Source organism: Centroberyx affinis, unplaced genomic scaffold (genome assembly GCF_046629955.1).
Source record: "Centroberyx affinis isolate AG114_WGS23_722 - 3 ecotype Tasmania unplaced genomic scaffold, CSIRO-AGI_Caff_v1 ptg004325l_1, whole genome shotgun sequence".
Classification (NCBI taxonomy): Eukaryota; Metazoa; Chordata; class Actinopteri; order Beryciformes; family Berycidae; genus Centroberyx; species Centroberyx affinis.
In genome coordinates, this window is record NW_027282032.1 from 308,312 (window position 1) to 377,711 (window position 69,400).

General features: G+C 43.0%; 5 protein-coding genes across 13 annotated transcripts in view; 3 read left to right on the plus strand and 2 right to left on the minus strand.

Moving 5' to 3' along the window:
• The first annotated feature begins 7,521 nt into the window (after positions 1-7,521).
• On the plus strand, positions 7,522-13,095 carry pcbp2 (poly(rC) binding protein 2). 2 transcript variants are annotated; one of them, XM_071543483.1, is made up of 13 exons: positions 7,522-7,662; positions 8,586-8,719; positions 8,925-8,948; positions 9,038-9,070; positions 9,311-9,427; positions 9,539-9,670; positions 9,757-9,885; positions 10,049-10,123; positions 10,423-10,482; positions 10,848-10,920; positions 11,017-11,072; positions 11,271-11,440; positions 11,875-13,095. In XM_071543483.1, exons 2-13 carry the CDS (start codon positions 8,651-8,653, stop codon positions 11,909-11,911), a joined length of 975 nt encoding a protein of 324 aa, XP_071399584.1. In that variant the 5' UTR covers positions 7,522-7,662; positions 8,586-8,650; the 3' UTR covers positions 11,912-13,095. The 2 variants fall into 2 exon arrangements, with proteins under 2 accessions (XP_071399584.1, XP_071399585.1); XM_071543484.1 differs by having other exon boundaries at positions 10,423-10,464.
• A 1,714-nt stretch (positions 13,096-14,809) lies between these two features.
• On the minus strand, positions 14,810-20,592 carry map3k12 (mitogen-activated protein kinase kinase kinase 12). Its single transcript, XM_071543515.1, has 13 exons — positions 20,130-20,592; positions 18,936-19,119; positions 18,610-18,801; positions 18,338-18,496; positions 17,969-18,127; positions 17,596-17,704; positions 17,328-17,437; positions 16,975-17,091; positions 16,628-16,762; positions 15,774-16,494; positions 15,614-15,681; positions 15,134-15,431; positions 14,810-14,971 (listed from the first exon to the last, which is right to left on the minus strand). Exons 1-13 carry the CDS (start codon positions 20,590-20,592, stop codon positions 14,810-14,812), a joined length of 2,877 nt encoding a protein of 958 aa, XP_071399616.1.
• A 2,279-nt stretch (positions 20,593-22,871) lies between these two features.
• On the plus strand, positions 22,872-28,208 carry aaas (achalasia, adrenocortical insufficiency, alacrimia). 2 transcript variants are annotated; one of them, XM_071543513.1, is made up of 17 exons: positions 22,872-22,986; positions 23,278-23,420; positions 23,813-23,940; positions 24,029-24,084; positions 24,196-24,287; positions 24,392-24,438; positions 24,767-24,865; positions 25,412-25,555; positions 25,678-25,798; positions 25,928-26,052; positions 26,433-26,493; positions 26,609-26,699; positions 27,072-27,165; positions 27,308-27,375; positions 27,525-27,606; positions 27,702-27,786; positions 27,983-28,208. In XM_071543513.1, exons 2-17 carry the CDS (start codon positions 23,310-23,312, stop codon positions 28,136-28,138), a joined length of 1,560 nt encoding a protein of 519 aa, XP_071399614.1. In that variant the 5' UTR covers positions 22,872-22,986; positions 23,278-23,309; the 3' UTR covers positions 28,139-28,208. The 2 variants fall into 2 exon arrangements, with proteins under 2 accessions (XP_071399614.1, XP_071399615.1); XM_071543514.1 differs by lacking the exon at positions 22,872-22,986 and having other exon boundaries at positions 23,402-23,422.
• A 931-nt stretch (positions 28,209-29,139) lies between these two features.
• On the minus strand, positions 29,140-54,584 carry col2a1a (collagen, type II, alpha 1a). Of its 7 annotated transcripts, none has more exons than XM_071543507.1 (54): positions 54,335-54,584; positions 51,818-52,012; positions 50,362-50,378; positions 50,149-50,181; positions 49,334-49,366; positions 49,061-49,114; positions 48,179-48,280; positions 47,289-47,366; positions 46,835-46,879; positions 46,590-46,643; positions 46,061-46,114; positions 45,408-45,461; positions 45,225-45,278; positions 45,067-45,120; positions 44,791-44,835; positions 44,615-44,668; positions 44,404-44,448; positions 43,761-43,814; positions 42,844-42,942; positions 42,659-42,703; positions 42,444-42,542; positions 42,237-42,290; positions 41,993-42,100; positions 41,855-41,908; positions 41,592-41,690; positions 41,305-41,358; positions 40,699-40,797; positions 40,397-40,450; positions 40,235-40,288; positions 39,985-40,038; positions 39,517-39,570; positions 38,644-38,688; positions 38,314-38,412; positions 37,901-38,008; positions 37,668-37,721; positions 37,465-37,518; positions 37,229-37,282; positions 36,400-36,453; positions 36,185-36,292; positions 35,960-36,013; positions 35,483-35,536; positions 35,208-35,369; positions 34,795-34,902; positions 34,066-34,173; positions 33,683-33,736; positions 33,380-33,487; positions 33,203-33,256; positions 32,951-33,058; positions 32,792-32,845; positions 32,022-32,129; positions 31,583-31,871; positions 31,203-31,390; positions 30,778-31,020; positions 29,140-30,629 (listed from the first exon to the last, which is right to left on the minus strand). In XM_071543507.1, the coding sequence occupies exons 1-54, from the start codon at positions 54,426-54,428 to the stop codon at positions 30,483-30,485; spliced, it is 4,461 nt and encodes a 1,486-aa protein (XP_071399608.1). In that variant the 5' UTR covers positions 54,429-54,584; the 3' UTR covers positions 29,140-30,482. The 7 variants fall into 7 exon arrangements, with proteins under 7 accessions (XP_071399608.1, XP_071399607.1, XP_071399606.1 ...); XM_071543506.1 differs by having other exon boundaries at positions 51,806-52,012; XM_071543505.1 differs by lacking the exon at positions 50,362-50,378 and having other exon boundaries at positions 51,786-52,012.
• A 7,472-nt stretch (positions 54,585-62,056) lies between these two features.
• Positions 62,057-69,400, plus strand: part of LOC139664596 (glutaminase kidney isoform, mitochondrial-like) — an 11,511-nt gene continuing 4,167 nt past the window's right edge. The window contains exons 1-7 of the mRNA XM_071543485.1: positions 62,057-62,268; positions 63,096-63,183; positions 65,288-65,409; positions 67,089-67,218; positions 67,332-67,411; positions 67,525-67,688; positions 68,271-68,329. Coding sequence (XP_071399586.1) covers positions 62,057-62,268; positions 63,096-63,183; positions 65,288-65,409; positions 67,089-67,218; positions 67,332-67,411; positions 67,525-67,688; positions 68,271-68,329 — 855 coding nt within the window. The remainder of the gene's footprint in view (positions 62,269-63,095; positions 63,184-65,287; positions 65,410-67,088; positions 67,219-67,331; positions 67,412-67,524; positions 67,689-68,270; positions 68,330-69,400) is intronic.

The following is a 69,400-nucleotide window of genomic DNA, read 5'->3' on the forward strand; positions in this document are numbered from 1 at the left end:
TGTCTCCCAACAAGACAGTCAATTAGTTCAGCTTCCCAGAACAGCTACTTGCACTGTGGGTCATGGTGAAGGGGTGAAGCCGCACCTGCATGATGAGATTTCACTTGTCTGGCTGGCTGTTACATTATCTGCCTTTGGGGTCCAGATGATTAAGATGTTAGTAGAGGACGTTCATTTTGTCTTTCAAAGAACTGCCAATGCTGCCAGGATGGGGGACAGTGAAACGTACGCTGCCAGGCTCAGGGAGAAGCCCTTCAAATAGCCAGCGGATCAGTGGGGCTGCGTGTCTGTGATTGTGTGTCAGACAATGAATGACCTTGTCCGGATGGGGATGTAGAAGATACAAGATAGGACACAAGAGTCCACCGAGCCTCTCTTTACCAAGTTTGAGAGTGATTCATCAATGATGTGGCAGTGGTGAAGTGAGAGGTGTCCTTCGCATACATGATGACTTGAGCTAAGAAATGTTGTTTTATACACAGACACCATTGAGTATCCATAGGGAAATAAAGATTTTTGATCAAGGGTGTGTGCTGTTTATTTGGTCATGGCCAGTAAACTTTTTTTGCAGAATTGACTTATTGTAGAACAACCTTAAAAGGTTCCAAACATGCATATACTGCCAGATAATTGTCATTATATTGGGAAATGGTAATGAAGACCCAGAGTTGCTTCACTGCGTTCGAAAATGCTGTAAGAGCAACAGAGTTAAACAGTATTTAACAGCTTTAATATAGTGTGTTATTTATTATTTTCTTCTTCAATAAAGCTTTCCCTGAAATGCCTATGAGATAAGCAGACCATGTCTAATTGCACCAGCAGCCTGTATAAGTCAGGATGGATCCAGGACTCAGCAGCTTCAGGTAAATGCAAAGTAAACCAATTACTGTGATTTTTTCCGGTCTGTCTCATCGATACAACATTTTGCTTAAATTATCAAGATAAAACTATTATGCCATGGGTTTGGGGACAGGGATAAGGAGCTATTGCCATAAAATGTATTTTTTCCTTTTTTTGTATTGTAAATTCCCAGTAGAGACAACTTTTAATTGCTCTCACAATTTATCTCTCATTGTTTGCATATTTTATCACACTTATTATAGCCTATAGTCCATTTAGTACACAAGCAGTAATCTCAAGTGAAAGCAAAGTGCGATTTTATTGTTGGCCTATTAGATTACATGTGCAATAAAAGAGAGTTTGTAACCGATCCTGTTCAGAGTTGTATCCCATGCAAGGTTGTGACTCGTTGTTGGCAGACAGAGGGCAAACAGAGGGTTCGTCTCTGCTTTCTCCTCGTCATCCCAATGTGTGCTTCATCCAATGAGTGTCACATGGTATGGTGAGTGTTTTTGGGTGTCGGGAGAAAGCTGTTCCACCATTAACTGCCAGACCCTGATGTGTGCTATAGATGAAATTAGTCCTTTCTGTCATTGACAATCTGTTTTATGTAACAACTCCCATATTCAGAGCCCATTCCAGGCCTAATAAGCTGTCTGTCACATTACTCCCAAAGTATTCCTTGCAGATGTATGCATGTGTGTGTGTGTGAGTGAGTGTTTGTGTGTGTTGCTTTCCCTCTCCATATTTTTGATGCTTACAACTGCTTAAGCTAGCCATAATTTTTTTTAGATCCTCTTTTAGATTATGTATTTTTTGGTATATTAGGTAACACAGAAGGAGTGTAATTGGGAGGACAGAGGATATGACATGTAACAAATACTGCGATGTGGATATGAACCAATGTCGTCCCAAGTATCTGAACATTAGCCTTCTGAGCCACCATGGGTCCCCTTTTAACTGGTAATCAATCAAATTAATTGCATGTTCTGTAAACAAAAATAAACAATGAGGAACTGAACAGACGGAAAAGAAAGAACCAAAATACAATTCAACCAACTGACCCATCTGCAATGGCTCAGTTGTCACATACTTGCCACATATTATGTAAAACCAGTACAGCAAATCCCCCATCTTTAAAGCAGCACCACAAATATTCCATTTCAAAATAATTAAGATTTGCCATAATCTGCCTTCAGAATTAGTATTAGTATATTCCACATGTGAAATGTCATTGCACCCCATGCCCTTTAAGCTCTGTTCTGAGGGATGAGTTTCCTTAAACACACAGAGTCCAGAGAACGTGCCCGCTGGCTTGCATAACTGGGTTCTTCCTGTGGAGGGTTGGCATTAAAATGCAGACTGCTCCTCATGCTTTTGCCCCCAAGATGTCACGCCAATTATTTGTCTCTGTGGGAGCAACCTATTTGTGGAAGATCTTCTTAAAATAAGAGTAGGGAGTCACTGCCGCTCTACATCCTATCTGGTTCCTGAGTGGACAGTTTACGCGGGCACGTGTCACCTCTCGCTGTGACCCTGCGGGGCCAACTAACTACGGCCGTGGAAAGGTAGTGACGTTGCAGTCACCGTACAGCCGCAGTCTCTTCGCTCTGTTCTCACCCCTGCAGAGTGAATTCAGTCCCACTCTGTGCATCTCTGCATCTCCATTTTGGTCAGTTAAACAGATTTTTACAACTTGCCTAAGGCTCTGTCAAACATTAATTCCAACCTTTCCTCTGCCACTGTTATCACACAAACACACACATGCACACGTGCATAAATGTGCACGCACACATATTCATCTTCTGTTTCAGATGTTGCCCATCATAAATGGGAAGACAATTGTCCTCAAAGTGTGCATCAATCTAATCATGGTATGAAACCTAAATACACTATGGGAGATACATGTTGCAGGTTTGTCCTCAGCGCCTGTTTTGCTCCCTCCATTTTCAAGACCTTTTATGTTTAACACAAAGGTCACTCGCTAATTAGCTGACTAAGTGGATACCTCTCTTTCTGGCTTTGAGTATGTCATCGGGTTTCACACAGTAATCCAGATAATTTACTTTAATATGCACAGCTAAGCAAAGCAAGCAAACAGAATAAATTGGATTTAGTCTGCCTTTTTTTATGATTATAAACAATAGTGCTTTCCACCACATGAAAATGCAATGGCATCACATGTGGAGCAAAGATGTACTATTACTGTAGTTAAACTTGGCAAGGCTCACCACCATTATTCTCCACGTTCGGCCACAACTGAAAAGCAATTCCAGATGTAAATCCGGACCGGATCACAGCAAGATAATATAACATTCTGAACATTAAACAGGTTAGCAAAGACACTTTGCAATGGATAGAGGCAGTGGGACGCCAGGGGCAGCTGACAAGAGGATGTTAGGTGGGCGAGTGGCATTTCATCATACAATCCATGTACAGTAATCAATGACCACTCACTGGTGGAGGAAAGAGGGACAAGAGAGCGAGTGAGAGTGCCAGTGGGCATGTCAGATAAAAGCACTGAAGGAGAAAAATGGGGACTGGGGGGGGGGGGGGGGGGGGGGGTGCATTGGAGGGGGTATGACAGAGGAGAGGGGGGGACACGTAAAAAAGAGCGAGAACTGTGGTGAGAAAGGCCTAGAGATTAAAGTAAGCAGATGATTATGTAAGCACTTGGTTGACAGGAGGAGACATGCATAAAAGAAAAGGGAGACCATAGCGTTTGGAGAAGCTGAGGAGCCTGCACCGCTCTCTCCTGTATAATCTGGCTTTCAGTGACTGCACTCTGGATCAAAGAGACAGGCATTTTTTAACCTAATTAAGCATCTTTTGTTATGACAAAAAACTGTTATTCTCATTCTTTCACGAGTTTTATTTTTAATTTATTTCCACCTACAGTGTTCTTTCAGTGAGAACTAATAAACTGTGCTGTTCCTGCTGTTCTCAGCTTTGCATGCAGGGGATGTACAGTATGTGTGTGTGTGGACGCTTTACAATACGTGTCGTACCTGAACCTAGAGCCTCCTGTCTCTGGTTGGGTCAAATCTGGTCAGCTATGGTTCTATTTTAAAAACAGCACCAGTCTTGTAATCCTGGCAGCGTTCAGGCAGCACCGCAGATGGCTTTGTGAAGCTAGCTCCAACATCTACCGCCTGAATTCATGTTTGGAAAAACAGGAAGCGCTGGGACGAAATGCTTTCAGAATAACAGAGCTCGATCTCTCCCGGTGTGGAGGCAATTCGAAAGCAGAGTGATTTTGAATACATTAAATTGAGCCAGAGAAGGATTCACAAGTCCTGCATGTAAACAGCAGTGTGTAAACCACGCAGTATACATCAACAGTTCTGCTGCTTACATCGGATTGATAAAAGATTAACTTAAACCTCAGGTCAGGGGAATCAAAGATGTGTTGCAGACAATAGACGGCTATTCTGGCCATTGACTAATTGTATTGTGGGTGCTCTGATGTGCACCAGATTAATGAACATGTGCTGAGTGAGGTCAGGCAGAGTACTCTCTCAACCAGACCATGAACACATGGTTATAGGGCTATACTGCTCCATTTTATCCATCTCTCCTTTGTACAGAACTCCACTATCATAACATCATCGCTATATGATTCTGGGAAGGCTTTCACTGTACAATCCAGTTCTTTGATTATATCCCTCTCATTCAAAATAAACAGTTGTAGACAATTAAGATCCTCAATTATCCCATCAATCATGTGACAAAACGACAAAACAACAACCTCACGAAAAATGAAGCAATCCATCATGAGAGGGAAAGTCATCAATCATTCACTGAATGAGCAACCCAAATAATAAAGCTGAAGTTAGTTATTTTCAGGTCAAGAGGTGAATTACTGAACTTTTCCTTTTAGCCAGCTTGACACTATAGGCTAGTTGTATCAGCAATTCCACTTTTAAATGATTGCACCTTTTACAGGAATATGAAATGGAAATGTCTTCAGAACATGTTTTCAAATGTCACGATTTGGAGCCTGGAGGTAGGCTACAGCATGTCAGACTGAAATTGATTGATATTTAGAATACTTCAATTGATATACCACCAGGCTATTATATCATGCATTAAAGACGTTAGCAAGATCAGCTGAACAATTGCAGCCTTTGAGGCTTTTTGTCGCCCTGGTGAGCGGCTCTGATCTCTTGCTGCTCTCTGTGGTCCGACACCGACTGTCTCCCCCCCCCCCCCCCCCGCCCCCCTGTGTTTTCATCATCAGAAAATTCACAGGAACACAGAAACTTGCGGAGCACAGAGGTCTCAGCGGCCCGAGTTGGACTCTTCACCAATTGTTTTGTGTTAGGTGCCTCTGGAGCTTAACATAATTTGATTCTATGCAGCTACTTCTGTCTGAAGGGAGAAGAAGGCAGTAGACAATGGCTGGGAAAATGAGTTTAATGGTGTCCATTTCAGACAAGGCCACTCGACAGAGAAGCTCATTATTTACTTGCATCATGCGGGCTGGAACTGTTTTTGTTCCAGCCATTATAGTATCAGTTTAAGGATGCAACGGGACGATAATTTGTTTGTGTGTGTGTGTGTGTGTGTGTGTTCATTTTTATAGTGTTCTCATCTGTCTCTTTCCAGCTAAATTACCTTCATTGGCCAGTAATCAAGTGCTATTTCAGCCCCTGTATGAATTCATGCTTAAAACATCTGGAATTAGTTGCCACATTTATGATTCTCAATACATCTGCTCACAGGACAAGCCTCCATGCCCTTTACTAGCAGCTTAAACCCAACACACAAAGTTGCCAGCTGCTCTTTGAAATTGGCGTGTGATAAGAGTGATGATTCATACACCAGCATATTCCTGAGAGTGAGGACTTATCACTCTCACTGTGTATTTTGTTTTATATCTGTAACTAGGTGAAATGCTGTTTTTATATTCAGACCCCACCTGTCAGTATCTAATTACTACTATTGTGTCTACTGTGCAGTTAATCTATGAGGCACAGCACTATTTAGAAATGTATGTGTCATCGATGCTCAATACATTCAGTTTTTTGGTTCAGCTCGAAGGCGAGGTCAGGAGACGGCAGCACATCCAACTATGACTGATTTGTTTTTGAACGCCACTAGAAATGATGTAGGGTTTAAAAAAACACTGCAGCCGGCCCAACTTCACAACACACACCACTCACAAGCTTCTTGTGCCATCTGTTGGATTTACATTTAACTGCAGCAGTGTGTGATCAGGGATGGAGCTTCACTGTCTGACAAGACCTCTATACCTTCTCCATTTGCCCCCATGCAAAATTTAGCAAGTAAGAATAATTTTGCACTGGCCCAGTGTGACAAACATTTGCCACAAGCTAATGAGCCACTAAAATGTCTATTGTTGCTAATAACAATATCATTATTAAAAAGTACAAGAATTTGTTTATAATGTTTTATGTTTTCTCAAAGCACCATTGCAGTGTTAAAATTGCATATTTAAGATTATTAGGCTTATTCCCCCCCTCCTCAGAAACTTTTAACATCAAAGCACAGAGAATAATGAGCTTCTTTCATTCTTTGTCATAGCTCTTTGATAAGCTACTCTTTGAATTATGTTTTTTGATGTTGTTTTTGTTCTACAATTCATCCAGTCCCCAAACTTGCTGTCTAATGTTCAAAATGTAATTTGGAAACTTTTAACATTTTCATATTGAAAATATTAAGTTATAGACATTTCAGACTATATCATGCTTGTTACTTCTGTAATCATGGAAAACCACAACACAGAACTGTTCAGCTTGAGTAAAAGATTCAAAATCACATTGGAAGAGACTGCTGTTTAAATTCGGTTTAACCATTTAACCTTTCAAATCAGGTTAAACATGGACATTTTGTTCATACCATATTTCCTGTCTGTATTATTATAATTGCTCTTACTGTGTAATTCACAAATATTTGGGCAGCCAAACACATAGGGCTAATGAATCACTTCAGCAGCTGATTCTTGGATTTCTTGATGGTGATTTTTCTGAGTGCGCTGTAGTCTTCACTTCGAGGTTATTATATGTTAAAACTACATGTTGAAATGTAATACTTTATTAAATTATAGTTCTATCTGTCCAAATGTTTTTCCAGCCTATAAAAAAAGATGGAAGAGCTCATAACATATAGTCAACTCATCTAACCATTCTCTAAAGAATGAACACATAATATTGGATTTATTTTGTGACTGACTCTCAAATCAGGCTATATGCCTACTATAGCCTAATATTCAAATCAGGCTACACAAGATATTCCTTTAATTATCCTATAGGTACTTAAATGTCTATGGTTGCCCTATTTAATAGTGGTTTGGCTATACTGATCTATTTTCCTAATGGGTTTTATCAGTTCATCATCATTTCACTAAAACTATAGTATAGGCCTATCTCCCCCCTGGCAGTAGCCTCATATTTCATGTTCTCAGATTAACATTCATTGTTATAATTAAGCTCTATTGCGAATATAACGATAAATAAAGTTAATAGGCACAGGAGCAGGAGCCATCTACTGTCACCGTCTCTGGACCATTGAAGTATTAGGATATTATCTCTATAATATTATATTAGCTCTGGATCCACTGGAACACTAATGAACCCACAGTAGGCTGAGTGGGCGGGGCTGACCCGGAGGGGCGGGGCGGTTGAAAGGTCAAAGTTGAATGAATTTTGTCTTTTGTGCTAAGCAGAAGAGTGGAGTCCGACCGAACAGCCGTGTCTCTTCCCTCTTCCCCGAATCCTTTTAAAACTCCCTCCCGAACCTCTCCCCTTCTACCCTTGCCACCCTACCCTCCCCCTGAACACACTTCAAGGGACGGTTCGGGTAAGACTGCCCGAAACGGGGCTTTTTTTCTTCTAGAGTGAAGGACAGGGCTAACTGTGCGCCTCACTGAGCTCCCTAGGCCGCGGTTCTCCAAGGATCCGGCTATTTCCTGGAGCGGATGATGCTAACGTTAGCGAGCTGTTTATGGAAAATTAGCTCACTGTTATGTCCGATCACGTGTTAGGTAGCCAGCACTGCTCAAGTGCATTTTGCAAAGGAGATAGTTAAATGGAATATCCATACTTACATGGCTAGATTAGTACGAATTTCAGAAATTAGACATGTAACTTAGCTAGTAAACCGAGCTAGCGTTAACTGGCTATGATGCTCCCTAGCTGGTAGCGTTAGCCTTTATTTAGCCAACGCTCTCAGAAATGGGATTTGCGACGTTATCCCAGGAGCTTGCTCCTGCTAGCGATGGTAATTGAATCAAATGTCCTATATAACCTATGTATTGGTAGTTACGTTATCTTATGTCGAGGCTCTGATAATAATGCGACGAGGTTTGTTTCCACAGCTGTTCAATACCAGAACATACACTTGGTCTCGGTGAGACAGTGGGTCATTGTGCTAACGTGAATCAGTGGTTATTCGACTTGGGCTAGCCTAACGTGAATTATAGGCATGAAACGTCTCATTCTTTCAAAATGGCCAATGTTATGAAAGCACAGTGGTCATTCTACTAGCTGCAACACGCGAAATAACTTCTAGTTGGCACACAGGACATCTAGGCTAATCTATTACAAGATGGTGACTGACTGGATAGCTATTTCTCATGCCGTTAGCCATCATGTCATTTATCTGCACTGTTGTCACTTTTGCAGTAAGCAAGTATTTGTTTTCTGTTTTGTTGAGCTAGCCTCACAATTCCCTGTAAGCACATGTGCCTCTGATACTTTTCCCATATACAAACTCTCTTGCAGACGTTACTTCTGTGACCAAAGATTCTACTTCTTGGCCAGTTTAGTGTCTGGATTCTGCCGCAGCTATGGACTCTGGTGTGGTTGAAGGAGGACTTAATGTCACCTTAACCATTAGGCTACTCATGCATGGGAAGGTGAGTGTGCGTGCATGAGATGTTTGATAACTGTTGTGGGCATAATACCAGAGGCCCCGCTCTAATGTCCCATTCACTGCTAAATGTGGTCTGGGTAATGTGCTCTGTAATCAGTGTAAATTAAAACACTTCAGGCTTATTCAGCTTGTCTCAATTAAGGGTGCGAATGTTGCTTCATCACACATTTTTGTTCTCTTATTTGTAGGAGGTTGGAAGCATCATTGGCAAGGTAAGCTTTTATTTCTTTGAGAATGATCATGATCTTACAACTTTTCTCGGTTTGTTTTGTAAATATTGCTGTCTGTGCTGTCTCCACAGAAAGGAGAGTCGGTTAAGAAGATGAGAGAGGAGGTAAGATTTGTTATGGCTGTAGTTGCAGAAGAGTGCTATGCAGCTGTGGTCAAAGAAGTAATGTGAATAGATTCCCACATTAGAAAAACCGTACACACTTCAATAACTTTGTTCCCTATCTAATTATGTAGGCCAGTGTTGTTTCTGTGACATTGACTCATGCATCATAAGATAATGATGGGATTGACCGAATACTTCCTGCTGTCTGACAAGTGTGTCTTCTTCCTCTTGTCCGTGCAGAGTGGTGCCCGAATTAACATCTCAGAGGGGAACTGTCCTGAGAGGATCATAACCCTTGCGGGACCCACCACCGCCATCTTTAAAGCTTTCTCCATGATCATCGAGAAACTGGAGGAGGTTGGAGCTGCTCACTACACTTTAAATGAGAGACTTTATTGTAATAGAATGACCAGCTTTACATTTTCTTAACATTTTCTAATTCTTCTTGTCCCTTCTCCTCCTCTCCAGGACATCAGCAGCTCAATGACTAACAGTACGGCCACCAGCAAACCACCAGTCACCCTGCGCATCGTTGTGCCTGCTAGCCAGTGCGGCTCACTCATCGGCAAGGGTGGCTGCAAGATCAAGGAAATCAGAGAGGTTTGCTGCTACATTCAATTTTTCTGAAATCTTTGAACCAGTGTCATAATCCTGCTGTGTCCTAACTTGTGTATCTGTCTCCTCAGTCGACAGGAGCTCAGGTACAGGTAGCAGGGGACATGCTGCCCAACTCAACAGAGCGTGCCATCACCATTGCAGGGACCCCACAGTCCATCATTGAGTGTGTCAAGCAGATCTGCGTTGTCATGCTCGAGGTAGAGACTCTATTCAGTCTACTGCTGCTATGACTGCTTTTCAATATTGACTGTTTTGGAAATTTGATGCGACAGTTGTTGGGATTCTTGATGTATTTTTTTTCCCTGTGAATTACTTGAGTGATTTTTCTGTAGCCAATGGTGGATATTTCTCTTTTCTCAGTCCCCACCAAAGGGAGTGACCATCCCTTACAGACCCAAACCCTCAGGCTCTCCTGTCATCTTTGCAGGTGGTCAGGTAAGCAACCAATGAGTTCCTTTGCTTGTTTTTTTTTTGTGTGTGTGTTTCTAGAGGTGGACACTGTTACTACATGGCCCCAAGAGTCTTGTGTTTTTAGAGAGAGAAATTCCCACCGTGTTATGGAAGCAGTTATGGTAAAAGGCATTTGTCAATCATACATAATTGCTTGTGTGCTGTCTGTAGCATGTCTGGGCTTTGTTCTTGTATCAGATCAAGGACAGAGGTCTGATGGATACTGGCGTGCACTGCGTGTGACTCTTTATCACACCCTCCTAAGTGCTGTTCTCTCCTTGCAGGCATACGCTGTCCAAGGGCAGCACGCCATTCCACAGCCTGATGTAAGTGAAGGTCCCTCTGTAAGTGATCCCATATATTTGCAAGTTCGGTCCTGGGTAGCCATGACACCTTCTCACTTCCATCCCTGTGACTCCTATTTTTCCAACCACCGCCTCACATTGACATCCATTTAATAGTCTCAAAGATTACTTGTTTAAAATGCTAACATGGATTTTTTTTTTTACCTTTTTAGGCTAATGCACGGGTCCCATCTTTCATTTCATATTTTCCTCTCATTATCACTAAAACTCCTTTATAAAAGGGGAATATGACTAAATTTAAGTTTTAAAATGTCTCTGTTGTAGCATTTTCCCCATTCATGATTTCCTCTGTGCTTGTGGTTTTTCTTTTGCCTTCTGTATCCCTTCCTCCGTTGTTTAAACAGCTTACCAAACTTCACCAGCTGGCCATGCAGCAGAGCCCCTTCCCCATTGCACCTAGTAACCAGGGCTTCCAGGGTAGGTGGACAGACTGAAAGCAGGAATTTGATTGCGGTAGATTTGTATTGGTCCACTCAGACAGCACACTCATGGGGTTTCTCTGTATTTCTGCAGCTGGGATGGATGCCTCTGCACAAACTGGCTCCCATGAGCTGACCATTCCAAACGATGTAAGTCCCATCAATTTCCTTTTGCTGATTAACTTTTTTTTGCCACTATTCACCAGCTGCTTATTGTTGGCTTAGCAGAGAACCATGCTGCCTGCTTTCAGGTGTATTTTTGTCATGTACTTTTCTTGCTGCCTACACCGTTTCTCTGGAGGGAATGATTATGCTGTTGTGTTCTCACATGTTTTCTCCTCCCCTCAGCTTATTGGCTGCATCATTGGCCGTCAGGGCGCTAAGATCAATGAGATCCGTCAGATGTCAGGGGCTCAGATCAAGATTGCCAACCCTGTGGAGGGCTCCACTGACAGACAGGTCACCATTACTGGCTCCCCCGCCAGTATCAGCCTGGCTGAGTACCTGATCAATGCCCGGTAAGAGACTGTATGCTAGCACAACACAGACATCGCTGCTCAGTAAGGTGATAGAAACTTACAGTGAGCGCCATAAGCTTTTAGACACAGATTTCTGATGTTTTAGGTCTGGCTTTATTTACTGTGGATCTGAAATGACTAAATTTGGTGATTAAAGTGCAGGTTGTCGGCTTTAATTTGACGATATAAAGACTTAAAACAAGTGTTTTTCTTACAGCATCCACTTGTTTCAGCATTTTACACATTACGATTTTATCCAGTAGTCAAATCAAACCAAACACTTTACCCTCAAAGTCACTGTGTCACTTCAAATCCAAAATAAAACACCAAGCAGTGTATCGCTGTCCAAATATTTAAGGAGCTCACTGTATGATCACAAGTATTTTGAGTAAATGTTTTTGAGGTTTAAGTTGTTTTTTCTTTTTTCTTTTTAGGCTCTCCTCTGAAGCTACTGGATTGGCAGCCAACTGACAAGGAGGATCTTCATCAGCACCTAACGTAACCCCTCCCCCTACTTTTTACCAAGAGGTCCCTTACTGAATTTAATGCAAAAACCAAGTACTCTGAACTCACCGTTTTCCGCTCTCCTTTGGTTAGACACCTACTCAGCTGTAATTACATCATCAGTATATTGGTATTTTATTTATTTATTATGTTTTTAAATTCCCTTTGCATATAGTTTTTAAAGATATTTTCTTCTGTTGTATTTTTTTCTTCTTATTTTGCTGTATATCCGTATGACCTTATTGATATAGCTGAAACGTTTTGGAAAAATCTGAAAAGGCATAAATAGTGTTTTTTATGTCAGATTTTTCTTAGAAAATGTAAAAATGAAGAAAAAAAGACCCAATAACATTATAGATGGACTGTTCTTTCTCTTCCTTTTTAAGTATCTATTTATTTTTATTTAATACACCACTCCTTGTGGTAGAATTCATTGATATTTGCCATCCTCTACCTAAAGCTGTACTTCCTGAATGAGGCATTGTGGGTAGAGGGTTTACGTGGGTGTAAATGATCTACACTTGAAGATGTGTGCGGGAAAATGGTTTTAGTCAGAAGGCAATTTCTCCCTTTTTTTAAAGTGGGAGTCTAAAGGAGTATTTTAAGCTGCATTATGTCTCACCTCTAATTTGCTGTATAATTCTTTTGTGTCATTCCTGTGTTTCCATCCATTTTATTTCTCAATCAGGACTTTTGAGCATTGTTGTGTATTGGATTCTGATAGGGTGGGTGGGCCTTGGTCACCTGGAGCGGGCCTGACTGAGGGGAAAAATATTTTCTTTTCTCTGAAATTACTAAGATGATAGTAATGATGATGATGATAATAACATTGAAATGTTTGTTTTAAATAGAGAAAATATTTTTTTTAACTGCAGGGCTGGGGGATGCTGCAAGGGGCAAAACTAAAAGACATATTGGTCTTTATAAGTATATTATGCTGAGGTATTAAATTAAGATTAACTAGAAGGAGAATTATAGAATTAACACTAGTTTCCTGCTATCCTTTTTGCCTGGGTCAGATTTTATTTTTTATTATTCTTTGCAGGATGAAGAAACTCACGTTTTTTGTGCACGTTTTCAAACTATTGTAGATCTGGGTGCAATTGAATTGTTGAAGAAATTAAAATACAGAAATAAAAAAGATGTGAAATGCTGAAACTATCTCTGGTCATCCATATGTCGTAATTTTTACTTTTTCATAAAGGCAGCCGACAAGACACATTTGTTTGCCCGTTATCCAGCTCAGATTTATAAATTATCCGAAAAACAAGGTCCTGTCTTGTGGGTGGTAATTCCTTTATGGCATGCAAGTATGAAAGGGCAAAGTGTTTAAGCTATGAAATGTTTTGGACATGCTGAAAATCATTGAATTATTCATGTATTTCTGGTCCAGCTGTCCTATACTCCAGTGGGAAATAGCTACATCACACACTGTAGCTACGTTACATTTCCTTGCTTTTCAAACAAACATCACACACAGATTTTACCAATACATTATTTATTGTTGCTCATAATATTTTGATTTTGATATAATTCCTATGTTACAGGTACAATGTGCAATGCTGTATAAAAACAAAACCTCTATTCAAATCCAAAGGATACTTACTGTTCTACTAGTACCACCATAGAGAAGTGCTCTATTCTTGATCTGGCTACTTCCGCTGTAATCGTAAAGGGATAGTTCAGGTTTTTAAGAAGTCTTCCAGCATCATGAACCAGGAGTCCTTTCAGTCCGTCACAGAAGCACCTGCCCCAGTGTTTGCCTTGTTGAGATAGTTGAAGCAGAAGTCATTACTTTGGTTAGCAATGCTAGTGCAAGTCAGAGGAGCTAGAACTCATTTCTCTGAGCAAACACATGCAGCACCTTTAAAATTCTTACCCTTGCATTACTAATAAATTATAAACAAAAAGCTAATAACTCCTGCTACAAAAGAAAGGTAGAGCAAACAACACCGGTAGAAGTGCTTTTTGGATAAACTGAAAAGACTCCCAGTCCAGGACAAAATCTGACAAGATTCATAAAAACCTGAAGCGTGTCTTATAAGCAATGTGTATTCGAAACTCAGTGGTAGGAGGATTAAAAAAAAGAATAACATAAATTTCACCTACTGAGAACCCTAATTAAGCCTCATGATTGATGTTTTAGTGAGATTTTCATTCCTTTTTGACATCATTCTTTTTTTTTTTTGAGTGCCAACAACATTTATTAACAAAAAAACAAAAAACTGAAGTAATACTTTCAGGATTAAAAAAGTGTAAACTTTCTCACAAAATATAAAACGGACACATCCAAACCATAAATTATAAGCATGTGTAGTCATGCATTTGTTCATAGGGCTGCATACCGTTTAGTCTTACATTTTTTATCTTACACATAAAATAAATTTAGATATTTCTCATGTGGTATGTAATGGATATTTACATTATTATTCATTAGTATTTGATGCATTAGTGTATGGAATATCAGGATTCTCCCAGAGTGAGGGTTAGGGTGTTTAAAGGACAAAGAGTGTTATCTTGTGCGTGCGTGTGCGTCCGTGGGAGGGTTTTTGCTGAACTGGAGCAGTGGCTAAAGGTACCTGGGTAACTATTCGCCTAAACTCTCTATCGAAAAAACCCTACTGAACTTAAATGACATTTATCTGATGTCACAAGCTGCCAAAATAGATCTGATGCCAGGTTATGACAAATGTCCTATGTCATCTCGTCATCCGACCAACTTAAGAGACACCATAAGTCAACTTGTCATAGTCTGAGTAGTGTGGTAGGTGTGACTCCTTATGACAACAGTAATGTACTGCACTGACAGATTGGTGTACGCTCGTGATGGACGATAGCTGTAGGTCTTGGCTAGTGTCCGGTGATCTATGGAGGGCCTGTGTGGGGCGCCTGTGGGGACCCCTGCTGGGGTGCAGGCTGAGACAGCGGCACCCAGGCTCCAGCGCTGGGGGGGCGACTGGGCTCTCCGCTACCTGACTGATCCAGCTCAGCGCTGTCGCAGTCAGAATCGTCACACAGGGCCCGACTCTGAGGGGCGGAGAGAGGGAAAACATGTCATACCTGACCTGCAGCAGACATAAAGCGTTTTGGGAGAAAGTGGTTTTCGCTATAAATCAGGGGAATGCATTCAGTTCAATCTAAGATGATGACGCAACCTGACAGAGCGGTGCCAGAGCGAAGCGGCTTTACCTCATTAGGATTCTGCCCGGCGTCCAGCTGAGCTTTGGCCTGGCCCAGCACTCCGTCTCTCTCCGACAGGCCGTCGGAAGCCTGCGCCGGGTCAGTGTTGTCCGCCGGGATCTCCGACCCCTGAGACAGGAGGTCGTCGCTGCGGTCGTCCAGCCTGTCGTCCGTGTTGGTGCTGACCACGTCAGGCGTGCCGCTGTGAGAGTGGTCAGTGGTGTGGCCCTCCTCGCCGTCCGATACTGACAGGTTCTCTGAGCTGAAGGTAGACACCGACTGACACTTCGTGATGCTGGTCGGACGTCTAGAAAGATCGGATAGAATAAAAAAAACACCAAACAAAACCACCTTTTACAATCACCGAAATGAGAATGTGAATGAATCACGCAAATCAGTAACTATTATAGCTATTATTTCAACAAGGACACACAGGAAAGATGGCATGAGGGAATGTATTCCAATGCTGAAGGACAGCAACTTACTCACCGTCTCCGTGGCAACTCAACCTCACTGTCAACTTCACCCTCCTCCTCCTCTGATGACACTCCACGCCTCTGTAGTCAGAGACAGGAAAAATGCTCAAGTGAAAATTGTCCAAGTGTTTAGAGGAGAATACTGTGGAATATGAAGTTATTCGGCACTGTACCTGTTTGCGTGTAATAGCTGCCCTATACAGAATGGCTGAGGGTGTGAGGTGCTGACTCCCAATGCCCCCTGACGCCCCCCGAGGCAACCTCACAGCACCAGCTCCCTCTTCCTTGTCGTCCCCATCGTGGGGCAGGCGTGGAGAACCCAGGGACCCCCTGCCCGCTGCTGCCCCCCTCCCACATGGTGAGTCTGGGCTGCTGGAGAACGGGAACGATGCGGCGTCCTCGCTGGGAGTGTCACTGCGCGGAGGGGTTTCTGTGAGGTCGTCCAGACCGGCCGCTCCCGCCTCTGATCCCCCTAAGCCAGCAGAGGCACTGAGGCTTCCCCCTCTCTCCAGCCCGCCCGAGGGCTCCCCTTTCCCCTGGCCCTCGGCCTCCAGCGTGGTGCAGATGAGGTCGGGGCTGGAGGAGGAAAGCTGCCTCTGCTGCTGCTCGTGGCTCAGGCCCCGCAGCGCTGCGCTGGGCTCCAGGAGCTGCTTGGAGGGGTTGGTGGTGGAGCCGTTCGCCTGGACAGAGGCGTCCCTGTTGGGGGAGGACTGAGTTGCCTTTAGTCCAGCCAGGTCCCCGCTGCTGCCTTTGCCAGGCTTGCGATGGCGGGTCTTTACCCTCCGAGACCGGCTGGGAGAAGTGGAGCTTCTGTTGGGGCAGGCTGGGATAGTGACCTGCATCACAGAGGAATCCATTTTGGGAATGATGACCTCAGACTTGAGGATGTCTGGCCTGAAAGAGTGGGAGGGAGTGGTCAAAAACTATAATCTACAAAATTAATGAAGATAAGATATTTATCCCTAATTGTTACAATCCGAAGAGTATCAAACTTTTATTAAATGACCCTTGAGTTAAGCTCTCACACCTCTTTCCTGAGGGCAGCTTCTGTGGGACATTTCTCTTCTTGATGAGTTTGTCCATGGAGTTGGAGGAGCTGCTCTGTCTGGAGCTATGGTGCTTGAACAGACCTGGATACTTCTTATCCAAAGACTGCTCTCTCCTGGAGAATGATACCAAATTACACCAAAATGTAATTGCATTGTAGGTGGCATTATTTGGACCACTTTGCAAAGAACATTGGCACGACTTAATGTATGTCAACAAGTAATTAGAATATCTCCAATAACTATAAGTATTTTATGCTAAAGATCCTTCATGTCTGCTATGTGCAGATGAGCAGAGGCCTAACTGTGTGGATGGACCTATCCATACCTCTGCAACTCTTTCTCTTTGAGCTCCAGCTGCAGCATGACAGCGTTGAGCTCCATGTAAAGGTTGTTCGCCCTCTCCAGCTTCCTCTCATAGTGCTCACGGATGTCCAGAGCATGCCTGAGAAGAAAAAAGGCTGCTGATGACATTGTGCATACGCATGAGGGAATCCAAATCCTCTACAATAGAAATGCACTCTAGGCACTTATTTCATCCACAAGGGTGGACAAAGGAGGGACATTGAGGAAATGGGACTGAGTGAAAGTGGCCTTAAAAACTAACCTGGTAACAGTAGCAGTATGTACTGGATGTTACTAACTAACTGCTCTAGTGAGAGCTCCTGGGGAAATACAGACCTGAGCTCCTCTCTGCGCCGGTTGATCAGCTCCTCATCCAGTCGGTGGATGCAGGTTCCCTCAGATTTAATCTTCTCAAAGTGCTGTTTCACCTCTTCCCGCCATTCAGCCTGTTGAGTACACATTCGTTGACTAACTCTGTCTAACCAGAGTTGAATTTAGAACTAATTCTCTTTCTCTGTCCTATTACAGTGCATGCATAATTATATGATACAGGTATTCCTCTACCATGTGTGAATCAGATGGTGAATCACAGCAGCAACTGTACCTGAGACTTGAAGTATGTCTCTTGTGGGGTGGAGAGTACATCAGCTGATGCTATATCCAGATGAAGGAGGATCTGACGGAAAGAGGGCCTATTCCTGGGCTTACAGTTCCTGCAAATCCAAGAATGCATTTTCAGAGGGATAACAGCATACATTTACGGTGCGCTATAAAATCAATAAAGGTCTTAATGGGACAATTTTACTTGTTGAACGTTTAACAGGAGACAAATGCCTCCCCATGCAACCATTCTCAATCCTCGCTTCTACTAATCGTCATCTGCTCATTTTCTGCCTCTCTTGTCTCTCTCCCCTTGCCTTGCTCACTCTTTTTTGTTCCTTCTTCTTCCATCTGTCCCTTTGTGGGGCATCACTCACCAGCACTGTCTGAGGAGGATCTTGAAGCCGTCGGGGCAGCTCTCAGGAATGGGCAGCTGAAGGCTGTTGTTTCCCACGCCCCAGATGATGGCAGATGAGTCCACGTCCTTATAAGGGATCTCTCCAGTTAGCATCTCCCACAACACCACTCCAAAGGACCTTTGAAATCACAAACTATTAACTTACAATACTGATATCTTATCTGCATGTCTACTGTAGTGCAATGCAATTAAGATAACTGTTCAGTCAAACAAAATCATACTCTAATGCATCTATCAAAGTGATATATTTTCATCTCTTTATCCCCTTCCTTCTTTATCCCCTTCTTTTTTATTAGAGTAATTTTAATTGAATTTTTATTTGACTTACCAGATGTCCACCTTTTCTGACACTGGCTCATTGCGAATGACTTCAGGAGCCATCCAAGCTACGGTGCCAGCAAACGACATCTTGGTGCTCTTATCACTGAGCTCCTTGGAGGTGCCGAAGTCAGAGATCTTCACCAGGTCATCGTGTGTGATTAGCATGCTGCAAGAGTGACATTATCACGCTAGGTTCTTGGGCCAAACAAAAGTCCATTTTACATGGAAATAATAGGGATTTACTTTCTGGTCTTGTGGTCCCTTGAGCTCATTACTTACTTGGGGGACTTGAGGTCTCTGTGGATGATTTTGTGGAGGTGTAGGTAGTTCATGCCACCAGCAATGCCCATGGACCAGTCAACCAGGAGGGAGGGGGTGATCTTTCGGCCGGCCCTCAGCACCTCATACAGCTGGCCTTGGGCACAGTACTCCATCAAGATACAGTAACAAGGAGCCTGGGTGCACACGCCCCTGGGAGGGAAAGCAAGCCAGTCAGATTAAGTGGCATGGGTGACCAGACATAGAAAGCGGTATATCATTTTCATTGCATTTTCATGATCGGCATATTGATACACGACTCTGGAGATTAGTATGGGTTTCCTCACTTGAAAGTGATGATGTTGGGGTGCTTGAGTTTGCGAAGGTGTTTGATCTCAGTCTCTTTGATGTCCCGCACTTTCTTCACGGCCACGTCTTCTCCGTGGAACTTTCCGAGGAAGACGGCGCCCTGCGCCCCGCTGCCCACCCACTGCAGGTCTGAGATTTCCTCAAAGGGAACCTCCCAGGACTCTAAATAGAGACCAGCAAGTCGACAAACAGACAGACAAACACTATATAGCAGAATTGTTCCATCTACAGTTTTTGTGCCTACTAATTGTGGTATAAACAGGTGAAAGGATTAGGAAATGGACCAAGTGTATGAAAGTGTCCCCCTGGTTTGGAGTCATTACTTTATTTATGCTCATCCCACAGTGCAAAGCATCCAAATGTCAATATGCATTCTTGCCAGTTTACACAGAGAGGAGGGGGCGGAGCAAATCACACTGTGGAATGGGCTGCGAGGGCAGAATTACATTTATTATACAAAGCTGCTGCCATCTTTAAGCACCTGGTCTATTGACAAGCTATTCAAATAGACAAAAACATCACTATCCACCTGTACAAGGATAAGTGAGCAATAGAGAAGAGCAACACCCCACTTCTCACAGTCTAATCTGTCCATCATCCGTCATAACGACACTACATTAATGACTGAGAGCGTGGGACTAAAGAGAGATGAGCTGGGTAGAATAAAAATTGACAAGCGGATCAATTCTTCATGAGGTCCAGTGAGCTGTTGAGATCTCCAGAGAGCTGGTGCTGTGTCTGATGCACATGACGCCCCGCTACCCAGCTGTGAATTTTCACTGGGGGTTGAACACCCCCAGTGAAATGAACATGTGAATGAACAATGTGAATGAACAGGGCTGATGAACTGGTAAGCGGTGTCACACCGTGTTGCCAGTGGAACCCGGCGGCAGTCAGAGAGCAATGAAAATAACGGAGAGCGAGCCTCATCCATGGGCTCAGCTATTCATCAGCTATGATACATTTCCATGGTAACGAAGGCAATGCAACAACTTGATATATTGAATGACTGACATGTTAAAGTCACCAACTGTTTTGACTCATACATCAGAAAATAGCTTCTCATTGGCATTTAGATACACTGTTCTACTTAGAGCTACCTGAATCACTATCCAAAACACAGCAGAGAGTCAGATATTGAGATGGAATGCTTTCATACTGGCTTCACCTACCTTCTTGGCTGTGTTTGTGTTCAGTGGAGTAGGCCTTTCCAATCATGGTCCAGACTGGCTTCAGGCAGCCAAACAGTCCCTCCAAAAAACCTCCACTTCCTGATTGTAGCCGGATGTTTTCCGACTGGCTGCGGACGGCGCCGGCCTCCGAGCTAAGCCCCGCCTCGGCCCCGCCGCCGCACTGGCAGGCCTCATGTTCATGCAGTTTTAGCACACTGTTGTCAAAGTGGGCTGGGGGTCCATCACTGGGGGTGGGGCTACTGCCGCCCGGCCCCCCCTGTCCACCGGTGTCGATGGACAGCACGTTGCGCAGGACACACTGTGTGGGGGTCAGGTCAGTTTCGGGGGTGCAGGCGGGGGTGTCTCCATCGAGCCGTCGATAGGGGGGTTCTGAGATGGGGGTGCTGAAGCCTGAGAGGGAGGGGGAAGGGGCGCGGGGCTCATGGATACAGGTCCCACTCATCAGGGGGTTCCCCAACACCGCAGGTTAGGGTGGATGGAAGATGAAACGATGAGAAGGAAGCCTTAAGGGGGAGATTTAGGAGGAAAAATGCATTAGAATATATAGTCAGTAATATAGAGCTATTTCATCACTCACAGTATGTAGTAGTAGTAGTATTTATTCTATTCATCTTAAAAACAAGTCTACTGTTCTAGATGAAGGACAGTCTATTGGTTGGAGCTGTCCAGTGCTGAAAACGACAGCTGTCTGAGGTTGTTGCATCTCATTTGACCTTGTCAGTTCAACTTTTCTTTCATTCAGCAAAGAAAAAAAACGCCAAAAAAGCAGCCAATCAGTGTGCCCAATCCTCCAGTTTCCCACTCAGTCTCCACAACCAAATTCAGTCTGAATCATTCCAGTGTCTATGAATGGGACGACCAGCCGGCCCAGTGGAGCCATCATCACCTAGAGTGGAGATGGGCTTTATGAATGAATCGACCAAAGCAGCAACGTTGTACCGTCCACAACCCTGTCACCTATCCTCTACCCGTCCCTCTGAGGAATATCACTGCTCCTCTGCCTAACAGCATCAGATTAGGCCAGTCGACAGTGACCATATGTCGTCCGTCATTCAGCGAGTGAAGAGCATTGTGTGCATCTGAAGAATATGACGAATTGCATAACCACCCGAATGCGAGCATGAGTGTGTGCGTGCGCGTGTGTGTGTGTATGAGAGAGAGAGAGAGGGAGAGAGAGAGGGAGAGAGAGAGAGAGAGAGCGCACATGTACCCAATTCACATATAGCCCACATCAGCTCCATATCTCGTACTGCACCACTGCATGAGAAGAACCGCGACGGCTGAGCAAATTGAAAGCGTGAAAAGAGGGGGGTGAGGGGGGGGGGGGGGGGGGGGGGGGGGACACAACACCGGGCCTGTGGGAAGGAGCAGTGCACACAAACGCAGGAAGATCAATCTTTAAATAACCAAGGATGTGATGATGACACTCAGTAGCATCATAGCCGACGTGCATGAATTGAAGCCCGAACCCTACTATGCTCCATGCCAAGTAAAACTGCCGCAGCGTCTGTAGATTTTACTGAATGTTGGCATCAACACAAATATTTCGTAATGTGGGCTATCTCAATGCACAAATATGATTTCCTTGCATTCATCGACGGTGATTCGTTTTTGGCAAAAAATAATGCATTGGTGCAGTGTGAGCAGCGTGTACCGCACCAAGCGAAGGCATCATACCTGAACGTCCTGTAATACCTGATTTCTTATTTAATCAGCATTAATTGGATAGCATGACATTCCCATACCTTTCTGCCTGGTTGATGTCGCGTTGTCAAGTGAGGGGTGGGCTCGGCTTGCTATACTTGCGGTGATAATGAACAGATCGTTGTTTGTCTTGTCCGGGCTGCCTCTTGTATTTTGAGTCCCCCTACCCACGAGTTCACGTTATCAGGATGAATCCCAGCGGGCAAATTGTGTTATCAATAACCGGGGACCCATGCAACGTGAGACGCGCTGGGTTTGGGGGAGGGAGCTGTCTCCTTCCCAGTGCTGAATTGACGTCACGGAAATGCAAGATGCCCCGCGAGGGGGCGCTGCTACCGTCCTCTGCAAAAACAAGAATGTAGGCTACCAGTTTCCATCATTACAGCATCCTTCCAGCTTCCTAAATGTGTCGTGATGTTATGGGCGCGCTTCATTCACTGATTCTGTATTTAGAGCCGTCCTTCGGCCAGAAGGACTGGGTTCAAGCCCCGTGTCGGCGAACACCCGCCCTGCTGAAGTGTCCTTGAGCAAGACACTGAACCCCCTCCAGCTCCAGGATGCTGTCCTGCAGCTGACCATGCGCTCTGAGTCTGACCTCCCTGCTGAGGGAGAGAGGAAAGTGAAGGCTCCCTGTGGGGATCAATAAAATATCATCACCATCCTCACCATCACCATCACGATCATGACTCATTCCCAACTGTGTGTTTAGGTTTATCACATGTCCATCAACATGACGAATGAAGATCATTTAAAGAAGGAAGTATTCAATACAAAGGAAATGCAGTGTGGAACAATATGATGAAACGTAATGAAATAAACCAAAATAAAATAATTACTTGTTTTCTGACATCAAAACTCCACCAACGGCTGCTGGTTTGCTGTTTGGTTCAGTGTGGATGTAATGTCGCTCTCCGTCCTGAGGAGGGCAGCATATCAACCTCTGCTCTGTGGATGTGCGCGTTGTGAAAACACTCCGTACTGTTTGTCCCTCATTGCCTCCAATCCTACCGTGTACGGCGGGAGTCGAGCTGACATTAGGCAACCAACAGTAACACAGCGCATCACTAGTAGCTTACTTCTAGTTTGGACAACAGCTAACAGCTGATTGACCGTACTACACAGAATAGCACAGGTAATTTCCAATACTAGTCCGACGAACGCCAGTGTAGACTTACTGCCGAAGCCAAATTAATATCAATGGGAACTGATAGTCCCAGTTAGCAAACTAGGTTAGCTAACCAGCTACTCTACTGACATGATTGAATTGTACCTTCAGCGTTGGCAGCTCTTGAGCTAGTAGCACGTTAGTCGCACCTCAGTGGCTACTGACTTAGCTGTAGCTACAATCAGCTGTTGAGGTATAGTAATGATGGCTTCCACTATAATTTCAGCCGAGTAACCTGTGTGTTAACGTGTTTTCTAGGTGGCGGTGCCAGGGGTCTCGCTGTGTGAAAGATGTGTTCACTGTCTCTGTTCCCCCCTCCGCTGCCCTCTGGACAGACCACACTGTGCGAGTCCAACAACGAGCTGCTGTCAGGAACCGCTATTAACGACTCTCTGAAACAGGTGTGAGAGAAATCAACTTTTTAAAAATATACTCAAATTAAGTTTATTTATATAGCCCTTCATCACAAAGCATGTGTCAAAGGATTTTAGAGAGCGAGCCTACCCAGATTTAACAAATCAACAATCAATCACAAAACAAGATGGAATGAAAACATTTTCAGTGACTTCAGAAACAAATGCTGTGGATCAAAAGTAAGTGTGGCAAGGGACCTACAAGGTTCCTGTGGGTGTGGCAAGGGTTCAAATGTATTTATTTTACTCCCTTCATCCAGAGAGTAGTTAACTGTAGTGTAGGTACATCTATCTGCTAATGTGTGTATTTTGTACCTTGGAAAGGTGTTGTGTGGCTGTAATTTAAAGGTACATTCTGTGGTTGTGTGTTTATTCTGTAGGAGTCCAGTCCTCTAAGTCTACACTTCCCTCGGGAGTCGCTGAAGCCCCACAGTCGAACAGAGAGCAGCAGTAAGGCAGCCTTTCTGGACCACAGTGAAACACTGTGGATGAGAAGTGCAGCAGCATGGTATGTAACACACACACACACACACACACACACACACACAGTCACACACACACAGATCATTTTCACAACTCATCTCTCTGTGTTCCAGGCGGGACACCGGCCTCAATGGGCTACTGGATGAAATTGCCAGCTCAAGTGCAGAGGGTAAGTGAGGCTCCAACATCTGCTGTTGTACTTGAAAACATAACCTCTCACATTATGCCTGATCCTTAATATGCCTTATGACATATAACATTTGTGCTTGTGTGTTCCCAGTGCCCAAATGGCTTTCAATGAGTTCTGGCTGTGTGTTGGCGCTGCTACGATGGGTCTCTTCTTTCCACGGCTCCCTGTTTCCCCACCTCACTGTAAGTTGTGCCCATCAGTCTCAATATGCTTGATTATAGAGGAGTTTGTGTCGGGACATTAAAATTTTTATTCATTGCAGCTGTTCATCTCATTCATTCTTTAGTTGAGTAGTGAGGACATGATTGCCGAGTTTTCCCAAGTGCTGAACTGGTAAGTGCTGACCTTTTTGATAATCTGTAATTTATTTTTCCTCTCAAAGGGCCAGTCTCTAGGGTGGGACTGCCACAGAAATGAAAGTATGGGATTGAAGACGTATATTTATTATTGTGTAGAAACTGATAAGTGGAGCTCTTGATGAAGGGGCTGACAATATTTTGTGTTTAAATGTAAGTTTTAAAATGGATTTCTTTAAGAATAGATTGTATGTAAACTCATTATTGGTATTATGTTCCTAAAATCTCATATTGTGGTTATAAAATTGTTCAGCCAAATGCCAATAAATGACCTTTTTCTACTATCTTCCCTTCTGCTTAACCAGGCCGGACTGTGCGGTGCGAGCCTTTGCCTGGCATCCTCATACAGACAAATTTGCTGTTGCCCTATTAGACGACTCCATTAAGATCTACAACCCTAAGAGGTACCATAAAAGCTTACAGGGTGTTGGTCTTTGAAGTGCATTCTACAGAAGATCACAAATCCCCTTCCATAAAAACAAGATAACGTGGCAGATTGTCTGCCAAAGCTTAACAGTGTAAGATGACAATAGTTAGATGGAAAGATGGAAAAGAGACACATTTTAAGTCTACATTTTAGAAATAAGTGCTCTGGTGTGTCGCTATTGCAGCCAGATAGTGGAGTTATATGCAATGGTTTGCCAGCTGTAGTGATTTTAGAGATTGTTGGTTAAAAAGAGGAGACCAGCCTTGGGAGAGGGTGTCAGCAGGTACATGACAACAGAGGAAGTCAGCAGTATGGTTTAGTGCTAGTCTGTAGAAGTATATTGATGCCAGGTTGAACCTCTGATCCTGATCACAACAAAGCTGTATGTCTCCATGACTGACTGCAAACAAATCCTATTATATTTCACAGCAATGTTGTTCTATGTCATTCTCTGACTGCATTGTCACTGCTGAGTCTCCCTCTGTATCATGAGCTCTACAAAGGTGTACTCTCTGTCTCTCAGTGCCACAGCGCCTACGCTGAAGCACCGTCTACAGAGGAGTGTTGCTGCAGTGCAGTGGAAGCCGCTGTGTGCTTCTGCCCTGGCTGTCGCTTGTCAGAACTGTTTGCTGGTCTGGCATGTGGACCCGTGCTCACTGTCGACCAGGTAGGTGCATTCACATGTGCACATAGGCAAGCATGCACGCTACTGCATTACACTGTTTTCTCTTGTTTTGTGTTGGATTTTTTTTCTTCATTGTACACGTTTCTCCTGCTCCACCCATGCAGGCCCTCGTCTGGTTGTGCTCAAGTCTTGTCCCATCCTGGCCACTCTCCAGTCACGTCCATCGCCTGGGCTCCAAGTGGGTCTCACCTGGTGTCAGCCTCGCCCATGGACACCGCCATGATGGTATGAACCAGCAGCCTCAATCTCTAAAGTTAACTTCACCATGCAAAAACTGATTCGCACAATGTTTTAATGAATCCATTATTGAGTTTCTGTGGTCTGTCCTCTCTTTTGCGTCAATTTCTTCGTCAGATATGGGACGTAGCGGCAGAGAGCTGTGTGCCTCTTCATCGTGTGGGGGGAGGTGGGGTCACCTTCCTGTCCTGGTCCCCTGATGGCAGCCATGTGCTGGCCTCAACACCCTCTGCCCTGTTCAGGTGAGAGACGACACTTCATAGGTATAGTCAGAGATTGGTGGTTTCTCAAAGAGGCTTGAGAGCCATTATAAGAGTTTATAATCTTTGTAATCAAGTGTGTAGTGCTGGAATAGCGCATTTCGAGTTAAATCTATGTAAAGGCACCACTGAATATTTATGAATTTTCCTCATTTTTGATTAGTGTTCATGATGTCTGGCCTGAGTCATTTGCTACATTATAATTGAGGTCCACTCACCTGTCATGAATATTTATGAACATGTAAGAGATTAGTGGCTTAGCCTGGAGTCTAGCAGGCATTATAAGATAAGTACACACAAAGAGAAGTTTTAAACTGTGTGTGTTGCACAGAAAGGTAACTAGTTTCTGCCTGTTTCTTCAGGGTCTGGGAGACCAGGATGTGGACTTGTGAGCGTTGGCCATGTTTGAAAGGGCGCTGTCAGGTGATACTGTGCACCACTTTTCACATTCGTTGTTCAATTAGGTAACAACACAGTTTTGATTGGCCTGGACATGGATTAATTCATGAATTATGGGTCTGATCTTTTTGGTGATTAGTCTGGTTGTTGGAGTCCAGATGGGAGCCGACTTCTCTTCGCTGTACAGGGAGAGACTGTCATCTACGCCCTGACCTTCACTGACACACCAGGTTAGAAGTCACACTCTGCATACAATGCCAAACATATAAGTTATATTTTAGAACACAGTTTTTTGTGACAGTTGATTTGATCCATGAATAGTTCTGTTCTAAAATGAGATATCAACCATTTGAGAAAAGTGATACCTATCCTCAAATGATGGTTCTTAAAGGATATTGAGTAAAGGATATGAGGTAACTGTCTTTGGTTGACAAAAAAGTTTTTGTTCTGTTTTGTTTTTTTGTTTTTTTACTTCATCATCAACCCCCTCTCCCACATGTGAAGAAACAAAAGCTTACAAAAATCAATAAATAAAAAATAAACCCAAACAATAGCATTTTGTAATAGAAGTCTCCATGTATTTTTTTTCTGTTTTTCTCCAGGAGTACCTTCAAGCACATCAAAAGGACCAAAGGCGGCAGCAGTGGTGGCTGACCTATCGGAGACAACCTTTACCACGCCAGATGGAGACCTCATGTAAGAGGGGCTCAAGTAGAGTCTAGGTTAGCCGGTGCTCTGGCTAATTGGCCATCCTTTAGCCTCAAATGTCAAACACACTCCGAAGTGACCCTAAGTTTCAGCTGCACTCATCTCTCTGTTTTTTTTACGTGTCTGCCAGTGTCGGTGGAGAGATCCAGTCTTTAGCCTGGGACCCAAGAGGAGAGAGGCTTGCCGTGCTTGTCAAAGGTCAGGCACATTTCTCTTTGTTGTCATTTCTTCACCCTGCTATCCCCTATTTGTGTCCAGTATTTCAATGGTCTTATGTTTTAGTACATTTTCTGTAACTCCCATATTTTGACATTGTGGCTCAGTCTCCGTCTTACCTGTTCATTCAGGTGATCCACAAGCTGCAGATCGTCCAGCTATGATTGCTGTATTCAAGACAAGAACCAGCCCCATTTTTGAGCTCTTGCCATGGTATGTTTTTTTGTGTATGGCTGCATTTAAAAATGTTGTGCTTTAGTAGTACTATATTCCATACTGATGTATATATCTCCTGTGTTTCCCCCTAGTGGTTTTGTTCAGGGGGAGCCTGGCACAGAGCCAAGACTGATGCAGTTCCACCCAAATTTCCATCATGGAGCCCTGCTCACTGTGGTCAGTTTCTCCCTAGAAAGATCCTGTTGCTCCTTTCATGTTACAGTCATTTGTTCAAGTAAATGATGTGGTGATTTCAGCTGTAAATTATGTTGACAGAGAAGATTTATGACTGGTGAATATTGACTATTCACTTTCACTCTCTACTCTTCCACCTCCCAAGTGACTAAAGTGATGTTTCTCTCTCCGTTCCCAGTGTTGGTCCAGTGGAAGAATTACCCATGTGCCTTTCTACTTCCTGAGTGCTGGAGTCCCCCATCTTGGCCTCAGTGGCAGCCCATCACTGCCACACCTCCAGGAAAGGCCTGCTGACTATGCCAATCAGACCCTCTACACAGAGCTTGTCTCTTGACCAGCTCCACCCCCCCATCACACACACTCACTCATCATTTTTTGTGATTACTGATTGTCAATAAATTTGTAGAGAGTTCTTGCTAAACTAAGACTTGCTGCGTCTTTCATGATTTGTCAAGCAGTTGTACCTGATAGACATGATTGTGGAGTTATGAGCAGGATCATCTCCAGAGCATATACATTTACCCTTGAAGGTAAATGTGCTCTAATTATGTTTTTTTTTCTGGTCTCTAATGATAATTGCCACTGATCGATTGATTTTTATCTTTACAAGCTGGATTATTTTAACGGGATCATATTTTTCTCTGTGATATTTTTATTTGCATCTCTGTTATATAAAGCACACTATTTTCCAATTAAATGGTCAGGATATTTTGAATCACTAATGGGACGGCATTTGCCTGGGTCCAGACCTTTGAATCCGCCCACTCCACCGAGTTGACAATTCTGTCTGATATCAGGCAAGGACGGCATCCTTTTGAATAAGAATATGTTACTGTGGAAGCTTGAGTCTAACTTTTATTTAGAGGACAGACTGAGAGAACGGAGAGAAAGCTGGCGATAGTACAGACAAGTAGTGATGCGACTGTTTTGATGCAACTTTGACACATTACTCTACAAAATACTTAATTCCAGTCAACATAATTTTCTTTCCTTTATTTATGCCTATTAGATCAAACAAACAGGAGCCAACCATGCCCAACCCCACCCTGAAGCCAGAGAGTGATACAGTACTTTTGTTCCTTTTGTTATGAGATTCTCTCATATTAAAATACACACTTGCATCACAGTCTCAAACATGCGCACACACACACACACACGCACACACACAGACTATGCACTCACATTCAAGAGTAACTGACCTCTCAAGAAATACAACTATGGCAAAAAAAAGACATTAAAGTACACATGAAAGGTTCTGTAGAATGAAGAGAATACATCCCCACGCCATTTCTGTTTTTATTCAAAAGCTCAATTAAAAATCAACTTCATTGTTAATTCGTTTTTCCTTTTATTTCCAATTTACATCAATTAAAAGTGTAACAAAATAAACAAAACAAAAATGATCATAATAAAATTAATAATAAAAAAAAAAATATACACACCCTCACACACACAGAGACAACCCACCCTGGTTGTTTTGAGCGGCTTTCCTCGGAGCCAAGCGGTTCACCTTTGGGGTCTGGACTCCAGAGGAGGCCTCCCAGTAGCCCCTATCTCCCCTGTCTTACCCTACTGCACCTGTCCTCCAGGGTGGAGTGTGTGTGTGGTGTGAGGCTAGTGGGAATTGGGGGCGTTTGGGGAACAATGGCGAAGACTGAATTACAGAACTCATAGCACCTTCTGAAGAGAGAGCAACCCAAAGCAAAGATGGCCGTTCAGCCCCAGATCCACCTGAAAGCTAATTTTTGGTCAGCTCAGATTTAAGGTCAACATTTTCACTTTGTTTTTCAGCGTGAGGTAGCTTTAAACAATCAGGATGGCTACAATAAAAGCAAAACAAATTTCCCTCAAATTTGTCACAATTTTGGATGATAACTGGGTAAAAACGCCTTCTTCTGATGGGCAGTCAAGGGGTACAGGACAATGAAACATACATCCCAAATGAAACCTCACTTTCCAAAAAGTGTTGGTGTGCATATAGACACATGTACACACATAATGTGGAAATATATATAAAACCATCTGGTTGTTTATAAACACAGACTTTTACAACAATAGAACCAAGGATTTATAATACACAGTAAAAGTTTTGCTCCTGCTCACGATGGACAAGTCTGGAGCACCTGGATTTGATTTTACTAACTGAGAATATTCTTTTGGTCTACATTGATTCAAAATGCCGTATTTGTGGGTCAGGAGGGAAACAGGGAGGGAGGTGGAGTAGGACTGGGGCAGAGGCTTGTGTTGCTGTTCTGTAGTGGAAGGGGCTTGTCTTACTTGCATAGTAAACCCGCCCAGTCCTACCTCAACTGCCCATTTAGGTTAGAAAATAAATAAGTGACATCGAGTCATGTTTCTGTTCTCCATCACTTGTTCGCTTGGTCCCTCTTCCTCCTGGCTCTGACTCATTCCCGTCAACAGTGGGCCATGGGAAACATGACTGGATCTCAGGAAGCGGGTTGACAGGGAATGCTGGTGTGATGTACAGATATTGCCGGTGCCCTTCAGTGCTAACATCCAGGGAGTACAACTTGGAGAGCACTTCTTTGTGAGAGAAAAAGTATCAATTTTCTTTTATAATTTCCTGTCTTCTTTATTGTGGAAGTGTGTGTAATGTTTCATGGTTGAGTTATTTTATTTCATGTTTTTTTTTTTTCGGGCCGTTGTGATATTCCACTTTACAAGAAGCAGACTGCGCCTACGTCCACTCCAAACTCCTGATCCGCTCCTCCGATGTCCATGGGAGCAATGTCCACGATGGGCAGACGGGAGGTCTTCTGTGTTTTGTACTCAAAGACGGTCTTGCCCCACTGGCCTGTATGTTTCTGTTGGTTGAGAGAGTAGAGAAATGTGTTAACCAACAGTCTTATCAACAGTCACATATAAGGCTAAAGAGACAGTTTGCACTCTACATTTGTTCAATATTCCCTAGCTGAACACATCATGCTCCATCTTGCAGCCATTAGTCCTCACCTTGCAGCCATCCTCCAACACGCCATATGTGAAGCGGCTGTTGCCCTCTGCGCGGATCTCCACATCGTTGGAGCCCTGCAGCAGCAGAGCCTTCTTCAGGTTGCCTGTGGCCTGGTCCATGTAGGCAACGCTGTTCTTGCAGTGGTAAGTGATGTTCTGAGACGCTTCCGTGGACAGGAGCCTCAAGAAGGTCAGCTGGACACTGGCAGCGTTGGCGGCAGGGCCGTCCTGAGCGTAGCTGAACTGTAGGGCCAGACAGCAGGTTGGGGTGTTAATCATAACCAACTGTTTTCATGTAGAGCAAAATCATTTGGCCAATGTGCAGAAGTAAGAGAATTCTACATCTCAGTTTTAACATGATGGACTGATCAAGAATTTGAGAGAGAAAGATGTTATCAGGAGGGAAATCATATAAGTGGACTCACGTGGAATCCTCCGTTCATGGTCTCTCCGAACCAGACGTGCTTGCGGTCCTTGCTCTTGCTTGACCACCAGTTCTTCTTTGGCACCTTGGCTATGCTTGGGTAGATGCAGGTCTCTCCAGTCTCCATGTTACAGAAGGCCTTGATGGCATCAGCTGTGCTGCCAATGTTGGGATCAACCCAGTAGTCACCTGGAGAGATGAGAGAGGAGTGGGTTAGATTCATATTGATGCGTAACACACTGTTTTCCTTGTCTGTGGTCCTGTATAACTCAATGTAAGTCACTCTGAATGTCAACCAAATGCCTAAAATGTAAATGTATTAATACCAAATCTACCCCAAAGTCTCTTCCCCTGCATCTTTTGCCCACTACCCCTGCTTACCGCTCTTCCACTCAGGGTGGCACAGTTTAAGGTCTCTGCAGCTGCGGGCGGGGTTCTTCTGGGTGCCGTCGGGGCTGCGAATGTTCTCGATCTGGTTGTTGATGGACTTGAGTGTGGCATCCACCTCAACATCGTGCTGCCTCAGAGAGCTGGAGGCCTCATCGGCCCTCATGTACCTGAGAGGATCAGGGGACTTCTCAGGCTGAGACAGGCCGGCGAAGGCAGACATGTCGATGCCGGGGCCAGGAGGACCGGGAGGACCAGGGGGTCCGGGGTTACCAGGAGGACCCTGAAGGTGGGAGAAAACAAGGAATGGATCAGGGAATATCAAGACAGGAGTGAAATAATACATAGGCCTGTGGTGGTTATTCAACCGCCTTATGTCATGTGTACAGTACTCTCAGATTTTGTTTCTCTAAGGCTGCTGCATGTTACTCACAGCAGGACCAGACTCTCCAGAGCGTCCACGAGGTCCGGGAGGTCCAATGGGGCCAGGCTGTCCGTTTGATCCATCTTTGCCAGCAGGTCCGACTGGTCCAGGAGGTCCCTACAGAGACAGTGAGTGTTAATCAAAGTAAAAGCCGGTGGATACTAACATGTCTTAGTAGAGCTGTATGACATAGTTCACCTGAAACATACTGAAATTGTGTTTTTTTGTTCAAATTGTACAACTATAATATCGGTCACTTTGAATGATTGTGCTGTATGCATGCTGGCTCTGAAAACATCAGTTCATCTGATAATGCAGTGCAAATGCGGCAGCAGTCTTCTTCTATTACCCCTATCTCCTCCAGACTGTTTTACCTTGTTATGCATAAAGATTATTCGTGTGGTGACATTTCCCATCATTTCCGTTATCGCGCACAGTGCTTAGCTAATCTCAAATTGATATTACAGTCCATTTCTGATCTCAGCAGGAGTGGCTTTACAAATAATGGTCTCTCCCGTCTGTCTTCCTCCACCATCGCGGAGAGTAATTACAAAAATCCTTAGCTGTCCATCTTATCACAGCGGTGGGTAATTAAAGCACATCGCCTTTTCTGTCCCGTACTTTGTTAGGTGATTGGAGAATTACAAAGAGACTAACCTGCGCCCTTCATTACCATCACATATAACTTGGATGTTAAAGCAGACTGTCCTATCTGTAGGAAGGAATATAATAAGAGTTTTTCTTTTCCATCATTCTTCCCTTTTACCCAGTTTTCTCACCTTGGAGCCACTTGGTCCGGCAGGTCCAGAAGATCCAGAATCTCCAGCGGGACCCTGTTTGGACAAATACAACAGATTAGATGGTAGAACATACAGGCCATGCAAAGATACAGCAGGGTGAAAGGTTTTACGGCAGGGATGAACTGCTGGATCACTTACAGGAGGTCCAGGAAGACCCTGCAGACCAGTGAAACCACGGTGACCCTTCTGTCCCCTCTCTCCTGCCTCGCCACCCTCTCCCTTGTCTCCACGTGGTCCTTGGGGTCCCTGAAATAAAGGTGTGTGATGTATTAATAGTGCACCAAAACATATGGCTGCATATGTGTAGTATATTTAATGGTCCAAATCAAAGCATATAAGGACCTAATGAAACTTAATGATATATTAGCAGTTAGAGCTGATGGTACTCACAGCCATTCCTCTAGCGCCAGCTGGTCCTGAGGGTCCAGCAGGTCCTTGAGCACCCTGAAGGAAGAAAGAAAGAACAGTTTCAGTGCTCCATTACATTAACATTAAATGTATGAATCAGTGCACAACGCTAAAAACACTTTTCCCCTGGCAACATGCTCTGTGTGTTGTGTTACTCACAGACTCTCCTCTGTCTCCTTGCTTGCCGAGGGGACCAACGGGACCAGGGGCACCGGGGGAGCCAGGAGCTCCAGGGGCCCCAGCAGGACCAGTGTTACCACGCTCTCCCTGTAGGAGGGCACATGGTCATGACTCAGGATAACAGCATTCAACCATGGTTGTCCAGTTATCAACAACATCCACAAAACTCTCTTCTTAATGAAGCAGTTGCTGTAAAACAGCAGATCCAATAGACTTTTGTACTTTTGAACAGTGGTGATTGGCTGAACTGGATCCAGATTTTTAAGTCAAGCTGTCTCTCACCTTGACTCCAAGAGCTCCATCCCTACCAGGGGGTCCATCTGATCCAGGGTTGCCCTGAAACACAGAAGCATCATTTTTTGATTAAATGACATGCAATAATGAGAGAGCAATGTACATAATGGGTGGTTCTTTGTTGTTTGTCATTTGTTTGTTTGATTGCCTGTTTAATGTAGAATGATCAGGATGAAATAATAAAGGTAAATGACTTATTTCCCATATTGTAAATATGATCATTGTATTTCTAATAGTGTAGATATGATCACTGTTTGTACAACCATGAAACACTGGATGTGCTCCTGATGCTCTCCCATTATTTATGGTTTACAGATTATGTTTTTTGGTGCTGTATGTTGTTGACAATGTTATTGTTGTTTAGTTCTGACCTCTCTTCCAGTCTCTCCAGCAGGTCCAGTCAGTCCAGGGGGTCCCACAGGTCCAGGGGGTCCACGGTCACCGCCACCACCTGGAGCTCCCTGCTTACCAGGCTCTCCCTGATCATGAAGGAAAATATTGTATCAGAGTCACATTGAGGCAGGAACAGTAGATTTTACACACAGACTGGTCTAATAGAATGCATAATACATGCAGTTGGCTTTATCTCAGTGTGTAGTAGATAGTTGATGTTTGTATAGAGCAGAGGACCAGAGGACATTGTTTGACTTTCATCAGTTGTCAATGGTTCCTGTGATATTCAGAGCCCAGAGTAATCCTCTGACTTCCAATGGATTCGCTACTGAGAGAAACTATAAAGTGAGAATGTGCCTGAATGTACACTTATGTTAGTGGATCAATATTTTGTATTGATTCAGTAAGGCTTGCAATAGAATCACCAGTCCTGAGGATAATCCTGAAAATCTAACTGACAAGAGTAAGCTAGCCTGCAAACCTTAGGCAAACTTGCACTAAGATTAAAGCCTGTATCACATAATTCTTCATATTTCAGCGAAATTCATGGATTTTATCTCTCAGCGTGTGACTTTGTAAAAACCCTGAGATGTGACCAGGCTTCAGACCTCAGACAGATTTTGAAAGTGTTACAGGGCCAGGCCCCAGGCAAGCAAATTTTCATAGTCACACAACTGAACAGCAAATATCTGGATGAATAAACGTACAGAAGGTCCAGGGAGACCAGGGAAGCCTCTCTCTCCACGCTGACCAGGCAGACCAACAATACCACGAGATCCAGCCAGACCCTGGGGACCTGAAGGCCCATCGGGACCCTACAGAAGAAAGAGAGAAGACTGAGTTAGGATAAATGTTCTTGCTGAGCTGCAGAGACCACGTTCTCATGTCAGTAAGGTATAGTTCTAGTGGAATAAATTGATAAATAAAACTCTATGGTGATATGGTCATAATGTCCCTCAAAGTTTGAAGTTTATTTTGTCCCTTGTGGATAGCAGGCTGGAATAGCTGCTATCCAAAAATAGCCTTTTTTTACAGTCTATGGGTGTCACAGATGATGTGCACCCACTTAGTGAAAGTTACTTGAAGTGCGTCAAATCGAAAGTGGGAGACTCAGACTCACAGGGGGTCCATCCTCTCCAGGCTCTCCCTTCTCTCCTGGGGTGCCAGCAGGTCCACGAAGCCCAGCGTCTCCCTGTCTGCCTGGGGTGCCAGTGTCACCACGAGCACCCTTAGGACCGTCTTTACCAGAAGGACCAGCAGGGCCAGAAGCACCAGGATTACCCTGCGATGGAAAGAGAGAGAAGCTCAGTAGGAGTAACAGCAGAAATACATGACATGCTGATTAAAGAAATAAGATTCCCCAGTTGTGATTTTTGTTTATGATTATATACTCACATTGGGGCCAGGAGATCCAACTCTTCCAGCAGCACCAGGGAAACCGGTAGCACCCTACAAATGACAGTAAGAGTTCAGTCAATATAAACACAACTGAGCTATCTGATATATCCACCTATTACTCTATTACCTGTTACTCTATTATAAGGATGTTAAGAGATAACTATAAAGGACTCAATATACTGTATGTGGAAAGGACCAGTCATGCATTTTATTTCATACTGTTCTGGCCTTCAGTCTAAACACCTTCTCTCCCTCTATGTGAATAAACTGAACTTAACGAAATGACCTATCTGGCTTTTTGAATGAACAGAATCTAGCCATTGAGAGCCATTCGATACTGCCGACATTATGCTGTCCATAGACTCCATTGATTCCATTGACTACTAGTCTTGCTGTATAATCTATACATGTGTTCAATTTAAGTAGTCTGTGCCAGTTTGTTCATGTGATAAAGAAAAAATAGGAATTGCTTACAGGAGCTCCCTGAGCACCACGGGCTCCTTTAGGTCCATTAACACCAGTGGGTCCCTGAAAAAGAGAGAAACAGCAAACAACAATTAATCGTGTTTATATAAGACCGGGGTGTGTTTTAAGTACTTCAGAAACTTGTGCGGCAAAGTATAAGATGTTTCCAGCGTTCAGGCTAGTGTCATTTAGCCCGTTTTCAGGACATGTTTTGGGCCGAGGTCGAGTACCCACCACGGGTCCAGGGGCTCCAGAAGGTCCCTGAGGTCCAGGAGCACCAGCATCTCCCTTCTGTCCACCCTCACCAATCTCTCCCTTGGCACCAGGCTGACCATCTGCACCCTAGATATATAAAGAGAATTGTAATGACCAATAGTGAACAGTACCGCAGATTAAATATTTTATCTTTTCTTCATTGGAACAAATAGTATTGTGGTGATTTTACTTACAGGAGGCCCGGCAAAGCCAGCAGGCCCAGGAGGCCCGTTCTCACCACGGTCGCCCTGCAAGAGGACAGAAGACACTGAGGGTCAATACAAGCTTGGACTGAGATTTGCAGATATTGTATTCATGTTCTTTATATAAACAAAACTATGTGTTATATAACTATAGTAAAAGAAAAGCCTGTTATAGGGAAACAATGTCTACGATCCTCTGCAATTGGACAGTGAGAGGTGCTTGCATGAGAAAGCACTGAGCAAGTAGTCAATTTCACTGGTTTGGAGCAATGACTAGTCTATTTTTCACTGGACCAACTCTTAGAGTGTCTGTCCTGAGGTTGAGGGTTTGCTCCCCAATTTTTTTATTATCTCTCTGTCTGGTAGACAGAGTCAAAAAACCTAAATTCAGAGCAATGGCATCACACTCAATCCAGGGTATATTATTATTTTTGAGAGTGGATTAGACTAGACTAGTGTTTATTAAAGACATGATTCTCTCTACGCCAGTGTTTCTCCACACTTTCTTAGAACTGCAGTACACTTCGGAGAGACACAAAAGCCCACGGCACACACCAAGTTATTGATTGTTTGGAAGTATCACAGAAAGTGAGAAAATATGTGTGATCCTCTGTCAATTGGCAAAACTGTCTTGAGGAAATTAATCCTTCATTTCATTTTGCCTTCATTCTCTTAAAATTTGAACAAAATCTGAAGGCAAGCCTGAGCTCAGTCTGAGACACACACACCAGCTGAGGAATACTGTTCTATACAGCAAATCAGTTAGCATAGTGTGGCAAAGTCTGTATATAACAAGAAATAGACACTGGGAGGGACTTACAGGAGCACCACGAGCACCGGCAGCACCAGTAGGGCCAGAAGGTCCAGTCTCACCCTGGGAGGAAAAGAAACAGTTACTCAAAGCAACCAAATACACACAGAGCATGAATGTATACTACATGCACTGGTCATTTTAATTAAAATGGGCTCCAATATTCAAATTCACCAGATGATCTTACAAGTAAAATCATCAAATTACCCCTATAAACCTCAAAAGGGTGACAATGTTCTTCTTACCTTGGCACCGTTGGGTCCAGCTGGGCCAGGAGGACCAATGGGACCAGTCAAACCCTGAGAAGGAAGAGACCGTAGATGGAGAGAGAAGAGAAAAAAGATGGAGAGAGGAGAGTTAAAGAGTGATCAGAGGAAGCAAACCAATGTAGCATCACTCTCTGACGATATTGAAAGAACAAGAAAATAAGGATCTATTTTGAACTCACTCTAGAACCGTCCTTTCCAGGAGCTCCCTCGGGTCCCTTCTCTCCGTTGTCTCCCTGTTGGACAGAGAGGAAGTCAGCATGTGTATCATAAGACAGACAGACCTCGAGTCAAGCCATTTGCTCCTTTAAATGTACCATATTAGATGCTATATACTACTGTTTCACTCGTGAAACAGTCCATAAGGATGATATGAAAGTCCACTGTTACAGCTGTAAAAGAATCTGTTACTCACTCTGTCTCCCTTGGGTCCGGAGATGCCACCCGCTCCTCTCTCTCCTGGCATACCCTGCAGGCCGGGCGGTCCCTGGGATCCAGGAGCGCCAGCTGGTCCAATGGCTCCCTGGAGGAGAGGAAGAAGCCAGCTGGATTAGTATGAGTGGGCCTAACTGAACCTGACTGGTTGCATTATGGAGATGAGATGGCATAGAAAAGCCTTGGTAGGAGATGATATGTTGTTCTGGAATTGCAACCTAAAATCTAGTATACAAGTTCTGTCAAACTGCACTTGGGACCTGGTGAATAACTTAAACACGTGTGGAGGAGATGCTGTACAGCCAGGTATAGAGGATACTTATTGGCCCATGACAAAGACAGTTGACCAATAACTCCAATGGAGGCAAAATCTGTCAAAAGGTGTCCACTCACCTTGGGTCCATCAGTTCCAGGAGTTCCAGGAAGTCCACGAGGTCCCTGAAGACCCTGAGGTCCAGCACCACCCCTCTCACCAGGGAAACCACGCTCACCCTACCAGGGAGCAAACACACAGGGAATGAATAGGAGAAACAGGAACTGGTAGTAATTCCTAGTAGTTGGAGTAATTGAATGTCTTGCTGTATAAAAGCCCCATAAAAGGCATTATATACAGTGTAACAATGGTATATACATGTCATAATTTGCTATATGTGTGCAGTAATATGTGTTTTGAAATCATTGCATGGCCTTATGAAGAAAAGAACCCTGGACATGGAAACTCACTCTGGGTCCAACAGCACCAGCAGCTCCACCCTCTCCAGGAACACCCTACAGAGGGAAAAGAGACAGTTAGCTACAGTGGCTTTACATGAGATCTATTAAAGGTGCAGTCTTTAATTCATTTATTAGACCATCTATTCACATATGTCCTTGAAAAGTATGACTTGTAAATGGAAGATAAGTTTTGAATCAATAAAAAAAATAAAAGAAAAAAATCTATGTAAAAGTTGTTTTTATCTATCACATACTGTCAGTCTTTGTATCAACAGCTCAGACAGTAATTTTCACACTGGAAAATAACTTTAATCCAATAAATCATGGTATAATCAAAGCCATTAGTGGGGCGACAACATCTCAAACAGAGGATCATACTGCAATCATGGATTGGGGTTTTACAATCATTATTATTATTATTCATTATTATCCTTGCCAAAGAGGTTACATCTCAGCCCTGTTACTAACAACACTAATAACATGGAATTCGGTGGACAGAGAAGAACAATTATCACCGATTATGTTTTTTTGTTGTAACTACAAAACTAACAGAGATAGAGACTGATTCCAAATCCCAAGAGTATGTTTGCAGGGTCAACAAATCAATTTAACTTAAAATTTAAGTGATAAGTCTGATGTCTTTGGGTGTAACAGCAAGTTGGAGAATTGTTAAGCATTGGTGGAGGTTTACGCTCTCCAAGTGCCTTCTAGCTGCAAAAACCAGACTGAATATTTATATCACCTGATGCTTGACCGAATATGCTTTTTGAATATCTGAATATTATCTTTAATGTGAAGTGCAAACAAAGATCAACCTATAGATCCATCAATTGACCAGCAATTGGTTTGCATAAAACATGTGAAAGCAGAGTAGATGCTCACCTGGTCACCAGGCTTTCCTGCCTCTCCTGGGGGTCCAGAAGGTCCAGGCAGACCCTGGTCAACAACAACAAGCGATGAGTTACATGATATGCTTAAAGGCAGACTGAGTCACTGCTTATAGGTCTGATGTTTTCAGAAGTAAACAATTCTGCATGGTAAGCCGTCAAGCACTCTATAATGCTCAAAGTGATGTTGATGAAATGTTTCTTTCCTTCTGCTCTGTTTCCTTGATGCTTGAATGTATATAGGTTTACCATGTGAGTATATCTAGTACTCATTATACTGTAACAGTATGGAAATACACACTTGTGACTGGGAAAAACTGGATGTCACTGTCACTGATTTCTGTTATGAGCACTGGCAGAAAGAATTTGAGGTTTGGGGTTTGGTTGTTATGGATGTTATGGGCCTATATTGGATGTTTTTTAGGACAGATATATCTGGGGTTTAACAGGAAAGTAATCTCACCTGGAAACCGGAAGGTCCAGGCTGTCCTTGCTCTCCTCTCTCTCCAGCAGGTCCCTAGGAGAGACCCAAACGCAGGTTATCAACCCAGGAAGGCAAATTAAGAGTCTGTAAACTCTCAGCTGAAGGTAAGCACAAGTCTTACAACAGTTAATTATTATATTGTATTATATTGCCCTTGGATGGCTGGTACTATAAGGATAGCTTTTAGTGTGGTAATCCCAGACTCCTAAGTCATGAATGAAATACTCACAGCAGGGCCGGGAGGTCCACCAGCACCAGTCTCACCATCTTTTCCAGGCAGACCCTGTTCACAGACAGCAATGGAAGGCATTTAAAATGTGAAGTGTGACAGAAAAAAAGAAATCATTTGTAAAGGTTAATGGAATTTATTTTAGGGAGAAAATATACTTACTCTCAAACCAGTGCGACCCAAAAGACCCTTCTCTCCTGCCTTGCCGGGTTCACCCTGTTGAAGAAAAACCCTGTTAGTTGGTCTGTGGAGAGACTCTTGGGCATCAAGTGCTGCATGGCTATAGACAGTAATGCTATTTGGCAACTTTAATAGATCTAGACATGTATGTAATTTCACTGTATATTATCAAGTTTTCCTTATGTTGTGCGAACATGTTGTATTTCCATGTGTAATGGTGAAGATGCCCCCGCCTTTCCGAACTTATGAAGTTTTACTCTTGTCAAAAACCCTGAGACACTTACATTGGCTCCCTTTGGTCCGGGGAATCCCATCACTCCTGGCTGTCCACGGGCTCCCTGAGGACCGGGTGGGCCAGGGCGACCATCCTCACCAGAGGCACCCTGTCACAGACACAAGGCACAATCCCAAAATCAACACCTGAACCCATAGATAGCCCCCGAATTGGGAGAGGAAACTAGGTCTGTGCTCATGATGTTGTGTTTGCCTGCAAAAATAATGATTATGCTAGCATGCAAAAAAAAAGAAAGTGTAGTTGCTCTTCTTGACCCTAAATTGCTGCTTGTGGCTTTGGTTGGCAATGCTTGCACCTCAGACTCTGTGCCTGGCAGGAAAGCATGTGAATGTGCTGCTCTCATGTGAATAGGCTGTAAAAAGCTGCAGCATGAATGGGGTCTAAATGAAATGATAGGCTCTAAAAAGCTACAGTGTGAATGGAGTCTAAATGAAATTATAGGCAATGTTACTGGTGTTGCTGTGCCATTTTGTATTATGCTCTGCAGTTCTGCTTTAGTGAATAGTGTCATTGAAAAGTTTTTGCTTGGAAATTAATAAAAACAGAACATTGTCTTGTAGTTAGAGACTACTCTCTAAGTTAGAGTTGTACTTACAGAGGGTCCAACTTTGCCTTGGGGACCAGCATCTCCAGGACGACCAGTGAGACCCTATAACAGCCACACATACAGACTGTCAGCATCTTTCAAGAAGTAGGAGGGTCAAGGATGGTCTTGACAATGTACATAATTCTGCTGAGGACAATTATTATGCATAATGCTTAAATCAATCAAACCAATCATACTAAATATCCCTCTGGTGAGTTTTTATACACTACAGAGGCTAAAAGTGAGTGACACTTTCTGGGGTCTGGGGTGGTAATGAGCGGGGGAACAGTACTCACTCTGGCTCCAGGGAGACCAGACTCTCCTGTGCGTCCTGGGTCTCCAGTGGCTCCCTTAGGGCCAGCAGCGCCAGGAACACCACGGTCACCAGGGGCTCCCTGCAGAAGACATACATCATACATCATACATCATACATCATACATCATATATCATAACAACTGGCATGGACGGAATCTTGTAGAAATACTGGTAAAGTACTGTATTGGTGAAGTCTATGAGCTGAAAAGAGTTCTGATCTTCTACCATTTTAAGGAAGACCCACCTTAGCACCAGCAAGACCATCTTGACCGGGGAAACCACGGTTACCAGGAGCTCCCTGGAAACAATCAAACAATTAGATACAACAGTCTATTCATAATGTTATTATTTCCCAATATTATTGTATATCCAGATTACTCACTCTCTCTCCAGGAGGTCCGAGTGGTCCAGCAGAACCAGGCTCTCCTCTGGCTCCTCTCTTTCCCTCCTCACCAGCAGGGCCAGGGGCACCTAGAGGACCAGCAGGGCCCTGGAAGATGAAGAGATATAAGTATAATTTGTCCATTTTTCTTTCTTTTTTTTTGTCTAATTCCATTTGGAATATATGTTAAGACATGTTTGTTATGTTATAATCACTGAAATCAAGTAGCAACTGAGCAACTCACAAGCTCTCCCTTGGGTCCAGCTTCACCTTTGAATCCAGGAATACCAGGGTCTCCCTAAGCAAGGAAAAGAGAGATGATGGTCATGACAATAAATAACCATAACAATATGACCACAAATATGTATATATATGAATACATGTATCACACTAACACTGACTGAATCACTTGGAATCACAACAATTTTCAGCTGATTCCCCAGTGACTTACAGACTGTCCCTTGGGCCCAAGAGGTCCTGTTGCTCCCTGAGGTCCAGGTGGGCCACGGGGGCCTGGGAACCCAGGAGCACCAGCAATACCAGGACCACCCTTCAGGGAAGAAAGAGACAGACAAACTTGAGAATCAAGTAAAACACAAATACAAATTCATAATTATATAGCAAGAGAAGATAATGCAGGACTGCAAGTTAAGAGAATGTACTTACAGCAGATCCTTTAGCTCCAGGAATACCATCAGTACCGGGGTTACCCTATAGGGACAATGACAGAAAAAAATACATTAATGTGGAGCAACAAAGCTAGTGTAATGAGTGGGATTGTCCTATGAGAAAATCAAAATGTATATATATGGAGATTCAGAATGAAGCTTTCACTGAGCCAAGGTACGCACAGATGCTCCAGCGGGTCCAGGAGATCCTGGGGTACCAGCCTCTCCGCGGGGTCCCTGTGCTCCCTCTGATCCTCGGGCGCCAGTAGGACCGGCCTCTCCCTGACAGGACACAAGGTATTTATGCTTAACAGAAGGAGAAACTCATCGATCCTACATCTCATTAAGATGCTGAACTAATACACACAATCTAGATAGGCTAGAGGCCAAGTGCAGTAAGTGTGACTGTACAACTGTTATCAGACAGTTTGCTACCGCTGTATTTTGTCAGTGCTTATGGCAAAACAAAACAGATCAAGAACCATAAGGCACAATAATAGATCCTTATAAGAGTGCAAGATAGTGATGTATTTTGCAACCATTTGTCTGTTCTTACATGCTTGCAATGTAAAATGGAGCTGTTTGAAATGCAAGACAAATTTATCTAACATTCTCATCGCAAGAAAGTTAATCAAATCTTTATGAATCTTTTTCTTCCTTGAGAAACTGATTATGATGTAAATTGTATAAAATGCTACTGATTTTGATCATTACAGGATGAAAAATAGTTCCAAAAATCTTTAAACGTTTATGTTTATTAAATGTTATGTTATATATTATGGAATGAAATAAATAAGGATTTTCAATCTTCTGTCACATAAGTTATTAACAACACCAACATATGTGATGTGATGCGATATGATTCTGTGTATACAGACTGAAAGAAACAGCTGATAAAAGTGAGTCATTATAAGAGGATCAGCTTTTAGAGAGTCCCATAGGAAGAATTGACTGCATGGTGAGGCAGAACATGAAGATGCTGAGCACCACAAGTGGTCAATAAATTCAAGTGACACTCACCCAGCTTGAATTGCTCTACTTCAACACATAGAGTCTGCTGCGGAAAACAAAGAGAGGAGAATAATCTGAATTGTGCAAACCTTGGCTCCTGGGGATCCTGGGAAACCGGGAGCTCCAGCAGGGCCGACAGGTCCCTGTAGGAAGGAACAGTTTCCAAGTTAGATTGGTTGTGTGTAGATGTTTACCCAGAGCTCTGACCACAACTGATTCAAAGAACAGAAGGGCTTTTTATCAGAGCTATCCAGGTTAGGCGCTGGCCATCCACCGCAAAATAGATTGCACCTCGCTCCTTTTGATAGAGTGAGAAGAGAACCTCCACAAGAACCCCCTGGTCTGGGCATTCAACTCACATGGTCCAGATTAGTGTTATTTTATTACCACTAAGGGGAGAAGAGAACTTCGAGAAGAACCCCCTGGTCTGGGCATCCAACTCGCGCGCCTGGTCTGGCCTCCTTGTTCTTTACTCCACCCCAGTTAGTATTATTATTTTGTTTTGATAGGGAACCTTGAGAAGAACCCCCTGGTCTGGGCATTCAACTCACATGGTCCAAATTAGTGTTATTTTATTACCACTAAGGGGAAAAGAGAACTTCGTGGTCTAGGGTTCACGTCTCATCACTTTCTAGTTGTGCTATCTTCCAATAACAATATCACTCAAAAGAAATATAAAATGCTTTATGTGAAACAGTATATTGGGAGCAGTGTAGGGAGTATGATACGTACAGGAGGACCAGCAGGACCAGGCAAGCCATCATTTCCACGGGCACCCTGAAAACAGACAAGACAAGAATGGGTTCACCAGTCACAGTGAAGAGACCATGAAATTATAACTGTCCAAACTATTCCAAGTTGCAAAACACAGTGTACAGCAAACTATACAGAAAATACTGAGCACTGTTCAGCTGATTGAAGTAGATATGAGGCCGTTACTCACAGCAGATCCAGCGGCTCCGGGACGTCCTCTCTCACCAGGCAGACCACGTGGGCCCTATGACAGGAAATACGAATACAGAGATGAAGGCAGAACTCGATCAGTTCATGATAAAATATATAACATTAATTCATGCACCTAATTATCTCTCAGTCTGTCACTGTTTCATGAAAACGTACCATGGGTCCAGGGGCACCGTTCTCTCCGGGAGCGCCACCCTCTCCCTAAAAAGGAGAGAGATCAGAATAGTTAGTCTCAGGTTTTAAAAATGGTTTAACCTAAACCTGAGTTAATGGCTATGCATATTGGCTAAACAATGGAAATCTGGAGTCTGTGGAAGAGACCTATGGACTGAAGCTTGGAGCAGACAGTTACATTAGCACTTAACATATGAAAATGTGATATTTGACATTTCAAGAAGAGAATATGATTGACAGGCGATGCGATGGTCTTACTTTGGCTCCTGCAGCGCCATTCTCTCCCTTGGCTCCATCCAGACCAGGGTGACCCTACAAAGAGACAGAAAAACACAACAAAACTCATTAGGACATCAGTCAATTATTAGGTCTGATCAATGAGCATCTATTTGTGTGGAGATGAGAGAAACACTTACTCTGTGTCCTTTGATTCCAGGAAGACCAGGAGTTCCAGGGAATCCACGAGCTCCCTGAAATAAAGGCACAAATCCGGGAATGAAGCATTGGCTTGAGGACTATTTCATCTACCAATAGTATTGGTAATACATTAAAATATGGAAATGATTAATTATTGATAATTTACAGATGGGTTTGCTCACCTGAGGTCCAGCAGGTCCGCGCTCACCAGATTTTCCAGGTTTGCCAGCCTCACCCTAGAAACAAACAGGAATGATCACTTGTTAACACACAGCAGATCATCAGCTGCATGATGAGGTGTAGCTGCACTGTATTGTACTGTGGTAGGAAGCTGTGCATGCAGCCTGTTTTGGGGTATTCATCACTGTCATGAATGTTGTTGGGAGATAGACAGTGCCCCCTGGTGGCACATATGTGTTTGTACTGTGCACACATTTTAGGCTATATAATAAATGGGCAGTCTGTTAGATGAAAAGGCTTATTAAAAGCTATTAATATGGTGGAATGAGACATAGACACAGACTGACTCTTAACATCAGTGTGAAATAATAGGGGGAAATAAATGATATGGTTGTGTTGTTATTTGGAACATAGAATGGCAGTCAACATGTTTTTAGGAAATGCTTTGCATTTGTTTGTTAATATAAATCGTATTACTTTGGACCTTTGACCTTTGACCCTGACCTGCTACTGTTGATCAAAGGACTCCATCTAACAGTGGGATTTGTGCTTGTGTGTGTGGGTTTCTGCGGGCTTGTGTTTCAGACATGTGACTATTTGGTGCATCCCAAAAGTATCTGATATGTCAGTTTGTAGATGAAGCCACAACACTTACATCACTTCCTGGTTTTCCAGATGGTCCAGGTGGTCCGCGAGGTCCCATGGATCCCTGTAATCAGACAAAGGAAGACAAATCGTTACGGACGTTTATCCACTTGCTCCATGTACAGACATTAGAAAGGCCTCTGTAAAACCCTGAAAACCCTGAAAACCCTGTTCAGTGTCCATCTGTTTAACTATTTCCTTAGCATCCATACACAATTTGTGGGTTTTGACAGCAATTATGCCCATACTTTCCATCTGAGCACTCCTGCATCCACCAGGTCAGAGAAGTCAGACAGGGTTGGACCAATTTAAAACAGAAATAGATCTGTAGAATAGTTGCAGTATCAGCATCAAAGCTGAATATTTTAAGTCAAAATGAACTTAGGTATAGGCTTATGATAAGAAGTGCCATTTTTTCATTATAAAGGTAGGTGCTGTTGGTGAACCCTGAACTTAGCCATTAAATGCCATGTATACAGTCTAACTGGCTATCCATAAAACACAAAGAGATGCATTCTGGGATAGCTATTAATACTTACAGCAGAACCAGGCTCTCCAGTCTCTCCAGGGTTACCTTGGAAACCCTGTGGGCCCTAGAATAGAGGTGGAATAGAGCAAAGTATTAGGAATTTATTATATTATTTAACAAATACCAGTAAATTTCCATATAAGCTAACCAATCATAATGACCAATCACATTATGATTTAGAGCTTGTGGAGGATCATAATCATCAGTCAACATTATTGTCTACAGACATTTTAAATAAGTGTTGTTTCTACTTACAGGAGCTCCAGTAGGGCCGGGGGGGCCGCGGGGACCCATAGGGCCCTGTGACAGAAACACAAGACACACAGAGGTATATTAGTATAACTAGCATTTAGTTTTTCCCACGCAATGAGACAAAATTGTCAAATAAGTGGTTTAAATAAAGCATTCATCATTCAATGTCAATGACGTTTATATTAAATGTAACATGGACTCAATTCAGTGTTCAGAGGATTTCAGTGAATGATATTTCTATCACAGTATCGTGGAGTAGAAATAATTGGCCACTAGGCGGCAGTGTTGCAACAATATCTGTAAATCTATATTTGGCACAGTAATTTATTCAGTTTATTTTTTACCATTATGTTCAGCAGTCACTCTCAGCCAAGCTAAATGTCAATAATGAGGTCATGGCACTGTGACAGATGTCGTGTAAATCAGTCTGTCTTCCCCTACAGTCCACAGTTCTCACCATTGGTCCTTGCATCACTCCCATCTGAGCGCCTCCAGCCTTCTCATCAAATCCACCAGCCATCTGAGCAGCAAAGTTCTGTAAACACATGAGACAGACAGAGGCTGTCAGACAGTTTATCCAGTTTAACTGATCTGAAGTCAAAGCTGCCTACTGAGGCATTAAGGGTTTAAATGGTAACTCAGTGCTTCCCTACCATAATAAAGAAAGTAGAGAAATCTGCCTAACATGCTCACCTCTTCCTAATAAAATAAAGCACCAATTCTTTTTTTCACCATCAGCCAAGATATTTTTGAGAAAGCATATATTGAAGATAGTCTCTTTGGGACAGTAGATCTATAGTGTGCTCAACTGCTTGTTTGTTTGTTTCTTTCTTTCTTTCTTTTTGTTACTGTGTGAAAAGTGCCCTTAAAAAATCATCTCGTGGACTCATTTTGAGGTGTTTCCCTGTATGGATCTAGCCACATTATAAAGTCCAAATGGAAAGGGAAGATTCAGACTGGACTTAATAAAAAGAAAATGATCTACTGTTTTATGTTAAAGATTAGTGTTGTCTAACATTGTCCAACAGTACGTATATGTAGTATGTCAGTGTTTAGTCTCTTGTCATATATTTGAATGCAAAAACTATCAATAAAAAAAAATGCAAATGGAGAAAATAAGAGATTTAATAATGGAAAAGATACTAATCATGGCCTAGCAGAAGGATTTATCTTAGCAGAATACCATTATGACATTCCTATAGATTTTACACCCGTTTTATTTATTTTGCCAATCATTGAGAGTAATGAGGGTAATGCTATGGAGTTGGGAGTTAATTCCCAGGAGGAAAGACAGACTTGGTAAATTGTGGTTTATGCCATGTGTTACACCAGTGTCCTCAGACTCACCCCTCCAAGCCCTGGTGGTCCGTTGGGTCCGGGTGGTCCAGGGGGGCCGGGGTTTCCTGGGGTGCCAGGCTCACCATCTCTGCCTCTTGGTCCAGGATTTCCCTAGGGAAAAAGAGGAAGCGATAAACAAATTGAACTGTTAATTAATCATCTTACCATATCCAGTAAGTCACCTGTCACTTGGAGAATTAAAGAAACAATAGCATAACAGACTTCATAGTTATCTGAGATGAGTTTAAAGTAAAGTTCAAAACTTGGCTGTAGCTACAACTGCACCTGTCCTGCTTCACCCATCTGCTGTATGTGTGATTCAGGTTAATGTTCACTATTAAGACCTCGTAGAAAACGTGGAATGGTGTACACATTCAACCCAAGTTGGGTACAGGTGCAGGACAAAATCAGCAACTACAAAGAGACAAGGAAGGATGTCCGCACACTGAATATAAGCTCCCAAAGAATTTAATGCAACGTTTCAACCGGCAAGGTCTTCGGACATCCTTCCTTGTCTCTTTGTAACTATTAAGACCTCAGCATTAATTTAATGCTACAGGCTTCATACTTGTTCCTTTGAACCATTATGTTCAAGTCCCAAACTAGTAGGTGCTTCATGCTATTCAAAACAGAAATGTGTATGGAAGAGGTCAGTCTGATATTTGTTCCATGATGGGCAGAGTTGGACATTCAAGCACTTGCTCACATACAGAACGCTGTAACAGTTAATTTATAATAATCATCAGAACCTGTGTTTGCTGGCCAAGTATTTAGCTGAGCATTAATAGAAAAGAATGAGATCTTATACAGACAATTAATTAATTCTTCTGTATCGCCCACTGAGCAGATTGCAGGAGTTTTTGTTTGGTCACAAAATGTGTTGTTTCTTACCTTATCACCCTTAGCGCCAGCCTCTCCGCGTGTTCCCTGCTCTCCTGGGGGGCCCTGCAGAGACAAAGATATTTGTGTCAGCAGGATTCACAGTATTGTTAAAACTGCTTTTCAGGACAAGATGCATTGTATAGTGCACCAAGAAACTGCATCATTAAACATTGCTTAGTTAAGTAACGAATAAAGATAATAAATATTAATATTTTAGGCTATATTTTGCATGTATTTTCTTAATGAGCTCCCTAAAATGAATGAAAAGACTGTAATATTTACCATAGGGCCTGGTGGTCCTTTTGGTCCTACAACCTGCACAAAGGAAAAAGAAAGCTTTTCTCAATTTTCTGTGTTTTTTGGGATAAAATAATCTTAATTACAAGACAAATCTTTCATGCTGTGCCAGGTTGTGCCAGTCTCTGAACCACCAAGATTCAGAACAAGGACATTCCAACATTGTTGGCGGTGGACATGAAGCCAAAAACACAACATGATGAGGATGCCATTTGACAGGACAGGTTTTGGTCAAAACATCACCCCTTCTTAACCTCCGTTTGGCAGACTTTGTTCACTTGCCATGTGCACTTGCAGGAAAGTTGCTGAGAGGATCTAAGAGGATTTTATTGGGTTCATTATGTCCAAGGAATGTGAGGTTTTGTCCCCTTTGTCAGTGGAAATCCAACAAAAAACACTGTAGCTAATCACTTATCAGCAAGAGAAGTTGCCACTCTAGAGATCAGATGATTCTTCAGGGGAAAATTTAAAAAGAGAGATAAAAGTGAGGTAATCAATAACATGAAAGGCTGTGTGCCCTTCCAGCCTTTGTGGATAGCTCTAAGTCTAGATGGCTGTAAAAATGTCAGTCTGTACAATTTTTGTTTTCAACAGCAAGTTCTTGGAACATTGTGTTGATGATTGTTACAGGCCCCAAAACAGAAAGATGTGCTCACTTATTTCAAATAAAAAGGATAGGAACAAAACAAGCAACAAACTCAGTTGATTCATCCTCAGTCCAAAAATGAGTTTGGATGCAGCTGTTGAGAGTATTTGAAGCATTAAGTCACTACGGAGCATTACTGAAGATTCATACTTACATCTGCAATCTCTCCTGGTTCGCCTTTCTGGCCCTGATTGATAAAAGAAAGGAACAACATGAGTCTGAAACACTGCCTTCAGAAATAAACTAAATTCATTCTCTAGATTTTACAACAAATGCACGCTCATTTGTTTATAATTATATCGTGTTCATTGCTATCTGTTCTGTGTGTGGGCGGATATCAGTGTTTTCCCACAACCCATTGCCTCACCTTAGCACCAATCGACTCTGATGTTGCAGATGGATCGATGAGGGAAAAGAAAGAACAACAACATTAAAATTGGCAAACTTCAGCTTAGAAGTCCAGTTTCTCGTGGTCAGGAACTGAGACCAGCAACAACATGGCATCTAATGACGCCAAACACCATTCACTGATCAAATACCATTCACCAAACCCAAAAGCAAGGCACCCATCCAGATTGGATTTAATAGTATGATTGTTTCTTAGAGGGATAAAGCAGAAGCAAGCATAGACATGGAGATGAAAATGACAGTAGTAACAAGTAATCATGTTAACAATAAGCTGCACAAATCAGAAAGTGTTTGGATCCAATCACTATAAAGGCACAGCTAGTTCTGACAGCCATAGCAATGGCTGCTGTCCAATGGGCATTACAAATCATATCTTATCTAATAAAGCATGGCATCCAATGATAGAATGCTCTTTTGGAAACTGTGTATATTATGTGGTTATGAAAGATTGTTTATTACAAATTTGTGAAACTAAATTATGTTGAAATGAGCTTAAACATATTCTATCTCTAACAGCCTGGATGATCCATTACTGAGCAGGAAGTGTGACGTCAGCAAAAACATTTTGGTCTACTTGTGTTTTCTGATGGAATTATTCATATTCATATAGACAACATACCTGTAAATATTCTCTCTTTGACAGCTTGGTATCTATTTGCTTACATAATTGTTAAATCATGTCTCCCATGTCATGTGTCAAGTCAAATGTGGACCAGGCGCTTCTGAAGACACCGCAGGAATACAGCGGCTCTTCACAAGGCCTGGAACAGTTGGCAGGTTTGTCTATCTAGTGCTGATATGAAGCCTTACAAGTAAAAAGTTGGGTGGACTTCAGCCAATCTCTGAGTGATTTCACCTCAAGACACTTTCATTTTGTGGAAGGTGAAATCAGTCAGTGATTGAGCGCTCAGAATAATCCAGGCAGCAGAGATAATAGGCTTCATCTCAGTCACTAGTAGAAATAAGCGGAAGCATCTCCGCTGGTTCAGGTGAGAACCAGACAAGACATCTCAGGATCCATCAAACTTCATATGGCAATAACTTCCATAGGGAGAGAGATAGTCCTGATAATGTTGCTTAACTGGTCTCCATCCAGAACAAGCACAGAAACACTTTGGAATAGGGAACATCATGTAATACTTTAATAAATACTTTAGAATTAATCCCGACCATTACTTTACATACAAGTACAATGTATGTATTGCTTATGCCAAAATGTATTACAGTAGCTGAATTGTTGATATAGACTAGAATGGATGACATCAGACTACAGGAGCCCAACTCAGGCAGAATATTATGACCCTCAGCTACTATAGTTCCCTATTCAAAGTGTTAGCCAGAGTGAGATAAAGGCAAGGTAAAGAGTAATTTATTTATGGGTACGTGAATAAATAAATTACAACCAATGGGGGCACTGGCATCAGCAGGGCAGATGGGGCAGCACTCTCCGGATGGGATGATGGGGTTGGCACACTCTTTGATCTCCTCGCAGATTATCTCATCGCACAGAACCGCTCCGCTGTCGCACACACAGATGCGACACGGCTCCGGCTTCCACACATCCTTATCATTATAATTCTGTCCATCTTGGATGCAGCCGCCTGCCTCCTCTGTGGCAACCAGCAGGGGGTGGGGGGGGCATGGCAGACGGACAGGAATAGGAGCAGTGGGAAGGCGGAAAGGTAGGTGCAAGGGAGGGTTAGATATAAAGAAGTATTGGAATTCACACAGTGTTGTGGGTTGGTGCAGCAGGTGGTATAAAGAAAAGATAAAGTTATTTTTAGGAGAGGTTGGGAGGTGCGAGTACAGAGAGGATGTGGGGGGAGAAGGGGCAAGGTGAGGAAGTGGGGGGGAGTCACAACAATGTGGGGGGCGAGATGGAGGGGGGGTGTGGTTATTGAAGTAGGGCAGGGTTAGAAGTGAGTGAAGGGGAGGGAAGTGGGAGGAAGAAGCAGAAAGATAAAAAGTTATCCTCCGTCAAATGAAGGCTCTGAACACCACAGACACAGTAGTGCAAAGTATCAGTTCACAGTCAAAAACCGACATAACACAGGAACACAGCATATGAACATTGAGTGTGCCACTTTCTTTTTCTATATGAGACAGCAAGTATATTTAGCTTTCATATTTTTCTCTCATGAAGGCTGAAATAATGAGACAAATTTCAACACGCGCAATGTTGACCTTTGGTCTGTATTTTAGCTGAAGGCCTGAATATGGATAAAGAGGCCTTGTTCTAGCAGAGTTGTTGATTCAAGGTATTAACTGGGCACCTAAAAATACACTGACAAAATGGTACAAAACAGTAGCTGTAATGCACAACTACATTTTACAAGGATCAGTTCTGCATTGTAACTGAAGAAGCAGGCAGGAAAAGGCTTTCATTCCAAATCATCATATGGAGAATTGTAAGCTATAGCAGCATTAAGTGTTAAATCAACAAAGGCTACATTTAGCAGTGAGGTCTAAAGTCCTGGTCGAGGTATTTCACGTCGTGGGCAGAGTATATTTAACCTGCAGGCCTGCTCTGCTCTCTGGTGACCAGTGCAGCTCACATGAATGAGCCTCTCTCACGGGAAGACTGAGCCCAATTGACAAGCTGCTGCCTTAAGTAAACAGGGGGTCCTTCTAAATTTCTCCATCTGGATCTCATAGCTGTGTCAAGCGCCAGTTCAAACACATTGGAGAATTAAGAATGGGTGGTTTGTTTTATGTATACAGCTTAAGGTTGGGTCGACTAAATGCTACTATTTGCTTTTGAGCAGTTATGTGAAAGCGATTCTTAGCACATACCTGTTAGAAGACTATTCTGTTTAATTTATGTTCGCAAATGAGGCGGGTTTGGCTCCTTGCAATTAGCTGCATTCTACTCCACTATCGATTTTCATTTGTGGGATAATGCATTGCTAAAATGAATGAATACTGCAAGAGAGGAAGGTGTTAAAAGTTAATAGAAACTCTGCTTGATATAACAGGGAATGTGGAGCAGCAAATGTTAAAGTCCATCTCCCTACAAACAGAATTATACTGTATCTCCATCATCTCTTGTCTCCCTGCTGTGCAGCCTCTCCTCTGCTTTATGGACTTACTGACTGCCACTCCCTTCCTGCTCCCCTTTGAGCCTGCTAGTCTGGGGTCAAGCACCGTCTGACCCTGCCATTTCACATCATGAAAACCCCAAAGTCTATTCCAGCCAAGGTTTACCCTAGATATCATTCATTAGCAGTAAAGCCCACATTTGAAATAGCTCCAACAAACGGAAACCTGTTACTCTCAGAAAATGCTGAATGTGTTAGAATGTAGACCCACAGGACCAGTGTCCTCTAAAAATTGGCAAATAAAGCATGCAAGGATATATTTAAACGGTGCTGGCTGCTTGCTTGCTAATGAACTCTATCAAGCAGATGTGCAGTGCCAAACTGGCACTGCGGTTAAGAGGAAACACAGAGAGAAACCTGTTGAGCAGTAGGACCCAGGTGGGGAACAAATGGAGGCTTGTTCACCTGGTCCTCCATCCCACACAGATGTGCCTTGACAGCCTCACCTATCCTCCAGAGAGAAAGGCACTGTCTCACTGTAAAGACCACTGATACCTTCAAGTATTCACCCAAACAATAAGATATTCAGAATTCCTGCACATTAGCATTGTGAATAACAAAAATGCATGCATTCTAACTGGGTAAAGTCATCAAAAGAAGGCATCCCAACAGGTAGCCTAACTTTGAGGTGCGCTCCTCATTGTGAATCCACTCTCTTCACATTTCACATCATACCAGTGGCATTTGATTTGATTGTTCTGAAATATCAGGTAGGTATTTAGCAGGTAGAGAAGGTTGGGGTGGATAGAAAAAAGTTGGTAATGTCATCAGCGCCACAATCCACATTTTGCAAATAAAAAAAAGACAAAATCAAGACAAAAATGCATAACTTACGGTCGTCCTCTTCCTGACATCTGACCACGGATAGTAAAACAACTTGGGATGCTACAAGTAGCAGAACAGTCCTTGAATCCACAAAGCTGAACATGTCTAAATATTAGACATGCAGGAGCTCGGGTGAGAAATGACGGGACGGAGCAGACCTGCCTCTCAGTGGTGTGTAAGTGTGTGTTTCCCAGAGACTACGATGGCACCATGCAGTCAAACCCTTCCAAAATCTAAGTGGAATCCAACGCGGGGCCCCAGCCGGCACTCTGCACCCACCGCGTCAGGGCAAGAACCGCGGTTTTATGTCCACGGTGCCTTCTATGGATCTTCGTATATTCCAAAATACCAGTCCTTCCCCCAGACCCCCAGTCGAGCTGAAACCCGAACCTTATCTCCCTCCCCTCCGCCCATCAGCATCTATTCTCCCTGGGGTTTTTTTTTTTTTTCTCTCTCTCTCTCCTTCCTCCCTTGACCCGCTTGGCCCGGCCTGCCCAAGAGATGCACCTTCACTTTCACATTGAATGCAGAGTTAGCACCAGCGGAGCACAGGACTTTCTCTCACTCGACCGCCTGCAAAATGTGTCAGTAAATCTCAAAGCAGAGGGAATTCAATAAATTGGATTTCTGTTCAGAGTTCAGAGTACAATCTAAATATTTTAGGGCTGTTATCGATGTTACAGTAAACTATATAAATTCATAATTCTCTAGTGGGTTAGTCTACAAACGCAATATCAAGTCATTTATGTCTATGTCGTGTTGTCAATATATAGGCTAGATTAAAACTATCTAACTATTAGTAAAGTGAATTATTGTTAGCCTACCACTTGAACAACTGGAAACTAATTATGGAATATTAAGGACCAACTACAGTATTGTCTTCTTGGGCAGATCGAAACGGTGTGGATTATAATTGTCAACTTCTAAGATCCATTCCTAAAAATCCATGGAAGCCCCCATTCCTGGTCTTTGGAACAAGATTTACAGGCCAGACTGTCCCAAACGGGTATTGGGACTGTATAAGGGGGGACACTATGATATTAAATGGGAACCCTACAAAATTACTTAAATAACTATAAAAAATAGAAAATAGACCTATAAAAAATAGAAAATAGAAAATAGAATATTAGAGTTGCCATTCACCAATAATATCAATTTACACCAAACTCACAACATACTTGATATCATAATGATAAAATACATACAATTAATATGTGTTTTAAATGTTCAATTAAACTAAATGTGTTTTAAATGAATTGATGAAAAAGGAAGAAACATATTCTTCTACCTGGTTTGTCTACTAAGCTGCCAGTCATACAGTGTGCCAGACCAAATAATTAACCTAACAATGCCCCGATAAAGATTCACCTCAAATTAGCTACTACAGGAAAATGAATTACGTTTGAACTAATAAAAGGTTCTCAAAGTTTTTTCACACACTGGTGGAAGATAAAATAAATTCTTAAACTACTGGAATAATGGAAACCCTGCACTCACTCTGAGGGCATGGGAATTCAACACGGGGTCAGAGTACGTTTGGATCTAGCACCTTGGATTATGGATTATCTGCAGACCTTAGACAACCTTAAAGTGTAGAGCTGACCAATCAACAGTGCAGTTATGTCATGTTCACATTACAGTCCAACTTTTTCAGAGGAGGTCAGTCTGTTTGGACAAAGACCAGTTGACAAGAGGCTGTGAGAACCGGTTAGGAGCCGAATCCTACTGCCACTGCTTGTGACAGCCGCAAAGGAGCCAGAGCATTATTTAGAATTAAGTTTCCCCTTGAGTTTAATATTAATTTTGAACATCAATCAATGAGGGATTCCATGCCCATGCAGCATAGTTGACTAGTAGGACTATAGCAGGATTTATTTACCTTCCTAGCAACATTCCTGACTGAGACAAAATAGCACAGATATGTCAGGAATATCCATTGTGAGGCTGGGCCAAAGGTAAGAAGGGGGATGAAACGTCTGTATGATCTTTATCATGTTCCTCTCTGGCAGATAGGAGCAGGTGAGTGAGCTTGAAAGGGGGTCTTTGTCATGTGGAGAGGCGCAGTCATTCCAGGGTCATGACCCTCCGGAGAGCCCCCCTCATTCCACATACAGGAAAGAAAGATTTGAACCCTCCATCTCAACTCTGAAACATCAGGTCTGAGAGCTGGTTTGGTAGATCACAGTGATGTTTAAGAGTGGAGAATGGAGGGCAGAGCTGATCCCAAATCAGCTCAAATCAGTTCTCTAAAATTCAGAAGTGTCTCTTCCTTTGTGCAGCGTTTTTTATCTGGATTAAGTTTCTCACTGTCTTCAACCTTGGTGACTGTAAAGATTGATTATCATGACTCAGGTCAGCACAGTGGCTCTCAAAGAAGACAGTTCTTGGTTTAAGAGTAGGGTTGACAGATTTTTTGTCGCTACTAGAACCAAACTGAACAGCCATGGATGCCGATGAGTCCAGTGACAAAAACCCTTCAGGAATTTAAACGTCCAGTTTCCCAGCTGAATCAATAACCTGTGGCCTTTGGACAATAGAGGAGTACACAGTGTCATTCTGCACCACACTCTGTCTAGTTTGCTGTGTCAGGTCAAGTCATTGTTGCTTGGTAACGTGAATTAAGATGGAGTCGCCATCTTGGCTGAAGGCGCTTTGACTTGTAGATCAACTGTATTGGGTTGTTGCAAGACACTCTGTCGAATTAAAAATGTTACTGTGAGCACATCAGTTCCTCTTGGAAAAACAGCAAGATGATTCAATTATGACAATAAAGTTAACATAGATTAACAAGCATTGAAAACCAACTCATTAATGGGTTTATGTATTAGCACACTTCAGTGCAGCAAAGTAAAGTAAGGTGGTCTGCTACGAATCCTTTTATAGCCCCATAAAGAGTAATTCATAGACTTATTTCTTCCAAATCATGCACCCTGAAGTCATAAATAGATGCAAGGAAGGAAGATGATGAAAACTACAAAGCTTGTAAATCAGTTGACCATGGCAAGTCTCCAAAAGAAACAGAATTGGTCAGGGGGGACAGAAATGAAGAAGGAAGTGGAGAGGCCAAAGAAATTACTGACACTATCCAACTGCATACTAAGATACCTAAATGTCTAATTTCCAAACAGTAAAACAGCTGAGAAACTGCGGCACAATCACTTCTCTCATGCCAGTTATCGTAGTAGTGTGTGGAGTTTGTCGTTTATCGATGCCCAGTTATCGTTGCTGCTCTCTGGATTCTCTCAAACAACGTTGCAGTAAAGTCTCCAAACACCACTGCAACTTTAAAGATACAACTGCATCAATGTAAAGCAGGAATACTGCGTCCAGTCCGGTCTACACATCCTATTTCTCTGGTGCTCCGACTGTATACTGCCTTCCCCGTCTCCCGGTACACACAATAGGCCTCTGTGTGCACGGCCCGCGGAATGCTGTGAGATGGCAAGGCAGTGGGATAGCTGCATGGTGAGGATGGGGGGGGGTGTGCTGAGGAAGGGTGTGGAAGGTAAGAGGATGAAGGAGGGAGGGGGGTTAGAGGGTAGGGGAAGGGGAAGAGATGGCGGTGACGGAAGGAGGGAGGGGTGGGATGGGTGATCTTTCACGACTGTACGAGTGCACAGAGGCTCCAGGGGTCTAGAGGGTGTCTAGGTTTCGGCACAGTGACCGCAGTGGAGGGGTGGCTGCCTGCGGGCTTCTGGGTACACAAGCGGGTGACGGGAAGTTGTCTAAGCCCACCTGGGGAAGAGGAGGGGAAGGACTGGCCCAGACGGCTGACAGCGTGTCTCTATGTGTTCTGTCCCTCATTAAAAAAAAAAACGAAAAAAACTGATTAGATTCTAGTAGTTTAGGTTATAATTACCAAAAGTGTATCATTAGAATACAGATGAGGCACCAGTGGCTACAACATTTATCAGTATGCATTGCTGAAAAAAGATGGTCAGTGGTGTGCAAAAAGGAAAAGAAAATCCTACTCTGATGCACTGTGCTGTTTTTAAGAAATTAGGCCAAATTATGATGAGGACAATTTTAGAGAATATTTTTTCAAGTACTTGGATTTCATTCCTAATGCAAAGGTGCGTTGTTGAAAAAACTCCCTCTAGTGGATATCTGGCAGAACTGATAGTCATGCGCAAGAGTCAAGCACTCTCTGTCAAGACAACCAACTTCACTCAGGATCTTTTTAAGCTGCTAACAAAAAATCCACAGTAATCTAATGTAGAATAATTTATGCATTTCATTTTGGATTTGGTATTTATCTGTTTGGGGAAATGCCCGATATTCTGTAGGCTGTAGATGATTCCATTCCCAAAACTGTGTCTATTGTATCTGTAAAAGGTCATAGGATGGATAAAACCTTCAGTCCACTTCTGAACGCTTCTTCTCCTTTGACTCAGCAAAACTGTGGAATAGTCTGTCTCAGAAAAACTTTATGCCCTTTACATGGCTACCACCATGTTGGTCTCTCTCTCTCTCTCTCTCTCTCTCTCTCTCTCTCTCTCCCTCTCTCCCTCTCTCTCTCTCTCTCTCTCCCCCTCTCTCTCTCTCTCTAGGCCTGTGTGTGTGTGTGTGTGTGTGTGTGTGTCACTATGTGGAGGAATGCGGGTGAGAGTCAATTTGGCAAAGAGATGGAATTCCATTCACCATGGGTGGCACATGGGTAATGGCCCTTATCCTTTAATTTGAGAGATGCATTAAATGATGCATTAAATCTCTACAAGCATTTAACAGTCTCTAATAAGGAGCTTCGTTTCACCACACACAGTTCTTATTTCATGGCTTCAACTTAATATCAAATTATTACCATGCAGTCGGCTTCGGGCTCGGCTGAAATTGGAAACTGGGCAGCATTGAATTAAGGTGTTTTAGGCACTTTATCTCTGTGGTAATAAAACAATCACTCCAACATTTTGTGGTGTGTGGCCGTCCAAGTAGAGAATGCATTTCAGGCCCAAAAGGGCTTGGGGTGATTCAGGAAAACAAGCAGGCGTCACTCCTCAGAAAATGGCAGTGTAATTGGAGAAATGTGGCAAAGGACAGGCTGATAATGAGGAGAAGAAATGTGCTTCATTGCTTTGAATTACTTTCCAACTTACTTTGTTTCTATTACCATGTCCAACATTGCCACACACCCTCCAGCGTCTTTGGCCATGTCTTAGGTTTTATGATGCAGTTAATATGCTCATATCTTGGATTCATTTATGCTCTCAGGCTAAAAAATTTTTATTTGATTAACCATAATACTACTCCAATCACATTTCAGCAGCTACTACACCTTTTCCTTCCTTGAGTCTCTAAAACTGGCTGTCCAAAGTGATCTCTAAGCCAGGACTTCATCTAGACCCCCAGATCACTGAGCCTGAATCAAAGCACCAGACCCGGTATGTTTCTTTTCCTGTGTGAGACGGAGAGGGGGGGAGAGGTTAAGTTTGTGCAGGCTTAGCGAGTGCAGCAAGGGGGGCTTTCTCACACAAGATGGAGGCTGAAGGGACAAAGCTGGCATTCATTGGCCAAGGAATGGAAAACATTTTCTCCTGAAAACAGAGAAGCTACAACCGGCAGAGGTAGTGCAGAGAGGCCATGGGTTAGCATGCACCCCTTTGGAGAAGTCACATGCCTAGAAATGCTGAGGGGACCACCAGAACTTAATGAGGCCTCATTTGTTTGGTAATGGAGGGAATATCATGTCGCCTCTTAAACTCTGCTTGGAAGTTAATATTAGACAATCTACAGGGATGAGACTGACAGAGCATGAATGGTTAGTATCAATATGTTCTGAAATGGGATGTTCTGAAACGGGACATGGTCATGGAGGGGCACCAGGATCCTTGTCTGTCTGTCTCTAAACTCTGTCTCCTGAAAGACTTTAAATTGCCTTAATACAAACCTCCATGGACATACTAGCAGAAAAGACAGCAATTTAACAACCAATAATAGAATGATGTCTAGAACTACAGACATACACACACTGTTTGGATGGACAGAGGTACAGAAAGATATGAAGCTAGGCAGACAGACAGTCAGAAAGACAGAAAAAAGTTCAAATTTATTTTGGTGGTTTCTCTGTGGTTTGTAAATTGTCAGATCATTTTGCACCCAAACTATACTATGGCTGGATTACTGAGAGGTGAAGAGTGATAAGGTGGTCAACACAGAGTGTCTCAAACAGTAACTGTAATGCAAGAGAAGAATCCAGGCCACAAACTCAAGAAGTCACAGAGTCATGTATATGGGTGGGTCCTGAACCCCCATGGCAGGCAGCCTGGGCCTCTAGAGAGCAAGGATCTCAGCAACATGATTGTGTCCTCTCGACAAAACAGCACAGTCAGAGAAGGCAGACAGCAACTCTCAGAGCTGAGCAGCAGGTTCTGGAGTGAGTATGCCACCTACAGGCAAAGAGGATAGAAAGGCTCCAATGCTTGTGTGGTAAACCTGCCATGGGGTGTCGCTATACAACAGCAGTAGCAGTGATTCTCAGAGTTATAAGCTGGGAATCACATGCTGAAGTCTCACCTACCTTTGCTGCCAGATTTCTGGCCAACAACAAACATGTTTAGAATAAATAAGTAATAACTGATTCAACTAAACTAATAACAGGTTAAACCTGACAGAAACCACAGTCATTTGATCATTTAAATTATGAATATTATGATGACTCATGCTAAGGTCAGCCAACTCTCTCACCAAGTGAATTTAATGTACTGGTGAGGTGGGAGTACAGATACTTGGGATGCAAGACATCATTAAATTGAACCCTGATCTTGCCAAAAGCTATTGGTGAAAAATGGGACAGTATAATTTCTGTGGTAACTGTTAGATAACCCTGCTGTTGCACAGTTGCATTTGGGTCCAAGCCCAGTTTTTTGCTGAATGCTGCATAGTATTAAAGTATGAGGTTTGTTCACTGGTTATATGAGCTCTTCCAAACCTCCCAGCTCCATTTAAACTCAGTGTAAGGCCAAATGTGGGCCCAGATGGAGGTTTGAATAGCATTGTGCTCATAGATTGTGATCATTGTGCACATTAGGCATCTGTAAAAGTAGAACAGTCTAACACTATGTTGAGACTGTCCAGAGCGATCGGATTGTATTTTTCCTTCTGTCCGTCGGTCCTCCCCCAGCCAACAAACACGACAGGGCACCAGGAGATTTCAAGAACTTTCCTAATGCATCTGCCTGACCCCATAACAGTCAGAAAATAGGTCAACTGCCCTTATGAAGAAGAAACTACAGTAATCCTGCAATACATTTTAGGATAAAATACAAATATTACAGTACAACTATAAGTCCTATGAGAATGTCCTGGGACTATTATTTCGATACCATAGGAGATAAAAAAAATATCAAAAGGCTAAATAAGATCACTATACACTCACTGAGTACAACATGCACACTGTAAATGCCTATGGAGATATTATAGGAATATTATAGTGATTTTTCATTAATAACTTCACCAGCCCTTGTAACAAAATGTTTATGTGGTAAGTCATATGATTCCCGGTTTGGATTGAGTTTCTATTGGTCATTGACCCCATCAGTCTGTCTACTCACTAACATGTGTGTGTCACAGCCCCTGAGCCCCGCCCCCAAGCAACAGCCCTCACTTGACTGCAGGACAGCTGGTATTAAACCTCAGAGGAGCACATGGGGCACTGGTCACAAATATTTCTCTAGATTAGCTACTGTACTAGACTTTTTTCTTGAATTATTAAAAGTTACAGCCCAACTTATCACAATGCATTGTCTGAAAAGTCTGCGGACAGCTAACCCGGGAATTCTCCAGCTACTTAAAAATGCAGGGATCTCCACCAGAGTTGGAGCTGACAACATTGTTTTGTCCAGGATGCAGCAACCTGTTCAGCTTGCCTACTGGGGCGCAGCATCACCGCACATCCTCAGATCCTTTCATCACTGCACGGACCCTGATGTGGCCCAAGGACACAGCAAGTAGGTTACAGCAGTCCCTATGGAAAAATTACCATCAAATCACTGTAATATTCCTAATATACATCATAATCTTCCTACAGTATTCCTACATGCTATTTCTAAGGAAAACCCACCATAATATTCCTAAAACATTCCCTTTAAGTGTGTCTGTTGTACTCAGTGAGTTTATGGTGACCTTACTGTAATTCATGGTGTTTTTATTGTGTGTGTGTTTTTTCTTTTTTTCTCCTATGGTATCACTATAATATTCCTAGAATATTCCTTTAAGAACTTGTGCTGTGATATCTCTATCCTGTTAAAGTTTATTATATTAAGAGAGTTCTTAAGTCAGCTTTGTTCAGGCCCTTTGTTGTAGCCCTATGCAAAACAAAAATAAACACAAAAAGGTCATTCTGTACAAAGAATAAATGTGTTTTATTTACATATATTAAAAACTACAAGGTGAATTGTCTTTCAGAATACAGGTCTGTAGATTTAGAGATCCAGATCCAGGTAGTGAGGACTCCCAAGAACTTTATAACCATTTGAAACTGGATGGTATTTACATAAGTGTATTAGGTCAGTATTAGTGGTTTCTCTCTCTCTCTCTCTCTCTCTCTCTCTCTCTCTCTCTCGCACACACACACGCACACACACAAACACTCAGTTCATGTGAAGAACTAGGTCATTAATTACCCCGGGTGGTTTGCAGTGTTTTCACTACTGGCTAAATTGTTGACATAACAGGTTAAACACCGTTCATGTTTTTGTTTCGATATTTACATTGAGCCAGTGCAGGTTTTTGAAAATCATAGCATGGCATAACGCTCTGTTGTTTGTTTTGTCAGAAACAGGCTGATGTGTGGACTGGAGGACCTACTTTTCTATACCATCACTGAGGGCAAAGAGATGATCCCGCTCTCCCAGTTCATCTCTGTGAGTCAACAACACATTCATCCTTCCTCTGTCACGCCAAGGACTGTTTTGACTGTCCATGGCATGCTGAGACACACACACACACAAACACATTCTCTCCTACAACACATTCTATTTCCTAAAAGGACCTTTGACTTTAGCCCAACCAACTCCAGGGAGTGAAAGAGGAGCTGCAACAGGAATCCACCACAAAGTGTCTCCAGCTGAACGCAGGGTCAGGTTTTAAAGGTGTTTAGGGAATTCCTTATGTAATAGGACTAAATATAGCAGGTGTGACACTGATGTAACCATCCTTGGAGACAACAACATTCATTCTTCAGCAAATCATAATTGCTGGATTAAGCTTTAATTAATATCTGACAATTATGAGACTCTACAAGCAGACAGGACGAGAACTTCCTCAGATGGAGTTATATGAACTGTTACTTATTTGCAATTGTTTTATCTCTGTAAATATAGAGTGCAACAGAACCTAAAGCTTTGATGAGCAACTAAGGTAGCATATACTGTAGAAAAGCTTAGACCATCTCCCTTTGCACGGGCCCATGCACACACGCCCAGTATTTAAGAGGTGTAAAGGACATTATGTCCCCTCCATGAATCATAATTCATGTGTTCGAAAACTTGCCAGGGGCCCTTCGTATGCATACTCAGATGAACGGAGCAAATATCTATTAAAAGACTGGGTGGTGTGTGTGTGTGTGTGTGTGCTGTGATATTTAACAAGCCATTGCTTTAAACTTGCAGCCCGTCACGCCCTCATTACTTGTTCAGCTTCACGTGGTGCGTCGTTTCAAAGAGTCCCATCCAAAAGCCAGGAAGGGACAGCTTGTGACCCTGGCATCTATGGCAACTCAGTCATTTTGATAGGAGCGCACATCTAGGAGAACAGGAGTGTGTCAACACAGGTGGCTTGTTGTTGCACCACGGATGACTGGATGTGTTTGTAGAGGAGACTGAGGCAGGATAGAGACCATGAAAGTATTAGTCAGTAGCAAGGAGAAACGTCTGTGATTATATTACAAGGATGATTCACTCAGAGGAAGGGACGTGCTCACATGTAAATTTTATGGCAGATGGGTCAGTTTCCCAGACATGGATTTAGCTTAGCCATAATAATTTGAGCCCACTGGATTCACAAGATTCTTTTTTTAACTGGATGTTTTATCTTTATGTATTAGTGTAGCACATCACCTTGACATTCTACATGTGATTAATAATTTGCGCGGCATGACAATGTGTATTTAATAATGCAGTTTACATTAGATTTATTGATGAGCCTTTTTGAGATAAAGGCTGATTCAGGCCTTCAGGGTACTTAGGCATTACATTAAAAAGATATTAACATATCGAGGCAGGTATCACGCAGGCTGAATCATTGTACTACACTACATGCAGTTCTCATTAGCGAGGCCTATTTGTAAGTGTCAGTTCTGTGTTGTTATTCCACTTGTGAAGGTGAGAGTATTCACATAGCCTACTTAAACAGAGAAACTACTCTCTGCTGAAGGAAAACACTCTATACGAAACATTGTAACGGTGTGAATGCTGCCCCACAACTCAGCATTTACTGCCCCGAGGCCAAGAGTCACTGACCAATGTGTCCCACTGACATACAATAACACTAATATCAAGCTTCCAGCAACGTGCTGGTGCCAGTTGAATCAGTTATCAGACAGATGAGTTTGAAAATAACCAGGAGCCTCTCTGGTCTGGAGGCACATGCACATGATGTCGCCTAAAATAGACACACATGTTTCATACTGTGGCTGTCAGCATGGCCCGCAGTTGGCTCACAGGAGGGACTCCAATGATCCGGCCTGGGCCTGCATTTCCTCCAGGGTCGCATGTGTGGGCCCCTGAGCCTTTGAAGTCCAGTAACTACATAGCTCATCAACACATTTTTTGATATCCTGATAATTGACATTACGTGTACTTCCCTGTGCCTTTGACCCGCAGGCAATACTGTTTGATAAAGTCGTTCATAACAATGCAATTTATGATCACATCTCTCTCTATCTTCCCATTTTCCATCTCCCTCTTCTCTCCCTCTCCTCTTGTCTATCCATATTTTCAAAAACAACCTCATTTCCACCCTCTCCAGGCTTTGAAAAAAACAGGTTTGTTGACATCTGACCCTCGGCTGCGTGATTGTGTCCGTCAGATGCGTCAATCCACGCGTGACTCCACTGGGCCAGTCATGATGGACCAGACGCTCTTCAGAAGGTGAGAAAAGCTTGCTTATTAATGCATACAATTCTTCACAAGGGAGTATCAGCCATTACCTGCATGTCAAAGGCACACTGTACATGCACTGCATTTGCTTAAATAAACAACAAACCAATCTGGTGTGAATTCTAATGTTTTTAGAATAGAGTTCCTCCTACTTGAAAGTTGCATATCCAAAGCAGTTTTTGAAAACTGCGAATGAATCTGAAGAAGTTCCTAAAGGTTAGGTGAGGTTAAGGGTCTTTCATTCTTGATTGGGGCTGTATAAAGGAGGTGATCTGTGCAGTCAGGGCTATTTGAGTCTGAGAGACTGACAGAGACAGGCGTTTTATGGCCGACAGCTGCTACAGACCAAATTCACGTGCGCACACACACTGAAGCCAATGAGTAGCGGGTGGAGAAAGACTGAGGGGTCTCCAGGGCAGTCAGTAAAAGGGCATCATTCTGGTTGAACTCCAGACAGTGTCAATTATATTAGAGGACTCAACATATCAGCAAGCTCTGGACCATCCAGACTCCTGTCCAAACAGTATTGTTTCCTAATTGGCAAGGGTGGTTTACTGACTGCAGTTCTGATTCATCCTCTGGCTTGTAGCAGTAGTGGGTTACACGGTCTGGCTGACAACTTAATTAATCACATGCACCTTAGCTTGCTTGTTTTCTGAAATTTGAGAGGTGACATTGTTATCCATTCCTGAAGAACACTCAAGAGCTCACTATAAATAGGTTACTAGAAATAGAGAGAGCTATCTCCTTTTTTTTGATAAAATGTCCTGTATGAATAATGCAATCTCTCTCCACTCTCTTCCCTGGTGTCCCAAAACCTCACGCTAGCATCGCTTTGGATTAGTGAGGACTGCGGCCCGGATATTTCAGTTTATCCCCGCTGTGACAGAATGCACATTCCTTTCTTTGGGATCATACAGTACTTACCAGTTAAGATCTATAATAAACAATATAATCTGATAATATAGGTGGGCATGTTTGTTTACCAATTCCTATTAGCTGGGTATTCATTGGCTGGAAGTAGGCCACTGTGAGCCCAATCTGATTGGATCATAGGATAACCACTTCAGGTTATCACATTGCCTGTTACTGTATTGGTATGTTTCCAATACAACGATAAAAGACCATTAAAGATTCAAGTATTTAAGATTCACTTCAATGGAAACTGATTGTAGTTTTAGTTATATACACTTTTCTCAGGGTAAGAGGTGCTCTGGAGGCAGAAATCATCAAACCTCAGTGGGTGGAGCCAAAGAATCACAGTTTTCCGGGTTAATTTAGGATGAAACCCAGTGAAAAAAGGCAAGGGGTAAGAGAGGAGGAAGCTGATATAATGAAGCTTAGCGCTCTTGCTACTAATGAAAAAATGCAATCTAGTCAGTTAGCTGGCCCCCAAAGTTTAATTTTTAGATTATCTTACAGTGGGACATTAGGCAACTCAAGTGCCTCTTGTTTATTTATATTACTACATTATTTATATTACTATATTTTTTATGAGTTCCTTCTTTGCCATTCAATTTTGCCAGTGAGCTAATTTGTGCTTTTGCCCTTTGTTCTGTTTCTGTTATTAATAATGTTTTAATTGTATTAGAAATTATAAATCCACATCTAAACCCATTGCAGCATCTTCTATCTTCATAATGTCAGTTCCATCTCTTGTTGTCTCATAGGTGTGTGGGCAACAACATCATGCTGCTGACTCAGGCCTTCAGAAAAAAGTTCATCATCCCAGACTTTGAAGAGTTTGCCCAGCACATCAATGAGATGTACGACAATGCACAGCAGCAGGAGGGAGGACAAGTGAGTAAGAGAGGGAATACACACACACACACACACACACACACACAGAATCAGTGTCTGCTCATTCATTACAGTACATTCATATTGTTCTGTGAATCTCTGTCTGTGTGCAGGTAGCTGATTACATTCCTCAGCTGGCTAAGTTCAGTCCTGATCTTTGGGGAGCATCTCTCTGCACAGTCGACGGACAGAGGTAACAACATGACGTTACTCCATCAGTTTGTCTCCATTCTGAAATCTTTAACCACTTACCGTCTCCCTAACATTCTCATTTTTTCCTTGCTTTTTCATGACGTCCTTGCGCAGACACTCTGTGGGCGACACCAAGGTCCCTTTCTGTCTGCAGTCATGTGTGAAGCCGCTGGAGTACGCCATCGCTGTGCACGAGCTTGGCACTGAGCATGTGCACCACTTTGTTGGCAAAGAACCCAGCGGACTCAAGTTCAACAAGCTGTCTCTTGATGAGGAGGGTAAGAGAGGGGTGTAGTATGGACTTTCACTTCACATGTGCCCTCTTGATATCTGCATTCATACAGAAGTTTTGGTGGGTTAAGGATGACTAAAGTACTGAGGGGAATTACTTTATTACACAAAAACAAGCTGTAATCAATAATGCTAGATATGATTAATCCTGGCTTTGGTTAATGATTGTGTAAAGCAAAAAAAATAAAATAAATAAGCCACCCTCTCCACCTGAAGGTTACTGAGAAATGTTGGCAGCATCAGCTCTTTGATCGGTAATTGCAACAGGCTGTGGATTCTGACAACAGAGCAAAGATAGTGCAAGAAGAGGACATAATTTTACAGTTTATCATCAGGTTTCCCGTCAGATGGGCTGTGAGCAAGACTGTTCACTATTGTACTGTATAGTCATCTCACCTTTATAGCCATTTGTTATTACGTATTCACCTCTGGAACAAACTGGCAAGTGTTTCCATTTTATTAGCTGTTATTTTAGGTCCTTCTGTTTAAAAGCCACTGTAATCTCAGTAGTTTATTGCCCTGGTGGTTACGTGCAAGTGTGTGATAACATGCTCTCATTCCTTATGCAGATAAACCACACAACCCAATGGTGAACGCCGGAGCTATAGTCATCAGTTCTTTAATAAAGGTAAAAATCTAAAGGCTTTTCAGATTAATAGATTAATATGATGGTACAGGTTCTGAATCATCAAAGGCTGTGGGTTTACGTGTGCTGAGATTTTCAATATAGGACACACACACACACACACACACCTCCTACGCATCTGGCTCTCCTTAATGAGGGTGTCCTGCAGGGAAAAATGAAGGGTGGCCTCCCTGGAACAGATAGTAGTATTGTGTATCCCATAGCCTGTGACTTTAAATGCTGTAAGGAATCGTATCAATGCAAAATGACCTAGAAGAATCAACACCTGAGCTACAATGTCAGCAGCAGCTGTCACATTGGCATAAGTAATCAATAAGCTATTGGCTGTTCGCTTACTGGCCTTACCGGTTGGACTATGGTCAACACCATCTGATTGACCAGCAGCCAGGCTTATCCTTCAGCTTTGGCCTTATTGTAACACGTGGGGGTGGATGGTACCCATATATGACTGTGTATGCCTCCTCTGCTGAGTTTTCCCTCTCGCTGGCTACCTGTCCTCACCAGCTGACTGACAAGATCGGCCTCTTATCATATGTGGGCCAAGTTCAGCAGAGGGGGAGGGGCTTGAGCTGTGGACTGACAGCAGGGGCGTGTGTGTTTCTCTAGCCAATTACAGCCCTGGGAGTAGAAGGTGTGTTAGCCACCCTTGTTTGCGTGTGTGTGCATGTGTGGGACACGTTTGCGTTTGGATATTGTTTGTATATACAGTGATAAGGGTATATACACAGAGGATCAAGATTTTACGTGCAGGTAGAGAGAAAAGACTGAAAGTAAAAACTCGTTGAATGTTGTTTTTGACTTTCTGCAACATTTATGCCCTGATGGGAGCAGTTGTACCTCCAAAGTGTAAATGTCACAACTTTATGAGTTTTCTTGGAAAAAAAACTGTTGGCATATCAGGGATAGCACCACAGAGAAACTACTTCACATAAAGCCAACTTCATTATTGACCATGAAATCATCCCTTCAACTCTAAGCAATATTTGATATCATCTTTAACCTTTACGGCTAGAGTCGTTAAAAGCAATATGGGAAAAACAATACCTTCCCCCT

Coding starts and splice junctions, on each gene's coding strand:
- pcbp2 (XM_071543483.1), top strand. CDS start 8,651: ATGGACTCTGGTGTGGTTGAAGGAGGACTTAATGTCACCTTAACCATT. Junction 9,886..10,048: donor TCTGCGTTGTCATGCTCGAG/GTAGAGACTCTA, acceptor CTCTTTTCTCAG/TCCCCACCAAAGGGAGTGAC. Junction 11,073..11,270: donor AGCTGACCATTCCAAACGAT/GTAAGTCCCATC, acceptor TCCTCCCCTCAG/CTTATTGGCTGCATCATTGG.
- map3k12 (XM_071543515.1), bottom strand. CDS start 20,592: ATGAGTGGGACCTGTATCCATGAGCCCCGCGCCCCTTCCCCCTCCCTC. Junction 18,802..18,935: donor CCCAACATCATCACTTTCAA/GTGAGGAAACCC, acceptor TTTCCCTCCCAG/GGGCGTGTGCACCCAGGCTC. Junction 18,128..18,337: donor TCAGAAAAGGTGGACATCTG/GTAAGTCAAATA, acceptor GTGATTTCAAAG/GTCCTTTGGAGTGGTGTTGT.
- aaas (XM_071543513.1), top strand. CDS start 23,310: ATGTGTTCACTGTCTCTGTTCCCCCCTCCGCTGCCCTCTGGACAGACC. Junction 24,866..25,411: donor AAGATCTACAACCCTAAGAG/GTACCATAAAAG, acceptor TCTGTCTCTCAG/TGCCACAGCGCCTACGCTGA. Junction 25,556..25,677: donor CCGTGCTCACTGTCGACCAG/GTAGGTGCATTC, acceptor CCACCCATGCAG/GCCCTCGTCTGGTTGTGCTC.
- col2a1a (XM_071543504.1), bottom strand. CDS start 54,428: ATGTTCAGCTTTGTGGATTCAAGGACTGTTCTGCTACTTGTAGCATCC. Junction 46,115..46,589: donor CTGGAGAGCCTGGTTCTGCT/GTAAGTATTAAT, acceptor GTCTGATTACAG/GGATCCATGGGACCTCGCGG. Junction 45,279..45,407: donor GCGGACCTGCTGGACCTCAG/GTGAGCAAACCC, acceptor CCTTTATTTCAG/GGAGCTCGTGGATTCCCTGG.